Raw genomic sequence first — 50,737 nt, 5'->3', positions numbered from 1 at the left:
TCATACATATCTCATAATGAAATAAAAAATTTTGATATTATGAATTGGTGGGAATATCATGAATCCATATTTTCTGTGTTATCTAAAATAGCGTGTGATATACAAACCCCATCGATGTCTTCTGTAGCATCGGAATGTGTTTTTTTTCATATCTACAAATATGATAGGAGACATAATGACAACTCTTATAATAGAGATACTAAAAGCCTTGACATGTTTGAAGGATTGAAAAAATAGACACATTAGACTCCAAACTTTTGAATATGAACTTAAAGAAGACCTTGAGAAATTGGATCTCAATACAAACAATGATGCTCAAGAGATTGATGATGATTGAAGATGAAGAAAGAAGAATGAAGATTAAATAAGAAGACAAAAGTGAATATGATAATTGAAGAATTATATATTGTTCATTTCTTTTAAATATATTAAATGTAGCTAATTTTTAAAGGGTGAGTAATACATATGATTGATAGTTGGGTGGATGTCAACTTAATTGGGATGTACTCAAACTATAGTGATGTAATTCTCACTTCTTTTTTTCTTTCTATTTTTTCATATAATTTGTTGAAAATTTGAATAAAATAATTATTTTTTTATATTTCATTTCATTATATATTCCATTATTTTAAATTTATTCTTATTTTGATTATAAAAAAAAATCAAATATAATTTTTTTACTATTTTTAAAAACAAAAAATTAATATTTCTATATATTTTATAATTATAAACTCAATAAATATAAATGCAAAAAATAAAAAGTATAATTATTAAAGGTTTATAAAAAAAAATTAAAAAAACATAATTATTAGAGGTGTTTAAAGTAACAAAAAATTTTCATTTAATAATAAAAAAAATTAAAATAAAATGACTTAAAAATTTAAATTAAAAATTCTAACAAAAGAGTGGCCCATGAGCATGGGTCATAGGAACGGCACTACATGATTGGTCCACAGGCTTGTGAGCTATGTCGGGCCACCTATTTAGTTTGCATAGGGCAGCCTGACCTAGCACGATTTTTAAGCGGGCATGGGGTGCTGGCCCAGCATGGTGGCCCATAATGGCCCACTAAACAACGAGGACAACTCTAATCCAACCTCAACCTACTCATGCCACTGTCCAAGGACTCCATACATTCCGCCTCTAACTCATGGTGGGGATTTTTTTAACTTCTACAGTAACTTAAAAAATTAAAAACCAAATCTTAAAATGATAGTTATAAAATTATTGACAAATTTAAAACACTTTTTACCACAAAAGGGTCGAAAGACACTTTTCATAATTTTTAAATCAATCATTTACGTTGTAAAAAAAAAAAAAATTTAAACTAAAAATATTTATTTAAAAGACATTTTTTTAAAAAAAGATTTCTTTCTTTATCTCAAACACGCTAAAAAATTAAATGTATATTAAAAATATCCCTTCTACAAAATCAAATTTATATTATAAATATTTATTCAAAAAAACATTTTCCATAATTTTCTTCATATTCATCACCTAAGTTAAATTCATATTAAAGACATCTTTTTAATTTTAAAATGATACAAATTTTCTCGATATCTTTAAAAAGGACATCTTTAGTTAATGTGAAAATTGAAGGTGTATTGAAAAAACAGCTTTAATTTAAATTTAAATTTTTTTAACTTGTATACATGAAAACTGTGAAACGTGACTCTTAAAAATGGCTAGATTTAGAAATATTTTCCAATGAACAGCATTTTAAAAAATTAATTTTAAATCGACCGATGATAGCTCGTGTAGCATGAGGTTTTCTTCGTTCCCTTTCGTTCTTGATTAACTTCAATACATTTCTGCTTCCAAGGGAACGACCCGGTATTCAACTCAAACGCTAATGAAAATGATAGCAACTGCTATCAAGTTTCCAATTGATATCATCGCATTTAACGATGCCGCAAAGGCTCTGCAAAACATATCGTTCTTCGAGCAGATAAAAAAGCTACACCAACAATAGCATTGGGCAACCACATAATGGATTAAAAATCCCCAAGGAGAGCAATTTGGCAGAAAGAGACTTCTAGTTAGTTGAAAGAGTGACTACCAGTCGCTCATATTTCATCTATATTTAAGTAGTTAAGCCAATTGAAAAGACCTATCCATTGCATTTCAGAACTAAAAGGATCCATGATCCTCCATATATTAAAATACATAAATAAGCAGTCACAAGATTTTAACATAATATGCAGACCTCCATCTACTTGTCTAATTTTGTTCTTACTCCACACATTTAAAACTACCACAACAGCCCATGATGCAGGCAACATTCCACCGATGTACAACAAGATGATTACAAGATTGCCCAAGTGCCAGAAATGTCAGCCCAATGGTGAGCAATCACACATAATGCAAATGCCCAATGCCTTACAATTTTCTTATTAAAGCCCGCCAATCAAAATACTGGGCGCGCGCACGCATCTCGCACACACGAACCATACATCTAAACAGCAAAGAAGCAAAACCCATCATATTTTAATTACCTAAAGGCAAGTCTATCAAGGATGGGGCAACGGCTTGAACCATCATATTGAAGAGACCCTCGAGACCACAAGTGTAGGCTAGATATAAGGGGCTAAATGCTACAAATATTTATAGGCATATCTATCAACCAAGAACTAGGAATCATGTAACCACATCCTCCCAACTAATATGATTTGAGTTAATCATATAACCAAAACATATTCTGGTTAAATCATCATAATGAATTTATAACGAAAAAATCTAACTATAACATTGCAAAATATGTATTTCCGACATTATTCAAATGGACACAAGGGTCAAAGTTTGGTTTCAACCAGGCTTGCAGTCACATGTTGATTTCATTTGCCTAACTGACCGCAAGCCCAAAGCAAATACAATAGGCCGTTTGTAAAAGTACTGATACAAGCATTAATATCAATTCTAATCAAATATCAACACAGAATTATTCCATGTGAGATCCAATTTTACCCATCAAATGAAAGCAACCGACAATGCAAACAAGCGGAGTTTCACAATCATTTTAAACAAGTGATAATGAGAGAGAAGTCAAAAACGAAGAAAAGCAATAAACTGAAAGAAAGGATCAAGCCAAAATAAAAAACAAAATTAAACATTATATATAAGCAACAATGTCAAACAAAATCCAATTTCATTGCATCAAACGAAAACTAGATAGGATCATCAAATAGTCATAAGCTTTTGGTCCTAAGAAATTACATATAAAAACCATAAGCAAAACTGAAACGATGAGTGCCTCATATTCTTTCTTGAAACCAAACCCAAACAAAATCTACTTCAATTCACCAAGAGAGGGAAAGCATATGGCACCATCATTAATCCCCCTTTCTCCTGAAAGAGCACCCTTCTGTAAGCCTAGCACGCCCACCTGTGGGCTGGCACAACACCGTCTGGCAGTTTCCACACACAACAACGGTTTGAGAGTGGCTGAACACAGTTGTTCTGCAAAAGAGGAATAAATTTTCACTAAAAAATAAATAAAAATACAAAAACCAAATCAAAAAGATGCAAAAGGATCGTGTTTCCACAACTCACATGTTGAAGCAACCCTGGCACTTGACATCCTACAGAAAATAAATCACAAAATTTCCCATGAGAATTCGGCGAAAACTAAAAAAGAAACAACGACAAGGAGAAAAACTCTTCACTTTACATCCATGAAGAAGGAATTGGGAGACTGCACGAGACGCTTGAGCTTGTGCTTCCTCTTCTCAATATCCGCCGGAGGGTTCAGCAAATCAATATCGTTGGGAAGAACCTAACAAGGGAACACGAATAAGAATCACGGGAAACAAACATAACATCAAAAGGAAGCGGCTCAGATCAGACCGATTTAACTCACCATTTTCGCGAGAGAACAAGAAAATCAGAAACCCTAGAGACCCTGTCAAGAGAGTGAGAAGGAAGATGGAGGCTATATGTGATGAATATAAAGAGGTGGAAAAGAATTGTAGACCGTTGGATTTTAATGAAATTAGATCTCAGCCTTTCATTCCCTAGGGCACCACAAATGGGACATACTCTTATATTTCACTTCTAGTCCCTGCACTATTCAATTTTTCGCTTTTTAACCCTGAAAAGTGGACCGACTTGGGTAGGTTTTCTGTCTTTAATTCCAGTGAGTTGGGCCCACGCCAAATCCAAAGTATTTGGATTAGGCCTTGACTAACGGCCAACGTTGAGCCAGGCCCGAAACTGGCCTGTGGCTGTGGGTGTGCTTGGGTAAGGCAAGTCTGACTGGGCAAGGGTTTGGGCCCAATGGCCCTTTAGGGTTTTCTTTGGACAAAATGAGTGTTATTTATTTATTTTTGACAAAACCAAGTCAACTGGTTTTTAAAATAATTTTGTATTATCCGTAACAAGAAAATAGGAAAAAAAAATTCACAATCATAAAACAAAAAAATGGCATTTTCAAATGATATCTCTTCATTGTTTTCAATTGTTTTTTTAAAAAGGAAATCTTAAGAAATAATTATAGGAATGATAAAAAAATAACGTCAAAAATATATTTAAAAACATAAAAAATAATAAAAACATTTTAAATATTTTATGAAACATTTTAAATTTTTAGTATTAAAGTTGTTTGATAAATCAACTTAAAATTTATTTTGAATCATCAAATTAACATTTTTATCCTCATAAATTATAATTAAGGTAAAGAAAGTCAAGTAATTGTGGAGATTAAGGAGTAACAAAGAAGCTTATGGAGGTAAGTAGGACAAATATGGATAAAATGATAAAATTAAGATGTAAATTTAAGAATAAGTTAATTATTTTTACTTATTATTTGGAGTTGTTTTTTATTTTAAGTCACACCATTAAGTTATTTTACCTAACATACTTAATTTACTTAATGACTTAAATTAAGTTATCAAATCGTTTTAAGTTATTAATTTGGTTTACCAAACGCTCACTCAATAACAATCTAACTAAATTAACTTAATAGTTTAATTTAAGTCATTAAATATGTTTTATAAAATAACTTAATTGTATCACTTAAAATATAAAAAAAAAATAACTTTAAGTAATAAGTAAAAACAATTAACTTATTTTATTTTATTTTTTATATTTTTTTACTCTCATTTTCCTTAAATACCTTCATTATATCTTTTGTTACTCCACGATCTTCATTATTATTTGATATCTTTTTCTTTAATTATAATTTATGAGAATAAATATGTCAATTTAATAATTTAAAACAAATTATAAGTTAATTTTATTAAACATTCTTAATACTTAAAGTAAAAATTAAATAATAAATTTTAAATCAACAACTTAAGTATATTTGAACTTAAAGTTAATTTAACTCATTAAATAATAAATATTAAGTTTTAGCGCATTATCTTAGAATCCGCCTTATTCTAATTATGTCTAGCCCAAAACATATCCACCCTGTTAGCATTGCTACCTTATTATGGGCCAATGCTCACCTTTCATATTGGACCTCAAAGCCTACCTCAACCAGCATAATATTTACAGGCCCAGCTTAGAGCCCTATTTTTGTGGCATCATATGAAGTCCAAAAGCCAGTCCACAATCCATACCCCATGCTACCTTTCTCTCTCTCTCTCTCTCTCTCTCTCTCTTCCTCCTCATGGAAGGGTTTTAAACTACTGTTTGTTTCTCTAACTGTCTTAATTTCCATGTGATTCGCCTTAAAAGAAATTCAAGCTCATGTGCTCCTTGGAGAAAGCTTTGCATTAATGGGGTTTATCAACAGAACATGCATACTACCTTTTTGTATACTATACATGATGAGCTGATCATAAAAATTCTTCAATATCAAACCCAAGCCATGAAGGAGGTGCCCATCATGAATTCACTTGGCTCAATAGTTCTAAAGTCTCTGAGCCACCAATCCCTTAAAGGGGATTATGTAATATACTTCATCTATTGGTTATGGGTGGTTGAAATATGCACTTCTATATCTTAATTGAGCACCGGTTTTTTTATGGTATTTTTATTCGAAGTCCTTTTAGTATAAGTATTTTCTTAATAAATATTTTTTTTAAATCACTTATTAAGTGCTTCTTTAAGAAATATTATAAGTAATTTTTCATATTTTTACAAGTATTTTCTAGTTGACAATGTTTTAGAAAGCACTTTTAAAATAAAAAGCGTTTTAAAAAAACCTAGAGTTTTAACAAAATTTAGGAAGCACTTTTAAAAAATTGAAAAATTAACTATAATTGTTTGTGAAGAAACACTTGACTGGTAATTTTTCAAGAAGAAAAAAAAAAAGCTTTTAAAGAAAACACTAACTAAATCACACTTGACTATAGGTGATGAGTGTGGAGTTTCAAAGAGAAATAATGAAAGTATGAGACCATCTTCCTGTACCTCACCGCCCTTCCTAATAATTACATCATGTGATAACCTTCTTCATGGACTGGTATTTTAATCCCTGGATTATAGATGTTATTATAGTATGCTGAAATGACTTAAAGCTCAACTTGATCCTTTTATATGGACCCTTTTAATTAGCCTTGGATCTGGCGACTTGGTCAATGTCTTCTACTCAGGAAATTAATTAAGTAAAATGGTGTCAATGCTGCAATATTAATGCAGAACTAAAAGGATTATGTTGTGGTGTAGCTTCTGCTTGAGGCCCGGTCTCTTGCCCACCAGCATACATGTTCATCCTATTATTTTAATGGAAACTGGCTAATCGGCAAGGTCTCTCAGTTTGACTAGCATATATGCAGTTTCAGAACATGTTCATGGAGAAAATGTTGGAGCAGAGCCCATGTGCTGAGCTTCATTAGATATGGTAAATGTTTCATCATTCAGCTTTGGGCAGCTTTCCATGACTTAAATCTCAAAAGGTTACTAGACCATGAGGAGGCAAATGGGAGGCTTGGCATTTAAGAGACCTTAAGAGAGGTTTTCAAGAACTTTTAGTTGTTTTTATTTATTTTCAGACATTGTTTTAAAAAATTATTATGTCATTATAAAGAATGCTTAAAAATAAAACATTATATTTTAGAAAATAGTAAACAGGTTAAGAATATTTTAATTTCCCGAGCAAACTTCTGTTTTATAAAATATCATAAAACAGTTTACAAAAACCCATATGAAGGAGAACCTTTGTATCTCTATCTGACTGCTCTAGGCTGCCGTTAGAAATGGGTCACTCTTTACCAGGGCTTAGCTGCCTGGGTTTTCCTTATTTTTTTTCCTTTTCCGATGGAACATGGTTTTTTAGTGTGTAAAGTTCATGGGCTTTCCTCATTGGCAGAAAGAGAACTTTCCAGGAACCTGCATGTTGTTAAGAAATTAAACTCATATTCAACACAAATTTCAATACATGCACACTGTGACCATCTTTCTGGTTGCACAATCCAATATTGGAATTCGACAGTTGATATCCTCTTTGCTTCATCTTATGCATTTGTGTAACTTAAACCATTGACTCAAGAAACTGGTCCAAGGCCATAGTTTCAGCACCTATATTTGGATGGGAAAGTTGATGCCAAATTGCTAATCTCAATAATGATAGGCTAAGTTGAACACACATATCACACACAGAAAGAGCTTTCCCACCCCTCTGGTCTCTCTCTCTCTCTCTCTCTTTCTCTCTCTCCCTTGTTTGGCTCCTCTTCCCTTGCCTGGTTCAAGGGCTTTCTGTCCCCTCCATAAGACATCTACTTTGTTTTTTTCTGTTAACATGAAGACCTGCCAAACCAAATCTAGCAAATCCCTATAAATATGTCATAATGTAACTTATTAACAGATTATTTTACAATTTTTCTCTCTTGGATTTGCTTTCCAAACAACCTGTACACAAAAATATTAGCACAAGGCAATGCTTTGATGGCACCAAATCCTATTCCTCTATAGCTACCTGAGGTAAGACCTAGTCCATGTGGTCCAGCTTGGTGCCCTCAATCCAATGAGATTGTCTATGACCCATCAAGAAGGGTCCAAAATTCAGGTCCTCCAAGCTCCATCAAAGTCCAAATTTTACAATCTAAACATATTGACAGAAAAAGGTTCTGGCAGTGTGCATTTTGCTGATGTGTTGCTAACAGAAATGACAAAACTGAAATCCATTTCTGACTGACTTCCAAAGATAAAGAGTTTTGGCTTTCCATGGAAATTGGATGCAGCCTAGAAAGATGGATTTAATGGGTTCTCCCCATTTGAATCCCCACAAAAGTCTGCTAACATAATTTTGATGATTCCACCTTTTGGTTCATTAATGTTGCCAGCCCATGTTCATATTATTCTGTTTCTCTGCTTTTTTGCATATTTTCTCCTTCATGGGGTTGAATTATCTTTAACAGAAACTAGTCCCTTGAATTTCATTGAGGGCCAAATGATGGAAACATGTCAGTAGAAGCAGAGCCAGTCTTCCTATCTATAATGCGACTAAACAATAGCAATGTGACAAATTTTTTGTGGTATGCATTCATGTTGACTGCAATAGTGCTATGAAGATTTCTAATAGTAGGCAATTAGGCATTGCAATCTTGGACTGTATTTTATGGATTATTAGTCTCCTCGACAAACTTTCACTCCATGATAGGCTATGTATAATGGAATCCGTGATCGTAAGGCTATGACTCTTAGCCCCATCAGTAGCAGGGGATGAGATAAGGATCCAGCAAATAAAAGTTATAATATTGCACAGCTTGAAAATTTTAAATGCGTTTGTAATCCAAATGAAGTGTTAGCAGAGCCAGCCCTGTTTTGTGTTGGATTACCATATATCTATGCATCCTTTTGCCTTTGATCAGTGGGAAGTTGGAAACTATACACTCCTCCATGCAGTTCATATGATATAGAACTTTGTTTTTTTTTCCAAGATTAAAGTATGACTATAAAGTCATAATATTAAAGGTTTTTTATGTTGTTTGTAGGATTGAAAGCCCCTCTAATTACTAGATTAGAAATAATATGTTGATTTGAGAATTTAAACAATGAGGTAACGTGTCATTAGCTTGAAAATATTTAATACTTAAGGAACCACAAAAGTCTTTGTGTGGGTCTTAAGTGTTGGAAACTTCCAAATAGCATCGCAGACACTCTTTTATCAGCTTGGAATTGATAAGAGGGTATCAGCCACATAGACCCCCTCTTGTTTTATAGCACATTTTTAGTGTAAGATGTGATGAGTAACAGTTCTGTGAGGTCATGGGATGGCTAATCCAGTGTGCTTTCATCACTTCACATGCATATATTGCCATGTGTAATGCCACCTAAAAACTCTACTATAATTAGCAAACCATGACTAAATCGATCAGAAAAACAGTATGGCATACCCTCTTGAAATGATGTATCCTGTTATGATTTATTGGCACAACACAAAAGCTGTAAAGCGAGCCACTCCATGATTGCCAATTTGATAACAGTGTCCTATTCTATTATGGGGTACTTGGATTCCTTCCTTAACCTTGTTGTTGAAAATCAATTTTTTTTTCCTTTTTAACATTCCATCTGCACAATTCTTTAATGTACTATGCAACTCTCAGCAACATGACACCATGGTTGAATATTTAAATCCCTGACTGAGGTTATCTTTAGAATATTAAGCTAATTAATGAGCCTTATGTCATACAAGACTTTTCTTAATTGCTTCTACAAAAGACTGATTGGAAATATAAGAGCTTGTAGGTAGTTTTGACCACTGATGGCAGCATCTTATCACAGGTTACCAGACAAGCCCACATGTGTAGGACCTTCATAGCCTCTGTTTCCCTTACATTTTTTTTTCTTTTATAGTTTTCAAATACATCAATTGAAAAAATCCCCTCCAAAATCAGTTATTAAACCTCCACCCCTCTCTCTACTCAGCAGCTACCTGGAAGCACAAGTCCAATGGTGGAGAGAGGCCCTTTAAATATGAGAGACTACCCTACTAGTCACAGTGCAGTAGCTTCTCCTCCTTTCTTCTCTGACCAACTTTCTTCTGGTTTTAGCTTATATATGACTACTTTGTAATTCAGTTAGCATGAAGAGAGGCTACTCTGATGATCGATCTTAGTCAACTTACCAAAAGAATTTCAACTTTTTATTCTTTTTTCATGTCCAACAGCAGATAAAGAGATGTTGTAGTGCTGCAAAAAGCTCCTTGAATTCTAAACCTTAAGTTCTATTGTTGCCTCATGCCATCAAGGATGTTGCTAAGCTGTGATCCACATGATAATGAAGCTGGCTTGATGCTTTTGGAAGACTTGACCACAAATGCAAACCAAGTACAATTGGAGGTGTTGGAGGAGATACTAACACAAAATGCAAATACAGAATATCTGAGGGGCTATCTCGATGGCCACTCTGATAAGGGACTTTTCAAGAAGAAAGTTCCTATTGTTAATTATGAAGACATCAAGCCTCATATCGAGCGAATTGCCAATGGAGAGCCATCAAGAATCATTTCAGCTCAACCCATCACTGAGCTCCTCACAAGGTAGTACAACTGCTTTTATCCTTTCTATGAAATCTTATTTCTCCAGGTTCTTTCTCAAAGTTCTTGGTCTCTTCTCTTGTGCAGCTCAGGAACTTCAGGGGGGCAGCCAAAGTTGATGCCTTCAACTGCTGAGGACTTGGACAGAAAGACATTCTTTTATAACATCCTTATACCTGTGATGAACAAGTGAGAAGCTTCTCTTCTTCTTTCTTCTCTCAAATTTTAGTACTGCTTGTTACATGAATGCAACAGTAAAAGGAACCCTCATCCAGAGATTCTACTTTTCCAATTTCAGGTATGTTGATGGCTTGGACCAAGGAAAAGGAATGTACCTGTTGTTTATCAAGCCAGAAATCAGTACCCCTTCTGGCCTGATGGCAAGACCAGTCCTCACCAGTTACTATAAGAGCAGTAACTTCAGAAACCGGCCTTTCAACCGGTTTAATGTTTACACAAGCCCTGATGAGACCATTTTGTGTTTGGACAGCAAGCAGAGCATGTACTGCCAATTGCTCTGCGGTTTAGTACAGCGGGATGAGGTGTTAAGGGTTGGTGCAGTTTTCGCATCTGCTTTCCTGCGGGCAATCAAATTCTTAGAGGATCATTGGAGGGAATTATGCTCTAACATAAGAACAGGTTGTGTCAGTGACTGGATCACAGACCCCAGTTGCAGAAATGCCGTGTCTTCATTTCTTAGCAAACCCCAACCTGATCTAGCAGATTTCATTGAGTTTGAGTGTAATGGGGAATCATGGGAAGGGATAATTAAGAAAATTTGGCCTAGAACAAAATACATAGAGGTCATAGTTACAGGGTCTATGGCCCAATATATCCCAACCCTCGAATTTTACAGTGGTGGGCTCCCTTTGGTTTCAACAATGTATGCTTCTTCTGAATGTTACTATGGGATCAATCTTAAACCATTAAGCAAGCCTTCTGATGTCTCTTACACTCTCCTCCCAAACATGGCCTACTTCGAGTTCCTCCCTGTACAGAAAAACAATGGGGAAGTGACTCAACAAGTCCAATGCAATGGTGGTTGCATAAAAAAGGAGGGTGAAAGGGTGGAAATAGAAGTTGTCAGTCTTGTAGATGTGAAGGTCGGTCACTATTATGAACTGGTTGTGACAACTTTTACAGGTGAGTTCTTCCTCCTCAGATCTGTCCCACATGCCTCATTTATGTCCTGCTCTTCATGTTCTTAACAGGAAAAACCTACTTCAGTCGCTGGTAAAAGGCTGGATTTCTATTTTCTATGAGTTTAACATTCAAAATGCAGTTAATAGAATACGTGAAAGCCTCTGTTTGTTCCAGTTCAGATAATGGTTTCCTGCATAATATCTGCTTTTTGGTAGCTAAACCTTACTGCTAAGTTTTTGATACATCTTTAGCAGCTAATTCTATATCACTGAGTTCTGTGGCCCACAATTTGGCTTTGTAGTGGGTGGGCTGTGAGTCACTCGATTATAATATTCAGCTAGTTTGTTAGACTTGCTTCACTTAGATGACCACATTAAATCCTTGTCAAAAGACTAACAGTTCAGAAGATCATTTCTCCATGTTTTTGTCATTTATTTTCAGGGCTCTATAGGTACAGAACTGGAGATATACTCATGGTGACTGGTTTCTACAACAATGCTCCTCAGTTTCGGTTTGTGCAAAGGAGGAATGTGGTTTTAAGCATTGACACTGATAAAACCAATGAAGAAGACCTCCTGAAAGCAGTGACACAAGCAAAGCTCCTGCTCGAGCCGTATGGCTTCCTTCTGACAGAATACACTAGCTATGCTGATACTTCCTCAATCCCTGGTCATTATGTACTGTTTTGGGAGCTCAAAACAAGAGGAAACAATGATTTATCCGAACCTGATCATACTATCATGGAGCAATGCTGCTCCACAGTGGAAGAATCACTGGATTCTGTTTATAGGAGGTGCAGGAGAAGAGATAATTCCATTGGACCACTGGAGATTAGGATAGTGAAGCCTGGCACATTCGATGCCCTCATGGACTTTTGTGTCTCTCAGGGTTCTTCTGTAAACCAATACAAAACACCCAGGTGCATCAAATCCAAAGAGGCCATTAAGATTTTGGACTCAAGGGTGGTGGGAAAAGTTTTCAGTAAAAAGGTTCCTTTCTGGGAGCCTTTCAAAATGGAAACAAAATGAATGACATTGACATAGTCATTGCTGGACACTGGCATGTATGTATGCTTCTGGGGTTGATTTTCTGGCCCTTGTGCCAAAAATCTGTGACAATTTGACAAGTAGAAGCATTTCTTTACCCTGTTCTATTGCCTCCCCATGTATGCTGGATTTGTATGAATTAGACTACTAGACATTCTGCCTCTGCATGTGCAATTGCAAACTCCCTTTATTCTCAACCTCTATGAATACTTTCCCTCTTATATTTCTTACCAGCATGAATAGTCCATACTGAAACATGACTATACATCCATTAATTAAAAGACACCGATCCATCAATGCACAATGATTAAAGCAATAAAACTAGTTGATGCTGATGAGGTAGTGTTTGATACCTTACAGATCAACTTCTTCTCCTTAACCTTGATAGTGGAGACGTGCTTTTGGGATGTCGCTTCACTTCCTTTCAGGCAAATTCAAAGGACCAATATCTAGGGGAAAGCAAAGATTCCACAAACAAAAACCAATATGTTCATGGAATAAGTCCCGTGGCCAACATGGGATATCTCAGATAGATGTGAAAGAAGAGGATAAGATAGAAGTCTAGACTCTGAAAAGGAAACCAAAGAGTCATCCCAATGAGCATAATCATCAATGATCTTGGGAAAAAGGGAGACTAATGCCATCATCCTTGGGAAGATACCACTGAGTGTGATTTGAAAGAAGGGAGGTCATGAGAAAAAAATGAAGATAGAATAAAAGTTTCCTTCTTCAAGTGTATTTCTTTTTTCACCAACTACTAAGAAAGGCATGGTTCAATTCATTTGCTAAACACAAACTGTTAGCACAAAGAATCCTAAATGGCTACCTAGATAGTAGAATTGGAACACAACCGTGAACGTAAAGAGAAACTACAGGCCAGAAACCAATACAAATGACAGGAGCTTATATGTGTGGTGCAGGGTGAAAGAAACCAAGGATGGATGGACATCCCCAGAACTAACTCAAGGCCAGTTTCTTTTCTTGTGGTCAGGGTTGCATGGAGAATAAAAGTCTTGGGACGGTCCCATGAGAATTTTAGCAGTGAGATAAACAAAATTCACATCCATATATAGCGTGTTTTCCATCACAAATCAAAAGAAGGCCATATAAAAATGGAAATACAGGCCAAGGCTAACATGCAGCCACGACTATAGGCACTTAGGCTGAGATCCATGAACCATGGACATAACAAGGGGGACAAGGAGAGCAACCCAAGGAGACAATAGGAACTGTTTATGCAGGGAGGCAATCAAAGTTCGTATAAGCAGGCTTTTTGGCTTTGTCTCAAGCATTTATGGGAAACATGTGGCCTCAACCACCACCAGCTCTACCCCATCAGCAGGGTTGGACCCTCTGCTCATCCATTCCTCTATTGATTACCCTGCAAAATAGATGGCTCCACAGCCATTTCTTCTCTTCTCTTCCTTTTTCCTTTTTGTTAGCTCAATATTAGTTGTTAACAGCAAATGCTTCTACCTTCACTTCACAATCAAGTACTTCCCCTCACTGTCCTGAGGATGTAGCAACACATCCCACCTTACTTCCTTAGCCAGCAACTGCTTCCATCCCTTCATTCCCTTTCCCATTTTAGGGTCCTAGAAGGCTAGAACCATTATTATTTGACCATTCCAGCGTGTATTAACTTGAAGAAAAACTGCAGAAGCCCCACACATCCTCTGATGGGTGGTCTATATTTACTGGGTCCATCTCAATATCTCAGCTTCCTGCTTACTACAAATCTGTTACCACTGCAGACAGTACAGAAAAACCAAAGCAGCAGCATAGGAGAAAAGCATATTAATTGGATTTACAATGAAAAAATGGGGGCTGGGGGTGATAATTGAAAATTTCAATGAATGTGTAAAGAAGAATATATAGGATTATGTTCATGGAGGTGAGGCCCAAGTATAAGATTGTGGTTGGCAATTGGCAACATTGGCTTGGCAGTTTGTTGAGGGTTATAAAGAGACCAAGCACACGTGTGTTGGGACTGGTATGCTGGGTATAATTAGGGGAAAAAGACAAGCTTTGTAGCTGTCTTGACTCGAATCCCTGGAGGGTTGTGCATCCCTTTAATGGGCCTACACCCCACCCTGCCCAGCATGCAAAATAGAAGGAGATTGGGACGTTTCCTTCTTCTTTCTTTTGCGATAAGGTCACGTCCCTATACCCATACAGTTTACATAAAGTGATAAGACTACACCGTGGGGCTTCCGTGCTTTTCCAGGGTCTTCACTCCACTCTTCCATGCTCCCCTCCTCTATTTTTGATTTTGATTAGCTAGATTGGTGGATATCTAGATTCGGCGCCCTTGTCTCATGCCCAAGCTCTCAGGGTACACCTTTGTTTTACAAGGAAGCCCATATAGCCCACGGCCTGCCCATCAAATCACAAAGCAATAGGGAAACAAATAGCCTTCTGCGGCCCATCCTCTCTTCTTCCTTGCTCCTTCGCTCCCAGAGCTTTTGCTGATTTATTCATTTTTCATGGTTAAGGGTTCAAATTTCTAGTCCCCGGGTTGGGCTTTCAGTAGCTCTATCGTTGTTTTGTCATATATGATTGAATTATTTGTAGTTTTAGAAAATCAATTTCATTCTCATTCTATTTTCCAACAGTTTTGTAAATTTCGGGTCTCAATTTGAATTTCTTTTATTGTTTCTTTTTTTTTTAAATTAAAAAAAGAAATTAGTAAAGACCAAAATGATTTTTGAAGGCATGTTTAGTAGTATTTCTATTTAAAATGCTTTTAATGAAAATGTTTTTTTTGGAAGTATTTTTCAAATAATCTCACTTATCAAATTTTTTTATTTAAAAAAAATTATGAGTGTTTCTTCAACTTTTTTGAAGTATTTTTTTAAAAATACATTTGACAGTGATTTTAAGAATTATTTATACCGTTTATAATACTTAAAATATATAAAAAAATTTAAGTACTAGAAAGATTAAGAACCCGTTTGATAGTAATTTTAGAAAACATTTATAATATTTTTAATACTTAAAATATTTTTTAAAATCACTATCAAATATACTTTAAATTCATTTTTTAAAATCACTATTAAATATACTCTAAATTTATTAAGTGCCTTATTCTTTTTCAAAAACATTTTTTCATAATAAAAGTGCTTTTTAAAGACGCTACTAAACTAACTTGAAATATATTCACCCAATTTAATTAATTCAATACCCACATCAATAGGCATCTCGCATTTAACAAAACATATGTAAATCCCCATGAAACCAAAGATATAACTAAGCAACCAATGGGTTTGAGTATTGGGCTAGGAGACAATTTAGTCCATGTGAGTTGTGGGCTCGTCGTTGTAAATGTTTGAAGCTGGCCCAAGGCCCATTCACCCACCTTGTCCAAGTGGCAGGTGCTGATTGGTTGAAAATTTTCAAAATAAGAAAGAAGCAAGGAGAAAGGGGCAAGCCCATTTGATTTGATATACGTTGGAGCCTACGGTCGATGATATAGTGGGGCTCATTAAATCATGATCCAACGGTGATAAGAGGCTTTGACAGGTCACGGCTATTGGATCTATGCCTTTGGATACCGGGGAGAGTACACAGATCAGACAGGCCACCGAGTTCCGAGAGCGAGCTCACTATCCCAATTCCGGCGAAAATGATGCCGCCGGAGCTTCAACCCCGGTCCTACCGTCCATTCATATCCTCCGCCAGCGCTCCTACTTTCTCCACCTTCAATGGCGGTTACTCTCCTGAACGAAGCCCTAACCCTAACCCTAACTCACCGTTCATGGGTAACGGCAGGTCAAGGTCTCTCAGCAAGTCTCGATTTTCTCCGTCTTCCTTCATACACAATGCGAGGATCGCGATCGCTCTCGTTCCCTGCGCCGCTTTCCTGCTGGACCTCGGCGGCACTCCCGTCGTGGCGACCCTAACCCTAGGTCTCATGATCGCTTACATCCTTGATTCTCTCAACTTCAAGTCCGGTTCGTTCTTTGGCGTCTGGTTCTCTCTCATCGCCGCCCAGATCGCCTTTTTTTTCAGTTCATCTATCTTCTCCACCTTCAATTCGATTCCTCTATCACTCCTCGCCGCCTTCCTCTGCGCTGAGACCAATTTCTTGATCGGTGTTTGGGCTTCGCTCCAGTTCAAGTGGATTCAAATCGAGAACCCTTCGATAGTTCTCGCTCTCGAGCGGCTTCTTTTCGCTTGTGTTCCTTTCGCGGCTTCGGCTCTTTTTGCCTGGGCAACTATCTCTGCAGTTGGTATGAACAACGCTTCTTACTATCTCATGGCGTTCAATTGTGTTTTCTACTGGGTTTTCTCGATTCCTCGCATTTCCTCGTTCAAAAACAAGCAGGAAGTGGGTTACCATGGCGGAGAAGTTCCCGATGATATTCTAATCCTCGGCCCCCTCGAGAGCTGTTTCCATACTTTGAATCTTCTGTTCTTTCCTCTGGTATTTCATATTGCGTCTCACTATTCGGTGATGTTCTTGTCAGCTGCTTCAGTTAGTGATCTGTTTCTCCTGTTCTTCATTCCTTTCTTATTCCTACTCTATGCCTCTACAAGAGGCGCACTTTGGTGGGTTACAAAGAATGCACACCAACTCCAGAGCATTCGTGTGGTGAATGGTGCTATTGCTTTGGTGGTGGTTGTAATTTGTTTGGAGATTAGAGTCGTTTTCCATTCATTTGGGCGGTACATTCAGGTGCCACCTCCATTGAATTATCTTCTTGTGACTACTACAATGCTGGGTGGGGCTTCTGCTGCTGGTGCATATGCTGTTGGTATGATTGGTGATGCTTTCAGCTCACTGGCATTTACAGCTTTGGCTGTACTAGTCAGTGCTGCTGGAGCAATTGTTGTTGGATTTCCTATATTGGTATGAATTTCATCTTCTAATGACTTATTCCCGTTTAATTTTATCTACATGGCTTGCATGTCTACGTTAAACCTTTGCACTGCAGTCTTTAATTTGAATGACTTGGCAAGGTGCTTAATTGGCACCTTATAAGGCTTAAAAACCTTTTTTTAAGTCAAGGTGGGATCTCACAATCAACAAACTCTCCCATCCAATTGAGGATCGATTTTGATATCATTTGTAACAATTTATTCCTCATGTATAGCTATTGTGCACTTTAAGCATAAAGTGCACACAGCCTTAAAACACATTCACATAGTTAAGAGAAGTCTATTATATATAAAAGTGTTAGGAACTTCCCTTCCTAATCCATGTGAGATGCATTTCATATGTAGCAGACTTGTTTTTATATGTAATGGACTCCTATTAGCCATTTGGATACATTTTGATGTTGTGCAAACTTTGGGCCCAAAGAGGAGAATATCTATATATATGAGATAACTGGTTTTGACCACTGGCCTGACCTTGACACCCAGCCCCAGAATCAATAGACCTCCTTTTTCCTTGCATCTCATAAATTTAGTTCTGCTGACCACTGTTTCCTAAAGTTCTTATTCATATATTTCCAATAACTGTGGGAAAAAAAATATTCACTTATATTTCTATTCTGCCATTGGGAGTAATTATGGGGCTAATTTGTTTAGTTCAGGTTCAAGTAAAAGCAAAGGGATGGGGAGGGCTTGTGGGGGGTTCCAGGTTCAAGTCCCAATGGGGACAAAAATTTACCTACCAAAAAAAAAAAAAAAGTTGTTTTGTTCTAAATAATGTAAGCTTTGTCTTGGCAAACCTTCCTCTCACGTTTGTAGTTTTTCCATATCGGGTTACCCTATTGGGTGATTTTGCTTAATAGGATAGGGTCTATTTGGCAGTGAGAATTAAAAAATGAATTTACTATTTTTTTTTATCATTTTTTATTTATGAAGTTTTATCTTTTTGGAAATCATGAAAAATAGTACTTTAGCATTTCCTATAAATTACTTATTCTCAGGAAATATTTTTGAAAGCATTTTTCTAAAATGTGTCATTCTTTCTATTTTTAAAACAGAATAATCTCATCAATCCATTTTTCCCTATATCTGTTGTATCTTACCAGCTTCTCTTCTTCAAAACCCTTTAGCTTCAAGGCTTTGAAGGCGATGCTGCATTATTTTCAGGATCAGAAGGAAGAATTATTTTTGGTACCATGGTGAAGAGATCCTAAGTTGTTAGGTTCTCAATACATCAACATGGATGCTTCTAGCAATGACATTATGTTTTTGGATAGGAAAATAGTAATCATTTTAACAGCACCAATAAAAGAAGGGTGCTCCAAAGTACAAAGGACATACCCAAGGGGTGTCAACCAGTAAAAAAAAAGGGAGAAAAAAAAAAGAACTTCTCTCCCATTATCTAGAAACCAACCAGTTAACTAGATCTAGAATAGACATTGAATTTGCATCCCTAAACCTTTTAGTGCACAACAATAGCGTACAAAAATGACAAACTAGGGAAATTTATCCAATTTTGCAATGTAGATGTAAATGTGTTTGAGTGGAATGGATTTGAAAGGAGAAAGGTGTTGGTTTGCGGTAGACTCTAAGACCTTTGATCTTTCCATCAAGGTGGTAAGAGGGAAGTTAAAGGGTCTCATTGTGGAAAGAGGCAAAGGCCTTTCTGCTTGGATTAGGTTTGGGGAGGTGAGTTTAGGTCGTTTGCTAGAAAGGGTGGAAGCCTGTTGCAGAGAGTTGCTAGAAGGGGTGGAAGCCTGTTGTAGAGAGGAAGGAGCATTGAGGTGGAACACTGTTTGGGAGGATGGTGGGAGGAGATTTCGTTTGGAGCGGTGTGCGAATGGAGTGAGGAGATGTATTTTTTTGTTCAGTGGTAGCTGAGGACACAAAGAAGTACTCTATGATTTTCCCAGAAAGGAGGGGCTTTCTTAGAGGATGGACCATTTTGATTACTTTATCCATTATTCTTCTTTTGGAGGTTTTTTTAATAGGCAAAGAAAGATATGTATTTATAAATAGTAAAAGAAAATGTACACCAAAGTACATAGGGCATATACATCAGGTACCCAGGGGTAAGACCTTGAAATTGAAGCCACAAAAATCACCCTCTCTCTCAACAAGAACCTAATATACAAAATCAACCAAAGTCATCGAGCCATCTCTTATACATGCTAACCCAAGCTGAATGGTTACAAATGAACGAATGTTTCAACTTTTGATCCATTTGTTCCTTGTTTTTCAAATGCTCTTTCGATTTTGTTCCTGCCAAATAGACCAAAACATTCAGAGAGGAGCGATCCTCCTCACCCTCATCCTTTTTCTTCCTACAGAGGTGTCATGCCATCTTGACAAAAGATCTTTTACCGTGGGTAGGGGCAAGCAAATTGTGTTGAATAAGGAGAACAACAACTACCATGTTTGGTGTAGACTCTAGTTGTTATTCTTGCCTAGCAAAAATATGGTCAAGATGGCAGACTCCACTAACATCTTTGCTTGGTACCAGGAGGGAGAATGTGGTCAATAGATTCCTCTTCAAGTTTACAAAGAAAACATCGATTCCCCAACAGCCACCCTCTTTTCTAGAGCTGATCTGGCATCAATACTTTACACCAGCTAGCCTCACATGCAAAAAAGCTCACGTTTGGAGTCTTATCTAGCGTGCTTTTAAGTCTGAATGAACTGCATTGTACCGAAGCAACTAGGGAATTTTTGAACTAAAAATTGTTTGTTTTGAGATTTTTTCCTTGGAATCTTAGGGTTCCCTAGGTAGTCCCTCCTCTTATCTCTAATTTAAAATCTTGTTCTTCTTCTCTTACTCCTCTCGAGCCTAATCCTTTTACTGTATCAATAATATCTCACCATCTTTCTTGTCAACACAACCTTTAGCCTGAAGGCTTCAAAGGCTGTCTTGCATTTCTCCCTTGTGTTAAAAAATTCATGGGAGAGAGGGTACCATCATTTGATCACAATGAGATATAAACAAACTGATTTTTCTGCCTACCATTCTCAACCATCTCCATCTTCTAGGATCAAGGGCAGAATTAGGGTGAAAGCTTCAGAATCCTTTTATGTATGGGTCCTTTCTGCTTATCTATATAAATTATTAGGAGGGAAAAAGCAATACAAAGAACTTATATTTTACATGCCTTTGGTCCGGTGTGATTGCTAACACCACACCCCCTTCCTCTTGCCCTTCCTGAAAACAATAAATAAATCCAACCATAAACGCCTGAGGAAAGTTGTGCATCTGTACAGTGTTTTCATGGTTGGCAGAAAACCAAGTTTTCTTTGTGTTAAAGTGAATTAGTGTGAAACCACATACACTCCAAATTTCTTCCATGACCAAGAAGCGCCATTATATCAACAAAAAATTGTCTAAAGTGGCCTTAAACTGTTCTGAAAAATGGTTATGCAGTGTCTCGTACTTAGCTGTCTTAAACAGGCTTACCATTTATGATTTGGACCATAAAACTCAATTTTCTTTTCACAATCCCAGAATGAATCTGGATGGTTGGTTGTTACATGGTGCAATTAACCATGTTCCTTCAAGACTGACCTTAGGAATTCCTATAGCCTATAATTAGCCTTCACAAGATGATTTTGAAGGCCTTGGCATGTTCCCCTTTTGCATATTTCATTAACAAAAACAGTTTTTGCATTATATTAATTTCTTCACTAGGTTGGCAATCAAGAATAAAACACACTTAGTTTGGTGGAGACTCGGTAACAATCAAGAACTGGAGTCTGTTAGTAAGAACATTTGTCTCAAATTTTCAAGTAATGTCACAGACACTTTTGAGGCTGAAGTAGGCCACAGTATGTGGAGTTAGTTTTCTAGGAATGGGTGCAGTATCTGCATCATGCATCTCCTCGGTAGAAAAGTTTGATTGAACCAAGTTCATAATTGATGGACCCACCTACCACATCTCAGAAAGTTCAGGAAATGCAGCCTGATGCCCTTTTAGGGTCCCACCTGTGACTTAATGAATCTCACCTCTGTTTCAGAGATGAGGCCCATGAATTAGCTTTTGATTAGAAATAGAATGGATGAAAGAGCATGGGAACTGAAGCTTGAAACAATCCCCATTATCATATAGATTCGTGAATGCCCTAGCCATTTTTTTAACGCGCTCAGCATCCGTGTACCAACTTTTATTTCTCATTTTTAGGGCCTCAATTTTATGCCCTTTCTCCTTACTAATGTGATTCTATGAAAATTCCAGATTATTTTCCCAAAAAGTGATCGAATCTACTCTCAATTCTGAACCAAAAAACGTCTTGTAGGAAGATTTCTTTCTATTGTCTAATCAAAGCCCTTTCTGGATTAATTGAAAAGAGCGAAGGATTGTTAAATAGGGTAGCTACTGGCATCCATTTATTATGGAAAAATATTTCTAAATATTGATCTTTGATTCCTATTAAGGCCATGAAAAATATGGTTGACTAAGTATTTTAATTTTCTACTTGAGAGAGATAGGCATAAATATTACATTTGACATTTTGAGTGTATTTCTCATTGAACTTCTTTTTCATATATTATGTCGCAGTTCCTTCCGCTACCTGCAGTTTCTGGTTTTTACTTGGCTCGCTTTTTTACAAAGAAGAGCCTGCCGTCATACTTTGCATTTGTTGTGCTTGGGAGTTTGATGGTCACATGGTTTGTGCTGCACAATTTCTGGGATCTCAATATTTGGTTGGCAGGCATGTCTTTGAAATCCTTCTGTAAGCTCATTCTTGTGGATGTTGTCCTGGCCATGGTCATTCCTGGTTTAGCTCTTCTTCCATCAAAACTTCATTTCTTGACTGAGGTTGGTTTGATCAGCCATGCATTGCTGCTATGTTACATTGAGAATCGATTCTTTAGTTACTCTAGCGTATACTATTATGGGTTGGATGAGGATGTGATGTATCCCAGCTATATGGTCATCATGACAACCTTTCTGGGTTTGGCTTTGGTGAGGAGATTATTGGTGGATCAAAGAATTGGACCAAAGGCAGTTTGGGTTTTGATTTGTCTGTACTCTTCAAAATTAGCCATGCTGTTTATCTCGTCAAAGTCAGTTGTATGGGTCACAGCTGTTCTTTTATTGGCGGTTTCTCCTCCATTGCTTCTTTACAAGTATGTACCAGGCATTTTTCATCTTCATGTTCAACCTTTTTGGACATCTTAATTCAGATGACATAGAGCTCATGAATTCTTTATTATTGACCTTTGCAGGGATAAGTCAAGAACGGCCTCAAAGATGAAAGCTTGGCAAGGTTATGCTCATGCTAGTGTGGTTGCTTTGTCTGTCTGGTTTTGCCGTGAAACAATTTTTGAAGCTCTCCAATGGTGGCATGGAAGACCTCCATCTGATGGTTTGCTTTTGGGTTTCTGTATTGTATTGACGGGATTGGCTTGTGTACCTATAGTTGCTGTCCATTTCTCACATGTCCTGGTACTGATAGTGATTTTGTTCTCACTTTCTTTATTTTGTTTTTATCCTTTAATAGAATTTGTTAGACCGAAAAGAAAAAAGAAACTGGGATATAAAAGGCTAGAACTGTTAACTTCATACTCTACTGCTCAAGTGAACACAGATATTTATGCAGCTAATGAATTCTGTTTCTCATGAATTTCTGTTAGTTTAGACTATATTCTCAAGAGCTGTATCATCTGAAGGGAAAAAGAACTTAAAATGATTTATTAATGGCATTAAATAGTGATAAGGGATTACCAATGGTTGCTGTCCTTTTGCTATTGGTACTTCTAGAAAGAAATGATCACTACTATCAATAATGAGTAGAGTTACTCTCATTAACTTTTGATTCTGCAGCATCTTGAAGAGTAAATAAGTAGCTTGATTTTCATGCATGTCATGATTCATCAAGCTTCTCTATTCAATTTAGATCTTCAATTAATGCAATATTTGATTACTCAGATTAACTGATTTACACTTTATCCTCTTCCTTTTGCAGTCTGCTAAGAGATGCTTAGTGCTAGTGGTGGCAACAGGTCTGCTGTTTATGCTAATGGAGCCTCCAATTCCATTATCATGGACTTACCGCTCTGACCTAATCAAAGCTGCCCGTCAGTCTTCTGATGACGTCTCCATCTATGGCTTTGTTGCCACAAAGCCTACATGGCCATCATGGCTGCTTATTGCAGCAATCCTGCTAACTCTAGCAGCAGTTACCTCTATCATCCCCATTAATTATATGGTTGAGTTGAGAGCGCTTTATTCAGTTGCCATAGGGATTGCTTTGGGTATCTACATATCTGCTGAGTACTTCCTTCAGGCTGCGGTCCTGCATGCCCTTATTGTTATAACCATGGTCTGTGCTTCTGTATTTGTGGTCTTCACTCACTTCCCATCTGCCTCAAGCACAAGGTTCCTGCCATGGGTTTTTGCCCTACTTGTGGCTCTCTTTCCTGTGACATATTTGCTAGAGGGCCAGATGAGAATCAAAAGCATCCTCGTGGATAGTGGAGTTGAAGACATGGTGGAGGAAGACTACAAACTCACTGCATTACTGGCAATTGAGGGAGCAAGAACATCTCTCCTTGGTCTATATGCAGCAATCTTTATGCTGATTGCACTGGAAATAAAGTTTGAACTAGCCTCACTTTTGCGGGAAAAGGCTTTTGAGAGGGGCGGGAGACATAATCAGTCTGCACAAAGCAGCTCTGCCAATTTCCCAGCTAAAATGAGGTTTATGCAACAGCGTAGGGCCTCTACTGTGCCTACCTTCACAATCAAGAGGATGGCAGCTGAGGGTGCCTGGATGCCTGCAGTTGGTAATGTTGCTACTGTGATGTGCTTTGCTATATGCCTGATCTTGAATGTCAATCTTACTGGAGGCTCAAACCGAGCAATATTCTTTCTGGCACCAATCCTACTGCTTCTCAACCAGGACTCTGATCTTGTTGCTGGATTTGGGGACAAGCAAAGGTATTTCCCTGTTACAATAGTTATTTCAGCCTACTTGGTTCTGACATCCTTGTACAGCATATGGGAAGATGTCTGGCATGGGAATGCTGGATGGGGCCTGGAAATTGGTGGGCCAGACTGGTTCTTTGCAGTCAAGAATTTAGCCCTCCTAATTCTTACATTCCCAAGCCATATCCTTTTCAACCGGTTTGTGTGGAGCTACACGAAGCAGACTGATTCAACGCCCTTGCTCACATTGCCCCTTAATCTGCCATCCATCATAATAACAGATGTGATAAAGGTTAAGATATTGGGACTATTAGGAATTATTTATTCCCTGGCCCAGTATCTAATCTCTAGACAACAGTATATCACTGGATTGAAGTATATTTAGACATACATACTCTGTACAATATGTTTTGGAAATTTTCAAGTGAGATCTTAAAGTTCAGGTTTGTTTGCCCACTCTCTCACTTGTCCTTACCTTAATTTGGGGCTTTTTGTATGCCCTGGGATGCACAAGCTACCCATTGTCTTTTGAGTTATTATAGCAAGCTCTTAAACTAAGACTGTTAAATGAATTAGCCTCCTAGCAAATTTATGGTCCTCAGTAATTCTTGAATTGGATTTGCAGCATGTGTAAATTTAGAATTTCTCTGAACATCTTCTGTGATGTATATTTAGAAGGGCCTTGTTCTGTTTGGAACATGTTACCACAGTTCAGAAAATTAGACCACTTGAAACCATTTCCAAAATCACTAGTTGGAATGACAACTAACTTCTCAGGGTAATGCTGATTTTTTCTATGCAACTCTTTAATGCAGTGGTATCATCATATTGCAGATTCATGACTATGCTTGCAATTTTCCTTCCACCTCCATTTACCATTTGAATTGTTTCATTCAAAGCAAGCTTTTGGTGTCATGTTCAGAATCCGAGTTAGATGGGTCCCTTTAACATGTTCTTTTCTTTTATTTTCTCCCTTTCTTCTTGTTTGGGGGGTGGGGTTGGTGTGGGAAGGAGAGGAAGGCGGGAAGGTTGGGTTTGTTCTGTATGCTGTATTGTTGGATGTTGTTGTATCACTATGATGGTAGTGTCAACAGTCTGACATCTCAATCCCAAGTTTCATGTCTTCCATAAAAGCTCAACCAGTTGAGAGTTTGCATTCGAGTTTTTAAGGCCTGGTGGTCCTTTGCAGTTTCTAACACAAGCAAACGCTGTAGATTGGTAGGTAAACAAATAGCTCCTAGCTTGGGGGAAGAGAACAATGTGTCTGTTGTAGCCTCAAGTTTCCCTTAGGCTTAGGAGACTGACTGGGTATGCCTTGTATTATTTGTAATACTTAAAAGGTAAAAACTATCTTTATAGGATACCAAAGGATGTCATTTTTATTGATCTTATTAAGGTTTGGAGCTTGAGGTTTGGGATTTTGGGTTGAGGGTTTAGTTTTAAATTTGAATAGATCTTTTCCAAATTAGCCAGTGAATACTTGTTTAGATGGGTTATAATTTGTCTTGGACACAAAAAGATGATTTGGGATGGGTGCACCATTGTAGAACTGTATGTCCCCTTTTGATCCGTTTGGTCGTGTCGGATCAGCAGTGATTTCCAGATGTTTTTTAGAAATGGTACAAATAGAATCAAGTAGTGTTTTTTGGCAGAAGCTGATGGATGAACGAAGGGACCGAGTGGCGTATAAAACCAATATAAAAACACTACTTTCACGATCAGAGTAAGCAAAAGTAAAATTTAGAATCGTACTCGAACCATTTATCATACCAATAGATGTGAGCAAGAGAGCATTTTTTGTTTTGTTATGTTTTCAAACTTTGGGCCAACAATCTCTCTCTGTCACCACTCACCGATGAGAAAACATAGGAACGCGGGTGAATAGTGTGGGATAGGCCACTTTTTAAGTGAATTTGCATTATGTGGGAAGATAAAAACCAAATCTGGTAAAAAATTTGTAGGCTCAAGTGCATACTTGATAGGAAGCAAGGGTCCCAGAGAAGATGTATACAAACATGAGATATATATAACAAACATCGAACTATGCATCAAGGTATATGCAAAGCACATGCATATTGCCTAAAGTGTGCCCAAATACATTCCTATAATACCAAAAGAAACATGCCAAAGGTAAAATACACATCATATAAGTCTCTCCCCTTTGGCATTATCAAAATGAGGCTGAAGGTGGAGGGAAATGGCAGCGGAGAAACTCCAACATCTGATCAAAACGAGACTGCTGCACCTCATCCCTTATGTCCAAAGCATCCATCAATGTATCCAAATGACCTCGCAGCTCATCATGGGAGGCCTTAGAATCAGCCCGGAGATCAACCAATTTCGTGCCAAGCTGCTCAACAGCAGTGGATAAAGTCTCCAAACGACTTGAGCACAAAACAAGCCTCTCCCCAAACTCCCCACCAAAGGGCTGTTGAACATCTGGCTGAGGCTGAGGCTGAGGCTCTGATCCATCCCATTCTTCCTCATCTTCATTTCTTGCCTTTGGAATCCAAACACCCCCTACCTCTCTGTATCCCATACTCCTGATTGTAGATTTGTTGTAGGTGTCCGTGGCTATGGGCCTGGAGAAATCCACCTCATCATCCATGGGAACCTTGAAGTGCTTAAAAATTTCGGTCAGAATCATCCCATACGGAAGGAATGCAGTTTTGTGATCTCGGCTATCAACCATGTGTCTAATCAACATATAACCCAGATTAAATCGCCTTCCTACCAACATACTATCCACAACAAAAACTTCCAAGGAGCTCACATCATCCCTGTGACCAGCTTTGGGCAAAATATTATATCCAACCATATGGTGTAAAATTCTAGCTTTCAAGGTCAAGTGCTTAGCATTCTCGGGTTGAGGATATCCACCAATTGAGGGTTATCACGAAGTTTCCTGCATGCTTCAAGGGATCAAAGTCCCCAGCAGTTGGCCAATTTTTCAATTCAAACACATGGGCTCCATCAGAAGGGATTCCTAGGATCTCACACAGTTCAGTAGGTAAAATCTGATTTTCTTCCCTTTAACAAAGATTTCAACTTGGCATTCATTGAGGTAGGTCAGATTTGAGTAAAAAAGCCGGACCAACCTATGATAAACGGGTTCTTTCTTGGTAACGATAGGTCCAATCTCCTGTAGAGAGAATCAAACCAGAAATCTCTCATGTTCATGAAAATTCACATTTCTGCCGGAAATCTCTCCTCTACTTGCAAAAATTCCATGGAAAGTAGTAGCCTGCTCTAGATTTGCAAAGAGGGAAGTGTCATACCGAGTCTCTACTCCTCCATCACTTTCATTTGGAGGAATTTTGCGGGTTTCTAAGTCTTTTGACAGGAAACGAAGGGTCGGATAGAAGTACTTAAAGACCCTTGTGCTTGTCCTTGCTAACGGTCAACTGCCAAGTCGTTAGCTGATTTTTTTTAAGCGATTGACCATGGGATGGGCCTCTCTCGGGCATTATAAGGTAGAGAATGTTTTAAAAAATAATAATTAAAAAAAAATTTGGGAATAAAATTCTGTTTAGAGAATTAAATATAAAAATAATTTTAAAATTTTATTTATTTTTAATATGAATGTAAAAGTTCTCAAAATATTATATATATATATATATATATATATATATATATATATATATATATATATATATTAAAAATTTTGAGAGAAAATGCCAAGACATAAAATAAGGAGAAGAAAAAGTAAATAAAAAATAAAAAATAAATTAAAGTTAATAAATTATTTTATCATATTTCTTTAAATAAATTATTATTTTTTTCATAGAGATATTAAATAATTTAAAATATATGAATTTTAATTAATTATAATTATTTTAGTATTTTTTTATGAATAATCAAATATAAAAAAAATAATATTTTTAAAATAATTTTTTTTGCCTCTCTTTTACAATTTTTTGAAATCCAACATAATATAAGATAAGAAACTTGAACCACTCTTCCATTCTATATTAAAAAGAGGTAAAGCGTGAAACTAAAACCTTTATACGTCTAAGAAAAAGACTAAAATGACCATGAATAAGATTACATAGAGAATCGTATAGAGAAAATTCATTATATATGTACACAAAAAAAAAATAAAAAAATGCAATCTGTGTTGAGAAATAAGAATGATATCACATTACATTTACTTAGACGACCTTGGTAAATTTGAAATTATGTGTAATCCTTGCATTTGAAACAAATTTTAAAATCCTATTCCATCTGAAATGTTAATTACAGTTATATCCTTGTGTCAAATCCAACGTATACACGAAAGGATCATAAAGCACATCCCTAGCATCATTAGGACCATCATTATAGCTCCACAAAATCATAATCTTAATTTGATCATATACAATTATATTTTATTTTACATAACTACAATAATCATTAAAATATGACATATCTAAAAATAATCGTTAGACTATTACGAGATTCTTGAACGAGAAAAATGATTCAATGACTTCAAAAGAATTGAAATAAAAATCGTATGAGGTGAAAATCTCATGTACGGTTCTGTAGAGTGACAATAAAAGTGACTTATCTGTCAACTTTTTCACTATCACCCCCAAAAAACCAAACTCTGTCTTACATAAAATTGTTAGAGTACGATTAACCTCTGGATTTGAAATCACTGCTTATATACTTGATATTGGTCATAATTCACAAGAACATTATGTAGTTTTAATAAGTAAGGGAAGGGTTAATGATTTACTCCGTGTGAGATATCACACTGTTCGAAGAACTCATATACGTTTTTGTGAATTATATATCATGAATAAGCTTGACTTATTTCATAATCATACTAGAGATTTTATTTAGCATGAAGATACTAAATAAATTGATTATCAACTATTCAACTTAAGGCTTTAAACTTTCATTAATTATAAATCAACCTACTTTTAAAATATTTATAAAAAATAATAATATTTAATAACAACCCCATTCCTTAAAAAAAATCATAATCATGTGAATACGAGAATCATAAGTAGTCTAAGTAGATTGAGTGATAATCATATGGATATAATACAATAATTAAATGGGTTATAAATATCAAGTCAAAATGATATCAACATTACACAACAAAAGAAATTAAACATGTCCAAAAAGGTTAGTTTGTATCGATTAAAAAAATGATTAACCTCAATCCAACCTCGTTAGTTTGTACCAATGTTACGTTTCTAGATATGCTGCCAAACACGTGCCAATAAAAATGTAGTGATCACCATCCAATACTCACTACGTGTCAAAATAATCTACACGATAAATGTAATTGAAGAGAAAAAGACATTTTCACAAATTCAAGGGATTATATTCACATGCGGGTGCATCAAGGATATAACAACAAAAATGTAATGGAAAAACGAACAAATGGTGGTCCCAAACAGTCTCTTTCACTCCCAGGCCCACCCTCTAGGCTCTAGATAATGGACCTTATATTATTAATTATTGGAGTGGAAACCGAAAAATCAGAGGGCGAACACGATGGCCTCCGCAACCAAACACCCCGCTATCCTCATCGTCTTCCTCATCCACTGTCTCTGCCTCTCACGCTCATCATCCAAATCCACAGACCCAACCCCAACGCCGGCTCCATGGCCCCCCCAATTCTACTCTCTCCTCTACATGAACGTCAATGGATCCAACCAAATCATCGATCTCTGGTACGATTGGCCAAAGGGTCGAAACCTAAACATCATACAGAACCAGCTGGGTAAGCGTCTCTACGACCTGGAATGGGACAATGGCACTTCTTTCTTCTACACATTGGACTCCACCCAGGAGTGTCGCACTAAACATTTTGAGGTGGGGATTCTTCGCCCTGACTGGCTGGACGGAGCCCACTATCTGGGTCAGCGCGAGGTCGATGGGTTCCTCTGCAACGTGTGGGAGAAGGTGGACTTCATTTGGTACTATGAAGATGTCGTCACCAAAAGGCCCGTCCACTGGCGCTTTTTCAACGGTAATCTTCGTTACTCTCATCATAGGAACCTTTCTGGCATTTTTTTAATTCAATTGCCACGAGACATAAATAGAAAATCCCCCATTTCTAAGCCCTGATTTGGGAAGTGGGCAGCAAATCTTTGATCCTGAATTTTCTTCAGTTTGTGTGGCTGGTCACTTTCTTGCTGTGAAATATCTGCAGGAATGTCTGCTCATGTGATGACGTTTAAAGAGGGGGCGGTGCGGGAGGATGAGAAATGGCAAGCCCCTGTCTACTGCTTCGGTACAACTGATCCAAAGGCGGAAACTACCAGTGCCGGCAATCCTCGGGAGAGGATGGTGGACGGAGCTCTGAGAGGTTCAATGAGCCTCTCGATGTAATCACTTTCTTCTACATCTACACACTGTGTGGAAATAAAATCTGATCTTTTTCTGTTTGATTGGTTATCCTTTGTTACTCTGGAATAAAGAATGTAAGCTAGGAATCAATTTCATTTCTTCCATTGGTTGGCATACTTGGATTGCTTGTGAGAATGAGAATGAGAATGAGAATAAAAGTTTCATTATTATAATAACAAAATCTAAATTTTATTAGAATTTTTATTTCTTTCTTTTATATTTTATTTCTTATCTACAGTGTTTTAACAATTATTTTTAAGAATAATTTTCCGATTTCTAAAATTTAAAAGAAAAAAAAATATGATTAATAATTATAAAATAATTTTTTTTTTATTCTTAACAACACAAAACATATTAAATAGTGTTTCGAATATGTTTTTACTTGTTTGTTAGAGTTATTTTAAAAAATAATTATATAAATATATAAAATAATTAAAAATAAAATATTAAATACTAAAAATTATTTTTAAAATATATTTAAGAATATATCAAATTCTCAACAAAACTTTTATTTTATAAAATATCATATTTTAAAATTGTTTTAAAAAATAATTAGCAAAGGGATCATTGGTTTTAATGAGTTTAAACGTTAAAAGCATCACTTCTTAACATTGATTCAAATATTTATGAGACACAAATATAGCATCGGACAACACCACACTCTATCCAGTTTTGTTATAAATACATATAATAGAGTTGTGGCAACTGGCAAGCCTCTCAAATTATTAAGAAATAACCGGCGTTGCCAAACAGCCCCAAAACCACCTCGGCGTAACATAACCCACTTTCCAAACACACCATTAGAAAACCTTGCCATATGGAGCCATAGGCACCACTTGTCAGACTCCGGAAGAGGGAATCAACAAACAGACGGCGGCCACGATGACCTCCGCAACCAAACACACATCTATCGTCTTCGTCTTCGTCTTCCTCATCTTCTGCGTTTGGTTCTCAGTCTCGTCATCCAAATCCACCGACCCGACTCCAACTCCATGGCCCCACCAATTCCATTCCATTCTCTTCATGAATTACAGCGGTGCTCTCGAAATAATCGATCTCTGGTACGACTGGCCCAACGGTCGAAACTTCAACATCATTCAGGACCAGCTTGGGGAGCTTGTGTACGACCTTGAGTGGAACAATGGAACTTCGTTCGTCTACACATTGGACGCCCCCAATAGGTGTCACACAGCACAGCTTGAGGTGGGGATTCTTCGCCCTAATTGGCTGGACGGAGCCAACTATCTGGGTCAGCACCAGGTCGATGGGTTCCTCTGCAACTTGTGGGAGAAGGTGGACTTCATTTGGTACTACGAGGATGTTGTCACCAAAAGGCCCGTGCATTGGCGCTTTTACACTGGTAATTTGTTGCTCTCATCAGTTTTAGTTTGATTTGTTTATAGTTTTATGCGTGGGTTTGTTACTTTTGATTGAATGATTACAATGACCAGAAATGATGGCAGGGATCGAAAGTGATGGGCTTTTCAATAAAGATATATGTTTTTATTATTCAATTCGTGACTTTGTAGGGAGATTAGTTCTATTTTCCTGGGACAGGAAATGGGCATTTCAATTTTCTTCTGAGTCATGATTCTGAGTTGGTGAAAGATTCTTTGGGTGTGGGGATTTGAGATCAATAGGGGGTGGAGAGGGCACAGTAGGGTGTGTGTTCGAGGTGGGAAATGGGCAGTCCAGGGAGGGGCTGAATAAGGTGCGATTCTCAAACTTGTTTGAGATTGTGGGTGGCTGATTATGGGGTTCAGAAGGGGAGGTTGGACCCATGTTTTGTTGGGAACACTTCAAGATAGGGAGATGGTGTATATTGTGGCTTGCATTGAGTAGATGTGGTTGGGGAGGGAGGATGTTAGGCAATGGCTTCTGACTTGGGACTAGAAATTCTCGGTTTGACTGTATCACAAAGAGGCAGTGAGAGAGGAGGGGGGGGCATACAGAGATTTTCTTGTGAAGAGATTTGGGTTCCCAAAAGTTTGTATTAATGTAGTGGATAGCAGTTTGGACCAAATCTTGGCTATTGAATGAGAGAAACAATTCCTACTAGTACCTCAAAAGATGGGAGAACACTGACCATCTGTTGTTTCATTGTTCAAAGGCCCATGATTTATGGCCATCAATGGTTTCGGATTTGTGGTCTATGATGGTTTCTGTCTTTTGGGGTTGATTGGGTTGTTCAGAAAACATTGTTATAAATGATGACAAGTTAGCATGGCAAGTTTAGGGGAGAAGGAGGAGAAATATTTGGAGGGGAGCTGCCTGTGTCTTGCCTGGTGTCTAGGGAGACAGAGACAGAGCTTAAGAGGAAGTTGAGAATAGAGGGCCATGGAGGAAGTTGAGCCATCATTTTTATGAGGTCTCTTTCTGTTGATTTGATGAGTTCTTTTGCTTAGTTTTTCCTTCTTGCTCTCCTCTTCCCTAGAAAGTTTTCTCTGTACTTGTCCGGTGCCTCTTCTATAGTATTATTCTTATTTGAAAAAGGATATCTCCTGAATGTTCATCATTCCTGAGTTGCTCCTAAGTATGGCAAATGATCACCTTCTTCCCTTGCAATTATATGCAGGAAGGACTGCACATGTGATGACATTCGAAGTGGGGGCAGTGCTTGAGGACACGAAGTGGCAGGCCCCAGTATACTGTTTTGAGAAGAAGACTGATACTGATACTGATACAGCTCTTCCAAAGGCGGACATTGGCTCTATGAGGCTGGATGGGATTCCTAGAGGTTCAATCAGGCTCTCAATGTAATGATCTCTCTTGTATTTCTAGACTACTACTTCTGTCTCAATAAAATTTGCTTTCTTTTGTGAATCATTGCTTATCATCTCTCACCCTCCACAGTAATTTTCTGGGTTCTACCTTCAGTTTTCACTTTTCATCAATACCCTTCAAATATATTGGTTTTAAGAGTTCTGAGGAATTCTGGGATACAACCTTCAATCTCCTTTCCCATTTCCTAAAAATGCTTGATTGAATTTGAAGGAAAAAAAACAAGATTTTCAGAACCAGATGGATTTCTCTCTCCACGGTTTAATGGTAGGAACATGGTTATGTGGTAAAATAATTATAAAAATTTAAAATATATATAAAAAACTAAAGATGATAATATTTATCTTTTATTTTTTATATTATCAAATTAAATTAGGGATAAATATAAATTTATTAATATTTTTAATTCTATTAAATAAAACATATATATATATTGAAAATAGAAGAAAAAAACTCAAACTATTCAATTTTTCTGTATATTAAAAGTTATATATGAATTAATCTCAACAATTTAACAAAAAATATTGTATTGTTTACATATTTATTATTTTAATGTTTTTAAATAGTATTATTTTATTTATTGTTTTGTGCTTTTAAACAATGATAACATATAAGCTCGTAATGCTTGGTTGTCAAAAAATGCTAAGAAAAAAAAAAGTTAAAGAAAATGATTTTTTTACGTTTAATTTTATTATAAAAAATATGAAAGAAAATAAAATATAAATAAAATTAGTTAAGAATTTATGTATTTTAAAATTATTTAATTAATAAAAATACATAAATGAAATGTGTTTGAATCTAAAAATAATTTATTAATTTTAAATTTATTTTTCATTTTTTCTTCTCTTTATATTTTTTGAAACCAAACAAAGTATTCATCTTTCATTCTTAATTTTTCTACAAGTCTAAATCACCCATCCCGCATGGGCAGAAAAGAGTTTTTAAACATTAATCAACAAGACACGGTTTCAATCCGGCCCTTGGAGAGCCCAGGAAACGGCCTAACTTTGTTGGGCTTCACTTTACCCAAAAAGATTTTCATTGAACCCATTCAGTGGTGCCTTCTGTCCGATTCATTGAAAGCGGTAAGTATTAAAGAAATAGAAAAAAAAAAAAGTTAAGAAAATCATTTTATAATATATTGTTATAATATGCGAAATAGTAAAAAAAAAAATAATAATTAAAATTAATTACAAACTTCTGTCGATGAATAAGTGATTTTTAAAAATTATAATTAAGGATTGCAAACTTATACTCAAATTAAAACAGAGAGATATTAAGAATAATCAAATAAAAAGTTAATAAAAGAAATCAACAAACAAGTAAAAGACAAAATAATTTTTTTTGCATGGAAAACTCTCGTATTAACTATGAAGATAAAAAAATCACAGAGTTTAAGATCTTTAATTTACAATCCACTATTTAAAATAAAAAAAAAAACATAAATTTATCTTATCATTTTACCTTAAAAAATTACTCTCCATAACCTATACCTTAATCAACGTTGGTCACACAACACCTCCGATGTTCAAGTGGATTTCTTTTAGTTTTTTAGAAGATGCAAGTTTTTCTAACAACCCATAATTCAATTTTATGAATTTTTTCAAAAACGAATTTTGTCATATTTTAAGGGATTTTGGAAGACCACTTGAGTGCACTTAATCATTATTCGAGCACTTTGGGTGCTTGTGTATTGGCTAATCCCTTGAATAGTTATAAAGTTTGAGCGTTTTTTAATCCACTTTAATATTTCAACAAGTTATCTCGTTATTAAGAAAACCTTTTTAAACTTATTTGTGATTTTTCAATTGAATTAACAATAACTTTGAATCTTCAATAAAAAATAAGTCACCATCGAAAAAGTTTCATAAGCCAAGATAAATAAGAACAAAATTATCAACAAACATAAACAAAACTTAATGTCAACACATGATATTTAGAATTTAAAACTCAATTATTTTAATTAGAATCAACTTTGTAGTAAAAACCATACAACTCCATAATAAAATCTATGTTGAGTATAGAGATGGAGACCATGATTCCTATAATGAGAACATAATTGAAAGATTCAGAAAAAAAAAAAAAAAGATTAAGAAAATATGGGTTGACTTCCAGAATCCAACAGTATAGCACAATTAGATGATAGATGATTCTACTGAAAATAAGTTAGCCATAACTTACTTATATATTCGTCTTTGATTAGTTCCGACTCGATTGAAAATTCTTATTATGCTCTGACCGATACTTTTGAATCTTGACATACATGTTTCAAATTAATCAAAGGCTAATTTCGCGGAGCCATTAATTTTGGTCGGGCAACCCAGTTTGAAGTCAAAGCAACTCCGGTCGTGGGTATGGGTGTTGGGAGAAATTTAGAATTAAAAAATGGCACATGCAGTGGTTGAATCCTGCGTATATGGAGCTGTTAAATGTTGAGTTGTCATTGTGGTGGATCAGAATTGAATTACTGGACACCACTGATTCAACTTCCAATTTTCAATTTTCTCTTCACTCTCCACCCTTGGAGGCCTCTTATCGGTTTGATTTTTAAATGTGAATATTTTTTTCTAAAATAGATAGGAAAGTGTCGGTTTTGTGAATAAAAGATGCCGCGTTAGAAGAAGAAGAGGGGGGACGTGGTCCAACGTGGTGAAATTTGAAGTGTTAGTTGGATAAGTGGGGTTGCATGAAGGCTATTTAGTATTTTATGGACTTTTTCGTTTGTTCTAGTTGTTGCAACTTTCCATCATGGCTTCAATGAGAATTTGTTTTATCAGAATTTTAATTATCGCAGACACAGAAAATTTAGGAAAACATTTTTCTTTTTTTAAAAAATAGTTTTAAAAATAATTTTAAAATGTAATTTTATTTAACAGTCTCAAAGTTTTTTTTTTAATTCTTGTTTAAAACATTTGAAAAATATATCTGAAAAAAATAATTGTAAATAAAAATATAAAGAATAATTAAATTTATCATGTCATAAATAAAATTTATTTTTTAAGAAGTATTTTAAAAAAATATTTTAAATTATTTTTAAAGATATTTTGGATAATTATTAAAATATAAATATATAATATCTTTTATATAAAATAAATCAAGAGAATGAATTTTTGTATTTTAATTTTTTTTTAAACTATTGTTAAAAGTAATTAAAAATTATGTTAAGAAACATTTCTAATAAGGCCGAAAGCTTTGTCGACATTCTCTACGAAATCTATTTAATAGCTTTTCTTTCTCGTATTATTATTATTTTTATATATTAAATGATAAATAATAATAATAATAACACCATCGCTTCCGCCTTTTTCTCCCCAGGTTCTCGAAAATCCCAAACCTTTTTCTCTCTGCTCTGCAGCTTAAGTGCTTCTTCGCTCTCTCCAGGTGATTTCAATGTCCAAAACCGTAGATCTCTCTTTCCTCTACTTCAATTTTCATTATATGCTGAGTCATTGCCAATTTTTATTTTTTTATTTTTTTGTGTTTATCTAAATTTTCAGTTCTAGGGCTTGTAGGTGACAGTGAATTGCAAATACCCTAAGCTAGAATTTGATCTGATTAGCTTCTCATTTTGTGGTTTTTGGATGTTTTCAAAGCTGATTGTGCCTTTTGACTTAATTTCCGAAGAGTAGGTGCGGGATTTGGGTTATTTGAAGTGCAGAGATAGTTGCCTGCTGTTGGATTTCGTGTGGGTTTTTACTGGATATTGTAGGATTTGTTCAGCATTTCTGTTTTGTAACTTTCTGATGCTGGAAATTATGTTATGGAGGTTGTTGCCACTAGGCTGAAAACATGTTTTTAGAGGATTCGGGATGTATATCAATAAACCTTTGGGTGGTCTATTTTTGAGCAACGTTTCCGATGTCCCGTCATACTGGTGGAGCTTTTTTTCTTGAAGATTTGGGTTTTCCAGCTTCTGTTTTTGGCCAAACACGGAAAAGGAATCGGATTTAACATTCTAGTTGCTTCAATTTGTTATGAAGCTGTTTCTGTTTCATCATCTTTTTTATAAAACGATTCTGTTTACCCATCAAAAATAAAAATAAAAAAAATCATAATCATGAAGGAAAATGGATTTCATAATTTCCCACAAATCAAACATACCCACATGATTTTATATCCTTTTTCTATTTCTCTTTCGGGCATAATACAACCTACGGGTCTATATACTAGACTTGAATGCTGTTCTGCTGTACCATGTCTAGCTGACTTTATGACCGGAATGGGCAGTATCTTCAATTTTATTTTTCTCATGACCCCAGTTCTTTAAAGAAACACCTAACTATAAGTAGGGAGGAGTCTGCCTATGACTTTTATTGTCTATGCTTTTCTCTTTCTGGTGGCTGCCATTTCACTTATTCTTGTTTTTATAATAATTTATATGTCAGAATTTATCATTTTCTGACATTGCAAAGATTGGATTCCAGAAATTATTAAAAACACTGCTGAAGTACTATGAAAACATTACGCTAGGTGCTTGTGAGCCATAGGTTAGTGAGAGGTAATTGGAAAAATTATCCATAATAAAGTTATCCTTGTATGTGGAGTTGGATTACTGCCTTTTCAATTTCATTTGTTGAATTATGATCTCATATCATCTTTGTGAACATTTATGTCTTTACAGGCTGCAATCTTGTATTCTAGAGGCTGAAGTGTTTACACTCTTGTCATTTTCCAATCGCTCCACCGGACTTTAATTGTCAGCATCACTGAAACTATAGTATCTTGTTTTTCCCTGACAATGTGGTTTTCAGTTGTTTGACTCACTAATTCATCAGGGTTTATTGGGAAAGACCATAAATGGGTTCCTTTTGCTGCTGTCCATGTGGTGACGAATTTGAAGAATATGCTAATCCAAGTAACTCAATATATAGACACTGCATATGTCTAAGATTCTTTTTCCAGCAGCTATTCAGTGGGGTATGCATTGTAGATCCCAGAAACTCAATAATTTGCCTCTTTATATTCTCAATCTGCATGTAGATGTACTTTAGAAGATGCTTTTTATTGACTCGATTGGCCTATTTTATCCATTTGTTTCCATGGAAGCAGAAAATTATGTCATTTTGGAAATTCTCTATTCAATTATATAGCCTTCCTCATTCAAGATAGAAATGAGGCATCTAGATTATGCTATGAATATGGAACTTCATCAGTATTAGTAGCATTGGTGTTGCTTAAAATTTTTGTCATTATCTTTTACTTCAGTAAAATAGTTACATATTCAGGAGGGCTATGGATGCTTATGCAAATGCCATGAAATAGAGAATAGTGCCACTTATGTCATGTTGTGATGGCATTGATGTCGAGTCCAACACCTACCACCTACTCTGAATCCATGACTCAAAATGTAGGAAAAGTAAATAAAATATTTAAATTTCATAATTTGCCTATGATTAAATTGAAACTGACTAAATACCAACCTGAGAGAAGAAGTAAATTCTTTAGTGAAGAAAGTCACTTGTGACATGAGTGCATAAATCGCATTCTGGCTATCCATGGTTATTTATCAACTTATATTGTTGCACTCTTATTTGTTGATATGCACTGCGGTTGGTTGTATTTGTCTGTGTATAACTAGGATATAAGCAAAGGATTGTGATCTTACCAATGCTACCTTAGAAATCTTAACTGTGAAGAGTTAGGGGATTAACATGATTCTAGACCATTTGATGTAATTTGTTCTATTATTTGGATGATATTTTTTCTTTCTCAAAAAATATACTTTTTAAACTTGTAAGTTTGACAGTTTTCTTTCTTCCCTCTTTGTATCTTTTGTTTTCTTTCTAATGCAATCTAAATCATCCAATTGCATGGTTATTAGGGCCCATTTTCCTTTGTGAAGACAACATGGTTTACATCCCCCTCTTGTCATAGTGTTCTAGGCATCACTAGAAGCACTGATGCAACATGCCCCCGCCCCCCACCTTGAAATTCTTTTAAAAATTTTTCACATAGAGTGATTTGAACCCTTTCTCGGCAATAGGGGTTGAATCCCTTGATTACCACTAGACTACATATATTTTTTGACCCCCTGAAACAGATAGCTAGATGTTGCCCCCTCTCAAGCCATTTTGTGGCTCTACCAGTGACTAGTAGTCTTAAGGATTGACGTAGGCAAGCATGGTGGGGCAACCATTTAGACTGCAGTTTAAGTATGTTTTGGAGGGGATTTATTGTGCCTCTGGGGCTAATTGGTAGTGGTATCATATCATACCTAAAGAAACCCAATAGAGGATCCTGTGAAATTCTTTTGAAAAATCCTGCTGAAAAATGAGCAAAGTTAGCAAATCCGAGCATGTATCAGTTATGAAGAGACACTAATAAGGATGGATTTGTAATGTTTCATTGCCATGAGATATGTTACATGTGATATGCTGTGGTTCCCAATCTCATAACTCCCAGGAGTAAAGTTATGTGTGTCTAAAAGTTGCTCCAGAAAATCAGGCTTAATTGGTGTCCTGTTTGGATTTTTTTGTCCTACCACTCCAAATACACATCTTCCACATTTTCTACATCACACCTTGATGACAGTTGCTCTAGGATGTAGTAATGATGTGAAAAAAGTTTATTGCAGTAATATATTGTTCCATCTCATCAGAACAAAGTGAAAATGTGAAAAATTCCAGGAATAACAAAGATACGTTGATGATACAATTCTGTAGGGGATTAGATTTCATTCATCAATGCATATTGCCAATGGGCAATGTTATCAGATGATACTGTAAATCTTGATTCAGACATCAGTCATTTTGTTGCCTCTGCATCGACTGGCTTTGGTTTGATTATCACCACCTACCACACCCAGGATCAGCAATGGCTGGTCTGACTACCTAGGCCAGGCGACTGAGTGCACTATTTAGGTCAAGACTTAATGTCATTAATGTCACCTTGTATACTATTCCTTTTCAAGGTTTTTTTTGTTTTGTTTTCTTTCCTGCCTTTTTATCTTATTATCCTTTTATGTTATCACAAGCAACAGATAGCAAGATGAGATGAGATGTGCAGTTGAAATGAATTCCTAAAATTCCTCAAAATTTGTGTTTTTAGGATAGAAATCAAGACAAATGATCACTGTTTTCACCATAAGGAAATATGGTTATATTAAAACCGTAGGATTCAAATCAAATTTGGTTGAATGCATATTCAAATGTGATGCTTCACAAGCTTAATGATCTCTGTGATTGATTGTGAATTAACATTAATGTGTGTCTGTTGTACCATGGGAACTAAATCAGTTCTTTTATGTTTTATATAGCATTTAAACGTGTCGCCTGAACTCAATTTTAAAAAAAAAAGAAAAAGAAAATTATTAAAAATAAATAAATACAATTGGATTAGCTAAAAGAAAGTACAAAAAAAAATAAAATTCTATTAGATAGGACATTATTCAAATACTGCTAAAAGAATATCTTCATAATGATTTATAATAATATTAAGAATTTAAAATATTTTTATTTAATCACCTCATCCTAAATATTTTTTTATTTTCAAAAAATAAAAGATGAAAATAATAAAACAAATTTGTTTAAATTAAACATTTTGAAAATTTGAAAATCTATTTTCAACTATTAAAACATACAACCATGGACCATCTTTAAAGAAATAAACATGATTTTTCCCATCAAATATATTCAAATTGAAAAATTATAATTTTTTTTTATTATTGTTATTTTTATTTCAATAAGCATATGTAAAAAACAAATATGGTTTCTTATACCTCTATCTATTAGTTTCCATTTTTTATATTAATATCCATATCTTATTTATTTCATATGAACCCAAACATCTAGTATTAATTTCATATAATCCCAATTTTCATCAAATTCTCATTATACATTTAAAGACAAATGCCCATCAAATACTCACTATGCATTTAAAGAGAAATACTCATTATTCATAACCCAAATTCCTATTAAATACCCATTACCATTTAAACCCATATACACCATCAAACACCCATTCCCATTCTTGCAAAGTATCCATTTCATCTCATAGATATGAACCTTACCTTTATTTGGTTTCATTGACAAAACATGAATTGGCTCATTTTATTGTTTTTGTAGATTTGATGAGCTTGTTCCAAATCTTATGCAAAATGGCAGATTCATTCAGTTTGGATAGGATGTCCAATGACCTTTTGATTGTTTTGATGATTAAATCTTTTTATTTCTGAATTGGTATTGTTCTAAATAGATTTTCCTTGCCCCAAGTGGGTCTTTTGGATTCTCTGTGACAATTCCCTATTAGTTGCTGCTATCTTGTTTCCTGACTTTTGTGGTAAATATGTGCTGGATTTGCTTTGTGTCCATGATGATGCAGTATACTGCAATTTCTCATAGACCTGATGGACGATCAGTACCATCACCAATTCAAGGAGCTACTTCTTTGGCATCATCAGGGATTGGCACAGCATTACCAGATAGTTCCTTAAGTGATACTCATCACCCTGTCTCAAGGACAGCACCTTATGACGCTGAACAAAGATACTCTCGTTTGCAGCGTGATGGTTTGGTATCCAGGCGTGATAAGTCAATGACTCACTTCCAGGACGGTTCACAGCCACTGAGAAGAAATATAAGCAGTTCTGGTATGGAGCCACTGGGCTTTGGAAAGAAAAATTATGGAGTTGAAACTGAAGAAGATGGTAAACTTGCGCAGTCCGAGGCCTCAGAGAAGACTTTGGCAACAAAAGCTGCACATGGACTAGCTTATATACAAACAACTTCTGAAGATGAAGATGTCTGCCCCACATGTCTTGATGGTAATGTGACCTGTTTATCTTACTAGTCTTCTAGCTGGTCCCAAGCATGCTCAAAAGAAGAGTTTGATCTTGGCTCAGAACAAATGCTAGCACTGATTAGTAACAGACTACATTTTTTTTTTTGATAAGTGATTAGCAACAGACTACATTTGCTCTTATTACATCAAAATGCTTAGGGTTTTTGTGATAGATCATTATCTGGTCACAGTTTTGTGGTTGCTACAAGCCACGTAAAAAACTGTGTGCAGCTAAGCTGTTTAAATTTATTGATGGATTTTAATTTCTTGCAGAATATACGCCCGAAAATCCTAAAATCACAACTCAGTGCTCTCACCATTTTCACCTTGGCTGTATATATGAATGGATGGAAAGAAGTGAAAGCTGTCCAATTTGTGGCAAGGTATGGACTGAATGATTGTCTATATATATTATACCTGTGATTGCTCTTCTAGAACAAAAGTGAATCTTGAATCCATGAGAAGCCCATATAAACAAGAAAAGGGCCTTTAGCTTACTGATGTTTCAACATGACTACTTTAATTTTAGGATATTTAATTGTCATATAAAGCACAATTTTTATAGCAATCAAGGGTTAGTTTGGGAACATTTTTTAAAACATTTCTCAAAAAATAATTTTTGAGAGTTCTACAATGTTTTCTAGAACAAATGTCTGTTGAAGAACTTAGAATGTTCTCAACCTATTTTCTGTGTTTTAAATATTTTTAAAAAATAACTTTTATGTGTAGTGCTTTATTTTTAAGCATTCTCCATATTGTAGAATTATTTTTTAAATCAGCCTTCAAAAAATAAGTGAAATCAACCCATTACAATTAAAATACATTCTCATTAAAGCATCACATTCTTCACTCTATAGATACTTCTTGCTTTTTGTCTATGTGATATGATTTTGTATCAGGCACTCTCTCTTCCTCTTTTCCTTGCTTCTGTAAAGAATTACTAGATTTCTTGAGCTGTACCTCAGTTGGACCACTTTTCTTTCTGGAATATCAGGAGATGGAATTCTGTGAAAGCCCATAAGTTGGTGTGGAGTTTGATTTCAAAGGAATAGAGGATATATATATATATATAGCGGCCAGGAGTGGGTGTAAATAAAAAGTTCTCTGTATCTTGTGAAAAGCAGGCTCTGCACAAGGAATATTACTCTTCTTTTCACAATACTAGTATGTAACTCCTTGTAACATTCCTCCCTACTTACTGTATTGAATGTTTGCAATGTTTATATTGTCTTTTTGTATAGAGCATCTGGCACAGAACCATCATAATGATTCATAACCCGCACTACGCCTCTTGATTTTGTTTCTATGTGCATTAGACCTAAGTCGCATACTCATTCACTGCTTGTTAAGCACAATTATGGCGGGCCTTCTTAGCTTTTATAAGTAGAAAAACATAGGAAATTTTCTGGGTCGAGTCGAGACCATAGCATCAATGGTTACAAATCACCCACTGCCATCAGATACAGTGAAGGACCTTGCATCTCCACCAAGCATTTGGGGCTTAGCAGATTGTTTCTTTCTTATTGACGCATCGTTCACTGACATCATTAAGAGTTATTCAACTACGCTCCCAACTGTTTCTGGTTGGCAAAATAGATGCATCTTACCAGGCCATATTTATGGGGGTAACAGCCAGTCCACATCAGTGTTTTGTATTCAATATCATATTGACGTATGTCTCAATCAAGTGGTGGGTTCTGAGTCCTTGAAATTTATCTCATATTGTGCTGGCATATTGAAGTAGATTGAGGTAGACCTTTGGCCTAATTAGCAAGTTGGTCCAGAAGATATTTCTGGAATTTTTTCTGGGGGCATCATAACCTCTCTGTCTGCATTCGGTAGGTAACCAAACTGTCACTACAATAATTTTTAGTGCTTTTTAGTTTAGGAAAGAAAAAAGAACACCCATGTTCTCTTTGGATCGTGGAAAATATCATAGAAGGGAAAATAAAAAACAGAAAGAAAGTCGAATATTCTTGTTTGGTTCATAAAGCATAACGGAAAGGAAAAAACCGGAGAAAGAAATTCAAATAGTCTTCTTTCCATTTTACTTTCCCTCAAATTTCCATCCTAAATAGAGTCTAAAGATGCGGTAATGATAATTCGGTGGCAAAAAGAAGTGCATTTTTAGGTTATGTTTGTTTTTGGAAAGTACAAAGGAAAGAAAAAAAATATTAAGGAATATGATTTTCTTATATCAGGTTGTCCTATAAAATATTCAAAAAAATAAATAAATAAAATTAAAATCAGTTAGAAATTTATGTATTTTAAAATTATTTAATCTTTATATGGATGAGTTAAAATAAATAAAATGAGTTTGAAATAGCAAATAAAAATAATTTATCATCTTTAACTTTATTTTTTATTTTCCTTCACTTTTTCTTTCCGTTGCATTTTTCTTCAAATTTTTCGAGAACCAAACACAGTCTTAAGGATTTTTTTTTTTCCTCCCTTTTTTCCATTTTCCAAAACAAAACCAATGAGCAATTTTCTTCTCCTAAACCAGAGAATTCTACCCAGAGACAGGCTCTTTTTTTTTTTTTCTTTTTTTCAAATTAAAGAGGCTAGTTAGGTAAGCAATTGAATTGCATGCTTCCAAGATGGCCTTGATCATCGTCCAAACTCAACGCAACTGAAAAGCCTAGATAGATATAAAAAAAAAAAAAAAAAAGTTGGTTAGACGGTCTTTCACAGCCTTTAAACCATGCACACATCAATACAGCATGAGGCAACAACAACAGTGGAAGAAGACACCCCCATTCTGGTAGGCGGACACCCTTGCATGGGCCCCCTGCCCAGTTCCCCTACCACGTAACCAGACAGACAGCCTTTAATAGGGGCATGTGATGGAACCAGGCTCACAACTTCACCCAAAAGAACAAAAATGGATATGGTAACTTTAAAATACACCAGAGGATAATCATAAAAAGATGAAATGCAGCATTCTTGCTGATCATTGATCTGATATCAAATACAAAATTGCAGTTTCAGTTTGACAATAGATATCATGGAGGAAAGTTACATAAGAGACTAGGATCTCTAAGCTTCCTATTTTAACTATCCACTGATGGGGTATTCACTTTCTTGCTTACAGCTTCTTCCTCCATTGTGCCTTCCTGCGCTACCCTGTACTTGTACCTTTGTGCTGAGTATAGAAATATGCAGAAATTGATCACACTAAAAACTGTGAGAAGCCAATACAAATAATCGAATCTACCGGTGTTTATGTTCTGGGAAAGCCAAGATGGGTGCATCTGCTGTCGGTCGCCGGTGATTGATTTGATGATGCTGTTCAATATAGTGGCTCCAAAGCAACCTAAGCCACCAGCCACCGCAGCGTAAGCAGATCCTATACTCCTCATGGCATCGGGGGCCTCCTCATACAGGAATTCGAGTAACCCCACAATGCAGAACACTTCGGCTATGCCGATGAGGCAGTACTGGATCAGTAACCAGTATGCACTTAGGTGGGGCATGGGTGTTAGAAAAGTAAATTCATAGCCCTGTTTGATCGCATAGTTCCTTCTGTACCTCTCAAAGACACCAGCCCAGGCTACAGATAGGATTGAGACTGCTAGACCAATGCCTACCCTCTGAAGCTGAGAAGCACCATGAGGATGGCCTGTGATGCGTCGGGAGATGGGGACGAATATGGAGTAATAGAGAGACAGTATAAGAAATATGCTCAGCCCAGGAAAGACAGGCATGCATGTGACGGGGAGTTTCAGACGGCCAATGTGGGTGTTCAATGTATAAGCCTGCTGTACTGAGAGAGTCAGAAACTCAGTTAAGATCAAACTCAGTATTATTGTGCAAGCTGGAATAGGAAGTAGTTTCACAAGGATCTTCACTTCTTCTACTTGGGTCACTGTACAAAGCCTCCAAGGACTTGGAGCAGCACCATCTTCCTTGAGTTGCAAAGCTGCTTTGTCCAAACATCTAGACAGCCAAAAAGTTCAAACGCCATACGGTTAAGGCATGATTGTAATAGCAACAATTCTTTAGGACCAAAAAATATGGATTTTTGTCTACAGAGAGATCCTCCATTGACACTAAAAACTAAGATTTTTGAGGAACTTGTCCTCCTAGGATTACCTGAAATCATCAGTGTGAACTATCTTTCGGCTACCCTTTATCGCAGATTGTTTGCCTGGAAGCTCATAAAGGCCTACATACTCGCCGCTGGAAAATGAGACATTTCTCTTCCGAAAGGCAGCAACCAGAACTTGGGCGACTCGTGTCAGAGGGCTGCCTCCTGGCAACCTGTGCCTATACAATGGAGTGCCAATAAAGAAGACCAGGTTTGATATGCCCATAGCTATGGCCAATGAACCAAAGGCAGATCCCCATCCACGCTTTATCTGAATGTAGACCACTGCAGTGAAGGCCACAATTGCCCCAATGGTGACAGAGAGGTAAAAGAAATTGAAAAACCTATCGAGGTGGGTCTTGTAGTCTCTACTTCTTTCATCAAACTGATCAGCCCCGAAGGAGGAAACACAGGGTCTAATACCGGCAGCTCCAAAGCCAGTCACATAAAGGACTGTATAGAGGTAAAACATCTGCCATGGTTTTGCAGGCTCACAACTGCCCAGAAGTAGGGAGAACTGATCACACTGGTCTTGGTTGGGCACGAAGATGTTCATTGTTGCACATAATGTTATTCCTGTCAGACCCTCCAGAACAAAACACAAGAAAAAGATGGGGTTCTTATCAATATGCTTGGAAATAGAGAGCTCTAGCAAATGATTAAACAAATAGCAGTGTCATGTAGATGATAAATCATGCTGACAATGAATAACAGAACTGTTGCTACTATGGATTTTATATACAGATCTTACTGCAAGATAGATTGTTGTGAAAATTGCTATTGTCCAATATCGACCCAGGTATGCATCAGCGAGAAAACCACCAAGAACAGAGGATGCCTGTGATATCCCCAGGAAATTGTTCACTGCATTTGCTGAACTGGAAAAAGGCCGATGCATGACATAGAACATAAAGGCCACCATGTTAACTGAAAGACCGAAATAAGCCATTCTCTCTGCCATTTCATTCCCTGGAAAAGAAACAATCAAGCTTACCACCTGATATTTATATTCGAGAGGTGTTTAGAACAAGATCTGATGGAAATAGTAAACTACACTTCAACAATTCTGAAAATTAAGACCTTTTCCCTGTGGAAAATCAAAATAAAACCTCAGAAATGTGTTGGACTCAGTTGAATGAAAGACATGTTAGCACAGATTCCAAACAATCACAAATCAACAATTCAATTCTCTTAAGTTCTTTCTCAGTGAAAACCAAGCACATGAAATGTCTTGTTTACCAAAAATGAAGAAGGCAGCAACCCAACCGCCCGTCTTTGACAGATCCGGTATAGGCTTCCCATGAATGTTAACCGGTGTAGTTCCTCCAACATATCCACCTCCAAAAGCCGTTCGCCTATCATCCGACTCAAGGAAATAGATGCCCAGTTTCTTCCTTCTAAATGACTCTGAATTCCCACCCAAACTAGCAGGTGTCTCAGGCTGGACTTCAGGTGACTTGATTTCTCTGGCAGCCATCCCTCAATTCCCTGCAGCACTAAACCAACATCACCCCTCAAATTCTCAGAAAATCATTAGAATATTTCTATAAACACAGCTAACCCATTTCACAGAAAATGAAATGAGCACATCATGATACAGAACTTACCAAACAAACCCCAATTGGCTCAGTTTCTCAACTTCACTCTAAGCAAGCAAGCTTGTCATGTAAACTAAAAAAAAAAAAAATCAGAAAAAAAAGAGCCTTTCTGACAATTCAAACCAAAAAAATCACCCAAAATATTCTCCAATCAGATAGAGAACACAATGCCCTTCGTGCCCCAGGAGAAAAATCTCATCTCAAGTCAAAATCTTTCCAATCCAATTCAGAGAACAACACTACATTTCTAGGAATGTGGTTGTACTAAAGACAAGTTTGGCACACTCTAGAGACAGAAAACAACAAGAAAAGGTTGTCATACATAAGAAAAATTAGCTCACCCTTCGTTGTGCAACTATAGAACCGCAACTTGGAACTTAGTTCTGACTATTCAACTACTTGTATACATACGAAAAAACCAAGATATATAAGTAAAATATCTGGGTTTACAAGAGGGAGTGTTCAAACTTTGAGGACAGTTAGAAAGTATTAGTACGTGTAAGATTATGAAGAATTGAAAGCAAGCAAGCAAACAATAAAGAGGGATCCAACCAACACGTGAGGGCCCCAAAGAAGACGAGCTAACACAATAAATTGTATACAAAATAGCGTTAGAAGCCATTAATGCTTACCAGTGAAGGAGGTTGAAGCTGCACGCATGACTCCATTGTTGAAAGCAGCCCATTCTTTAACTCTCTTTTTGAGTACTGTTTTTTAATGGCTCAATTGCCTCAACCCTCAGTGGTAATGATTGTGGCTTCTCACAGATTTTAATTGTAGAGAGATTCATGGCAGATGAAATATTGAAAGTTAAAAAAAAACACCATTTCCATTCATGAAGATTTTGTTACATCGTCCTCGGATTCCTTTACATTTGTTCTAAAAGCCATTATTTGGATGATTAAAATCTATAAGTTTTTTTACTTATTCTAAAAGTAATCATTTAAATGTTCAAATATTTATCAAATCTTGTGTTTGAAATAAAAGTGAGAAGCTAGAATCCCTATAATCCTTATCCTTACATTAATTTTTTGACAGGGATTTGACGGTGTTAATTGATTATAATCCTTATCCTTACATGAATTTTTTGACAGGGATTTGGCCTTGTTAATTGATGTTCGATAATGATGGACATATCTTTTATGCTTTCTAAGCTTTATTAAAGATACCAACTTAACATACGCGTGTGTGTATAATTTATGTGACAGAAACAATCAAAATCCCTTGATTGTAAAAAATCAAATAAAAGAATCATTCCACTTGATTTAATATCCATGATTTTGGCCTCCATATCATATGCCAACACCCATACGGTTGGCCTATTTGTTAGGTCTACTTCAGTAGAAAAAGTAGAAAGAGCCCCCATTGAATCCTCAATCGTGGTCCACTCTTTTAATGTTGGTTTGGACCGTTTGGTATGGTGGTCCCTTTTTGAGTCTCATCCAAACAGGTCCAACTGTCATTTGAAAAACCAGGATTTACATAAATTTTTCTTTTTATTTTATTTCGTCATTGATTGATTTAAGCGTGGTTTTAAAAAAAATTAAAAGTGTTTTCCAGCACTTTATTCCAAAAATAAAGCATTTAACAAATTTTAAAAGACATACAGAATCAATGGCATAGCGAGAAAATTGGTTGGGAGGAGGGGCAACATGGGAAACAAAAGAATACCAACCAAAGTGCTTGTATATCCGGATGGTATTAGATATTTAGGGCATGTTTGATTATTTTTTCAAGAACTATTTTCAGTTCTTAAAAACAAAAAACATAAAAAAAAACTTATTTAAGAAAAAGGAGGTGTAAAAACCACTTTTTTTATAATAATAAAAAATCGTTTTCTTTATTTTTTAACTATTGAAAGAATATAATATTTTTTCATATTTTTTCTTTCTTTTTTTTGAATTTTCTTAACTGTCTTTTCTATTTTCATGAAAGTGAGTTCCATCAAACCACCACACCCTCACCCGCATACCCTTTCATATTCCTTAAATTATTAAAATTAATATAGTTACATATGATGATAAAGTTATCATTTGATTTTAAAATGAAATAAAATCTTTTTTAATTTAAATGAATTGTGCATATGAAAATTATTTATATATTTATAATATAAGTTAATAAAATAAAACACTTTATTAATTAAAAACAAATAACTTTCGAACATGTTTTTTGTTTTACTTATTCTAAAAAACCTTTTTATTAACTCAACCAAAAATATTTTTTTTTTTTAAACAAAAATTATTTTCCAGAATTCAGTTCCCCAACACAAATTTTATTTTATTTTATTTTATTTTTTGAAAACAGAAAAACTTATTTTCCATAACAATTTTCAAAAACAGCAACCAAACATACCCTTAGTTTTCCCAAAATTTTAGGTCAAGGTATCAAATCTCATTAACCCATACTCCCCTCTCTAAGCACTGATGGACTCCGCCCTGTCGAGAATCATTTGAAATTTGGAACTTTTTTTAATTTTCTTCAATAAAGTGTTACAAATAAAAACAATTCCCTAATCATGAATCTGTGGAATACATTGGTTGTTGCATGGTATGAATAAGCAAAAATTTGAATGGGGTGCTTATTAAATTTGACCATAAAAGTAGTCCAAGACTGGTGGCCCATAAATTTCATATGAATAATCATGGATTCATGTGCCTAGCTAAGAAAATTGCCATTTAATATAACCACAGTCAATGGGTCTTAACACCCTCATTTATGAAATTTTAATTCACTATTGA

General features: G+C 35.9%; 7 protein-coding genes across 15 annotated transcripts; 5 read left to right on the top strand and 2 right to left on the bottom strand.

Annotated features, from left to right (window-relative positions):
* Positions 1-3,090: 3,090 nt before the first annotated feature.
* LOC117931762 (40S ribosomal protein S27-2) lies at positions 3,091-3,965 on the bottom strand. The gene is made up of 4 exons (XM_034852857.1): positions 3,857-3,965; positions 3,671-3,772; positions 3,550-3,578; positions 3,091-3,456 (listed from the first exon to the last, which is right to left on the bottom strand). The coding sequence occupies exons 1-4, from the start codon at positions 3,857-3,859 to the stop codon at positions 3,330-3,332; spliced, it is 261 nt and encodes an 86-aa protein (XP_034708748.1). The 5' UTR covers positions 3,860-3,965; the 3' UTR covers positions 3,091-3,329.
* Positions 3,966-9,822: 5,857 nt separating this feature from the next.
* LOC117912227 (indole-3-acetic acid-amido synthetase GH3.17-like) lies at positions 9,823-12,806 on the top strand. The gene is made up of 4 exons (XM_034826742.1): positions 9,823-10,423; positions 10,508-10,609; positions 10,719-11,563; positions 12,005-12,806. Exons 1-4 carry the CDS (start codon positions 10,122-10,124, stop codon positions 12,589-12,591), a joined length of 1,836 nt encoding a protein of 611 aa, XP_034682633.1. The 5' UTR covers positions 9,823-10,121; the 3' UTR covers positions 12,592-12,806.
* A 3,333-nt stretch (positions 12,807-16,139) lies between these two features.
* Positions 16,140-25,020, top strand: LOC117912219. Its single transcript, XM_034826732.1, has 4 exons — positions 16,140-17,461; positions 22,035-22,606; positions 22,706-22,925; positions 23,446-25,020. The coding sequence occupies exons 1-4, from the start codon at positions 16,235-16,237 to the stop codon at positions 24,790-24,792; spliced, it is 3,366 nt and encodes a 1,121-aa protein (XP_034682623.1). The 5' UTR covers positions 16,140-16,234; the 3' UTR covers positions 24,793-25,020.
* A 4,834-nt stretch (positions 25,021-29,854) lies between these two features.
* On the top strand, positions 29,855-30,856 carry LOC117911453 (uncharacterized protein At4g14100-like). Its single transcript, XM_034825837.1, has 2 exons — positions 29,855-30,372; positions 30,556-30,856. Exons 1-2 carry the CDS (start codon positions 29,895-29,897, stop codon positions 30,732-30,734), a joined length of 657 nt encoding a protein of 218 aa, XP_034681728.1. The 5' UTR covers positions 29,855-29,894; the 3' UTR covers positions 30,735-30,856.
* A 651-nt stretch (positions 30,857-31,507) lies between these two features.
* LOC117931210 (uncharacterized protein At4g14100-like) lies at positions 31,508-33,578 on the top strand. Of its 2 annotated transcripts, XR_004654015.1 has the most exons (3): positions 31,508-32,112; positions 32,204-33,120; positions 33,328-33,413. XR_004654015.1 is itself a non-coding variant. In XM_034852166.1 (2 exons), exons 1-2 carry the CDS (start codon positions 31,635-31,637, stop codon positions 33,510-33,512), a joined length of 663 nt encoding a protein of 220 aa, XP_034708057.1. In that variant the 5' UTR covers positions 31,518-31,634; the 3' UTR covers positions 33,513-33,578. The 2 variants fall into 2 exon arrangements, 1 of the variants encoding a protein (XP_034708057.1); XM_034852166.1 differs by lacking the exon at positions 32,204-33,120 and having other exon boundaries at positions 31,518-32,112; positions 33,328-33,578.
* A 3,239-nt stretch (positions 33,579-36,817) lies between these two features.
* On the top strand, positions 36,818-43,596 carry LOC117924102 (E3 ubiquitin-protein ligase At3g02290-like). Of its 4 annotated transcripts, none has more exons than XM_034842665.1 (6): positions 36,818-36,914; positions 38,155-38,229; positions 38,309-38,450; positions 41,853-42,294; positions 42,585-42,694; positions 43,306-43,596. In XM_034842665.1, the coding sequence occupies exons 3-6, from the start codon at positions 38,331-38,333 to the stop codon at positions 43,330-43,332; spliced, it is 699 nt and encodes a 232-aa protein (XP_034698556.1). In that variant the 5' UTR covers positions 36,818-36,914; positions 38,155-38,229; positions 38,309-38,330; the 3' UTR covers positions 43,333-43,596. The 4 variants fall into 4 exon arrangements, with proteins under 4 accessions (XP_034698556.1, XP_034698564.1, XP_034698573.1 ...); XM_034842682.1 differs by lacking the exon at positions 36,818-36,914 and adding an exon at positions 37,952-38,031; XM_034842690.1 differs by lacking the exon at positions 36,818-36,914 and adding an exon at positions 38,002-38,020.
* Positions 43,597-45,228: 1,632 nt separating this feature from the next.
* On the bottom strand, positions 45,229-48,448 carry LOC117921591 (protein NRT1/ PTR FAMILY 6.1). 5 transcript variants are annotated; one of them, XM_034839523.1, is made up of 6 exons: positions 48,341-48,448; positions 48,009-48,072; positions 47,641-47,897; positions 47,153-47,370; positions 46,407-46,987; positions 45,229-46,250 (listed from the first exon to the last, which is right to left on the bottom strand). In XM_034839523.1, the coding sequence occupies exons 3-6, from the start codon at positions 47,876-47,878 to the stop codon at positions 45,365-45,367; spliced, it is 1,923 nt and encodes a 640-aa protein (XP_034695414.1). In that variant the 5' UTR covers positions 47,879-47,897; positions 48,009-48,072; positions 48,341-48,448; the 3' UTR covers positions 45,229-45,364. The 5 variants fall into 5 exon arrangements, with proteins under 5 accessions (XP_034695414.1, XP_034695422.1, XP_034695439.1 ...); XM_034839531.1 differs by having other exon boundaries at positions 47,641-47,889; XM_034839548.1 differs by lacking the exon at positions 48,009-48,072 and having other exon boundaries at positions 48,341-48,443.
* Between the last annotated feature and the right edge of the window lie 2,289 nt (positions 48,449-50,737).

Source organism: Vitis riparia, chromosome 1 (assembly GCF_004353265.1).
Source record: "Vitis riparia cultivar Riparia Gloire de Montpellier isolate 1030 chromosome 1, EGFV_Vit.rip_1.0, whole genome shotgun sequence".
In the NCBI taxonomy this organism is placed as follows: Eukaryota; Viridiplantae; Streptophyta; class Magnoliopsida; order Vitales; family Vitaceae; genus Vitis; species Vitis riparia.
Note: the sequence above shows the minus strand (reverse complement) of the source record. Positions and strands in the feature narration are given on the sequence as shown.

Bases quoted from the DNA above. Each gene is read 5' to 3' on its own strand.
- LOC117931762 (XM_034852857.1), bottom strand. The intron at 3,579-3,670 runs GATGTAAAGTGA...TATTTTCTGTAG, and splicing joins CTCCCAATTCCTTCTTCATG to GATGTCAAGTGCCAGGGTTG. The intron at 3,457-3,549 runs GTGAGTTGTGGA...CCTCTTTTGCAG, and splicing joins TGCCAGGGTTGCTTCAACAT to AACAACTGTGTTCAGCCACT.
- LOC117912227 (XM_034826742.1), top strand. From the start codon at position 10,122: ATGCCATCAAGGATGTTGCTAAGCTGTGATCCACATGATAATGAAGCT. The intron at 10,424-10,507 runs GTAGTACAACTG...TCTCTTGTGCAG, and splicing joins ATCACTGAGCTCCTCACAAG to CTCAGGAACTTCAGGGGGGC. The intron at 11,564-12,004 runs GTGAGTTCTTCC...ATTTATTTTCAG, and splicing joins GGTTGTGACAACTTTTACAG to GGCTCTATAGGTACAGAACT.
- LOC117912219 (XM_034826732.1), top strand. From the start codon at position 16,235: ATGATGCCGCCGGAGCTTCAACCCCGGTCCTACCGTCCATTCATATCC. The intron at 17,462-22,034 runs GTATGAATTTCA...ATTATGTCGCAG, and splicing joins TTGTTGGATTTCCTATATTG to TTCCTTCCGCTACCTGCAGT. The intron at 22,926-23,445 runs GTACTGATAGTG...TTCCTTTTGCAG, and splicing joins TCCATTTCTCACATGTCCTG to TCTGCTAAGAGATGCTTAGT.
- LOC117911453 (XM_034825837.1), top strand. From the start codon at position 29,895: ATGGCCTCCGCAACCAAACACCCCGCTATCCTCATCGTCTTCCTCATC. The intron at 30,373-30,555 runs GTAATCTTCGTT...AAATATCTGCAG, and splicing joins CCACTGGCGCTTTTTCAACG to GAATGTCTGCTCATGTGATG.
- LOC117931210 (XM_034852166.1), top strand. From the start codon at position 31,635: ATGACCTCCGCAACCAAACACACATCTATCGTCTTCGTCTTCGTCTTC. The intron at 32,113-33,327 runs GTAATTTGTTGC...AATTATATGCAG, and splicing joins GCATTGGCGCTTTTACACTG to GAAGGACTGCACATGTGATG.
- LOC117924102 (XM_034842665.1), top strand. From the start codon at position 38,331: ATGGGTTCCTTTTGCTGCTGTCCATGTGGTGACGAATTTGAAGAATAT. The intron at 42,295-42,584 runs GTAATGTGACCT...AATTTCTTGCAG, and splicing joins CTGCCCCACATGTCTTGATG to AATATACGCCCGAAAATCCT. The intron at 42,695-43,305 runs GTATGGACTGAA...CTGGAATATCAG, and splicing joins GCTGTCCAATTTGTGGCAAG to GAGATGGAATTCTGTGAAAG.
- LOC117921591 (XM_034839523.1), bottom strand. From the start codon at position 47,878: ATGGCTGCCAGAGAAATCAAGTCACCTGAAGTCCAGCCTGAGACACCT. The intron at 47,371-47,640 runs GTAAACAAGACA...TTTCTTTTCCAG, and splicing joins TGCTGCCTTCTTCATTTTTG to GGAATGAAATGGCAGAGAGA. The intron at 46,251-46,406 runs GTAATCCTAGGA...TTGGCTGTCTAG, and splicing joins GTTCACACTGATGATTTCAG to ATGTTTGGACAAAGCAGCTT.